The sequence below is a fragment of the Crocodylus siamensis genome, chromosome 5, assembly GCF_052110815.1.
Source record: "Crocodylus siamensis isolate JL-2025a chromosome 5, ASM5211081v1, whole genome shotgun sequence".
NCBI classification, from domain to species: Eukaryota; Metazoa; Chordata; order Crocodylia; family Crocodylidae; genus Crocodylus; species Crocodylus siamensis.
In genome coordinates, this window is record NC_143399.1 from 27,931,861 (window position 1) to 27,986,137 (window position 54,277).

Here is a 54,277-nt window from a genome sequence, read left to right on the forward strand (position 1 = left end):
CCAGGAATTCTTAAGTCAGCTCACGGAGATAGTTACGTCAAAGGATGTGGTCATCATGGGTGACCTGAACTTTCCAGACATCTGCTGGAAAGAGCAGTCAGCCAGTCCTGACCGCTCATGTAGGTTCCTAGCCCAAATGCAGGACCTCCATCTAACCCAGGAGGTGCACAGCCCCACCAGGGGAGATGCCTTGTTGGACCTGGTGTTGGCCATGGGTGATGACCTGGTGAGGGGGCTGCGGGTGCTCAATCACCTGAGCAACAGCGATCATCACCTGCTGGAATTCACCATCCAGTGCAAGGTGGCAAAGGCCTGCAGCAAGGCAGCAGCCCTGGACTTCAGGAGGGCAAGGAAAATAGTCGGGGGCACTGAGGTCCCAGAGAGAGAGGAGTCGGGGTCCAAGAAGAGCGGTCGTTCCTTAAGGAGATGATCCTCCAAGCCCAAAGGGAGGTAATCCCAATGTAGATCAAAAGGGGCAAGAGGATGCAAAAGCCCCCATGGCTCACCAAAAGCACACAGGAACGTCTCCTGGCTAAAAGGGAGGTGTACACCCAATGGAAGGGAGAAGCCATCACCAGGGAGGACTATACCACGGTTGCTCAGGGCTGCGGGGCGGGGGGGCGGTCAGGAAGACCAAGGCAGAGATGGAACTGGGACTAGCGACCCCGGTCAAGGACAACAAGAAGTCCTTTTTTAAATACATAGCGGGTAAAAAGAAGGTACCGGGTAACGTGGAGGCTCTGCAAGACATGCTAGGAAATCTGGTTGTTACACCAGACGACAAAGCTAACTTATTTAACGACTTCTTTGCCTCCATTTTCCTGAGCAGGGACCAGGTCACCCCCCCACCAGGACCTCCATAGGCCTCAGGGGAGGCACACCCAGACCTAGGGTCAGTGAGGATCTAGTCAGGGAACTTCTGGAGGGACTGGACGTATTTAAATCAGCTGGTCCGGACGATCTCCACCCCAGAGTGCTGAGGGAATTAGCAGAGGTCATTGAGGGACCCCTGGCACAGCTTTACGAGCACTCGTGGTGCTCTGGTGTGGTGCCAGAGGACTGGAAAAGGGCCAGTGTGGGTCCCATTTTCAAAAAAGGGGAGGAAGGAGGACCCGGGAAACTATAGGCCAGTTAGTCTTACCTCTAGCCTGGGGAAGCTTTTTGAGAGAATTATCATAGCGCATGTTCATGAGGGGCCAGCAGAGGAGATTATGCTTCGGGGCAACCAACACGGGTTCATTAGAGGCAGGTCCTGTCAGACCAACCTGGTGGCCTTCTATGATCAGATCACCAAATCCTTAGAGGCAGGGACAGCAGTAGACATAGTCTTTCTGGACTTTCGGAAGGCCTTCGACACTGTCTCTCACCCTGTTCTCCTTAAGAAACTGGGGGACTGTGGTGTCGACACCTACACAGTCAAATGGGTCGCCAACTGGCTGGAGGGCCACACCCAGACAGTGGTGGTGGATGGGTCATTTTCAACCTGGAGGCATGTGGGCAGTGGGGTCCCCCAGGGCTCAGTTCTCGGGCCCGCACTTTTCAACATCTTCATCAGTGACTTGGACAAGGGGGTAAAAAGCACCCTGTTTAAATTTGCTGATGACACTAAGATGTGGGGGGATGTGGGCATGCTAGAAGGGAGGAATAGCCTGCAATCAGGTTACAGGTTACAGGGGTGGGCGGATGAGAACAGGATGGGTTTCAACACTGACAAGTGCAAGGTGATGCACCTGGGTGGGGGAAGAACCAGCAGCATACGTACAGGCTGGGGAACTCTCTTCTCATTAGTGCAGAGGCAGAAAAGGATCTTGAAGTCATTATTGATGCCAAAATGAACATGGGCCAACAGTGTGGGGATGCGGTCATGAGGGCCAACCGTACCTTGTCATGCATCAACAGATGCATCTCAGGCAGGTCCAAGGAGGTGATCCTCCCCCTCTATGAGACACTGGTCAGGCCGCAGCTGGAGTACTGCATCCAGTTCTGGGCGCTGAACTTCAAGAGGGATGTGGACAACGTGGAGAGGGTCCAGAGGAGGCCACTCGTATGATCAGAGGACAGCAGGGCAGGCCCTACGAGGACAGGCTATGGGACCTGAACCTGTTCAGCCTCCACAAGAGAAGGCTGAGGGGGGATCTAGTGGCCTGTTACAAACTGGTCAGAGGGGACCAGCAGGCACTGGGGGAGTCCCTGCTCCTCCCAGCACTCCCAGGAGTGACCAGGAATAACGGTCACAAGCTGGCAGAGGGTAAATTCAGGCTAGACATCAGGAGGCGCTACTTCACGGTCAGGGCGGCTAGGATCTGGAACCAACTTCCAAGAGAAGTGGTGCTGGCTCCCACCCTGGGGGTCTTTAAGAGGAGGCTAGATGTACACCTTGCTGGGGTTGTTTGACCCCAGTACTCTTTCCTGCCACGGCAGAGGGTCGGACTTGATGATTTGCTCAGGTCCCTTCCGACCCTACAAACTATGAAACTATGAACAAAACAATGCAAAAATACATATGACACTGAGAAACAAAATGGGCCAATATGGAAAGAAATGTGGAATGAACATGGCCCAGTCTCATCCGTTCAACATTATGGATAGTTACAGCACTATAGGACAGAGCTAAGTACTAGTTCTTAATTAATAATAATGGTTACTCTTAGCTACTCTAAAGTCTAAGCCAGGTCTTTAAGTCATTAGGCAAAACTCCTGCTGACCGCTAACATTTCCTGTAATGTACCTGAGATCATGCCATTTGCCATGCATATTTTATGTCCTCTTCAAGCAAACACAATTGCACAACACTGTCTACTTAAGCCACCCTTTCTCCCAGGGTATTATTTGGACTTCTTCTGTATTAATCAAGATAACAAACCACAAGAACATTGTTCAAGCCAACTGTCAAGCTCAGGTAAAGCATAAGCAAAACAGAGCTTGATAGGTGGGGGAAAGCCACTAGTTGTGTCATTGTTTAGTATGTTGATACAAATCCGTACCGGATCTAGTCTGTACCTTTAAATAACAATTTATTCAGTTTTTCTTGGGAAAATAATGAACAAACAGCCCTTCAGGGCAATTCCTGGTAACAGACTACTGCTGCCAATCGGTGGATACCAGCTTTGTGAAATTATTCTAGCCAACCAAAATAATAGTCATGATGAATACCATAGAGCATGTATGACTGGTCACATAAAACACAGTGTTTTGTCAGTGGCACCACTTCTATTCCAAGAATAATCTTTCTGTTCGCAAAACTTTTTCACTGTGTCTTTTTTTTTGCTGCAATTTATTTGCATGTTAAAGTATGAAGTTCAAACTGATAAGAGGGAAGGTGGCCTACTAGCAAGGGAGCTTGTGGGGTCTCTAGTAGGTCCAGTTCCTTGTTCTATCATAGTCTTCCTGTGAGACGTTAGACAAATCATCCTGGTCTTAGTCACTTCCCCATTTACTTAACAAGAAATGGAGATATAAAGTACTTCCCAGTCTCACAGGATTGTTGTAAAGGGAAATTCATTAAAGATTGTGAGCCATTCAGGTACTACAGTAATGGGAACCATATAAGTCGCCTAAATGAATAGACTCATCTCACCATAGAGCCAGGGTGGGCAAATTGTTTGAGTAGTTCAATAAATACATCATTTTTCTATTTCTCATTGTCTTCAGGGTTTATTATTTATTCTAAGCTGTCATTTAATGATAAATAATCATCTGAACTGGCTGCATGCAGCATATTTACTCTGCAGTTCACTCATTTCTAAAGCTGTTTCCCGTGGCTCTCAGTTGTCAAGATTTTGGTTTGGGGATAGAACGGTTAGGAAGTTTGACTACCCTGATAGAGATGTTTGTCAGTCCATTCATCCATCCTGGACGTTTCCCTAGCACCCATCACCCTAATGTCCAAGCATATGAACTGGCTGGGATTTTGAAAGTGACAAAGAAATTTGGATGTCCAATTTTCATTTAATGAAATGGGTGTAAAATCTTCAGTATCCTTCATACAGTTATGTTTCACTGCAAACTTTGATGAGAAGTTAAATGCAGTCAGAATTATTTAACAACAGTCATAAAGTAAAGTCAAAACCAGTTTCATGATTCACTACGTTCTTATAGGGCTCTGCTAAGTCACCTCTCCTGCTAAACAATGATCTAGTTAAATCCCCTCCCTATGCCATGAGTGACTGGTGCCTCCTGAATCTTGAACATGCTAAAACCCAAGACTTCCCACTTGACAGGTCTGATCCAGATGCAGAGTTGGGGGTCTATGTTTTTTAATATAGGGTCTAACCTTTGTATTTAAAACACATCCTCTCATTTTAATTATTCTAACCTTTCCAAATCCCAAAACTAGCATACCCGTTGTTATTTCTCTTCATGACTCTCTGGTTTGTGAAATTGTAGGGTTGCTGCAGAGCCCGATACTACTGGCATTTATTTGTTTAGAAAAAAACACAGTTTAATGTGTGCTTTGAAGAGCAATAAAAGCATGCAGAATGACATGGACTATGCAAAGAGATTACAAAGGAAGGAAGCAAAACAAGACAAAGCAGGTCAAGCTTTGAACATTACCCAGCCTTGTGAGTTTTTGTTTACAGGATCACCCCTACTCCAATTGAAATGAACAGGAAGGTTGCTGGAGTGGCTGCTTTTTTGTCAGTTAGCTTTTAAAAGGAGAGCTTCCAGGATCATCAGACCATCCATTCTGAAATGATCACTTCCTATAGCCTTGATCCTACAAATATTTTGTATCTCCTTAAGTTTGTGAATAGATCAAAAAGTCAATAAAAATAATTATAAAAAAGCTATGCAGGGAGTTTGCAAGACCTAGGCCTACTTGGTGTTTACCCTACTAGGCACAAAACCCCTTATATCTCTAATTAAATTATGCCAACTTATTTGCATTTTGTGGAAAGCTGGTAGGCTCCTATTGCAGAGTGCACTACAGATACATGAACATTCAGAACAACTGATGTGTTAATCATAATTTGAATGGAATCACTTGGGCATTCATAACAGTTTCATCTACAGACGTCAGTTCCTTTCACTCCTATACATTTTGACATCATGTGTTAAACTGAACATAACTATTACAGATGCTTGTCAAGGCTGGTCATAGCTAATTAAAGTTCACAATAACATTTGTGCAAGCTGACATGGAAGCTGGTGGTAAGAAGAGTTGTACTGTTCTGCAAGAATTTGTAAAGTTTTGGAGAATCTTGACAACTAGGTCAAAAGATGGTGGATTTATTTTTAAATTGTAAGATAGGAGACCATCAGAATTATGAAGCTGGATCAGACCAACGATCCTTCCAGTCCAAAAATCCTGTCTTACAATTACTAGTAAAAATTATGTATTTCCAAGTGAATGAAATACTATAATGGAATTATCTGCCCCTAAGGGATGTTTCTTCCTAACCTCAGATAATTAGTGGCTGTCTTAAACCACAAAGCCTGCTTGTTGATCTTCCTTTACAAATATGTAAATATATATAATAAAGAAAAGGTAAGCAGTGGCAAATACTCCCTGGGGTGTGTCCTCATCACTAGTCTAGAGGAATGTTCCCCCCCTCTTGCTTACTTTCTGGCATTCTTCCCATAACAACTGCACGGCTTCAATATTGCCCACACCATAACCAAGCCTCTGTTCCAAAGTTTCTGTGACCCAAAAGTGAGTCACAAGAATATAGGAAACGGTTGTTGTAGCAGAGCACTAGGGTGCTGGCTACTGGTAATAGTAATAAGGGCAGCACAGGTGTGGGTTGCCGGGGCAACCAATTGTGGTCAGCTGGCCCAAAGTGGGCAGGGCCTGGCCTTTATAAGCAACCAGGCTGAGACCAGAGGGGGCTCCCTTTTGGTAGTCTGAGGAGCAGGAGCAGGAGCAGGAGCAGGAGCAGGAGCAGGAGCAGGAGCAGGAGCAGGAGCAGGAGCAGGAGCAGGAGCAGGAGCAGGAGCAGGAGCAGGAGCAGGAGCAGGAGCAGGAGCAGGAGCAGGAGCAGGAGCAGGAGCAGTGCTGTGGATATGGGGTAGAGAGAACCCTAAAGGAGGTATGATGAAGAGCCAGCATGGCGTGGAGTTTGTACTATAGCCAGGAGGCTTATCTTGCATTATAGCTGGTTGGCGCATGGCTTTGTTTCTCTTTGGTTGTTTGTGTAATACTGGAGGACCGGGTGAGGCTGTAGGGGTTGGAGGAGGCCTCGGGGGAGCTCCCCAGTAGCGTGGGAGGTTCCTGCTGCCCTGGGAGGGCACAGTAAGCTGGTGCCAAGGAGGGCACAGCAGTTTGTGCACTGGAGAGTGGCACTGTGTTTTGGGGTGTCCCGACCCCAGCCCAGTATGGGTGACATTGGGAGGAGCTAGTGGGGTGTCCTGACCCCAGCCCAGTGGGGCAGCATTGGGAGTAAAGCCTGAGCAGGGTGTAAGACCCCTAAGGAGGGTCAGGGGGCCAGGCATGGCTACGGCCACCTGAGCCCTGACCGCAGGCAGCACGGGAGCAAGGCCCCAGTGTGGGCAGGCAGTGTGAGAAGCACGAGCAAGGCCCCAGGGTGGGCGAGCATATTGGGAAAGCCCCAGGAAAGGGGCGAGCTTACTAGGAAAGCCCCAGGAAGAGGCAAGCATGTTGAGCAGGCTCGACTGGTACCCCTCTACTCACTAGCCCTCTCAAGGTGCCAGTGAGGGGTGCCGGTTGCATGACAAGCCCCAGGGGTGCCAGTCAGGGCGCAGAAAGGAAACTGACCAGTCAACGTCCGGTACATCTTGGAGGCTTGGGGTGTGCTACAGGGGAGGTTGGAGGCACGCATAGCCCATAAGGCTGGGGTGCACCAGTCACCCCATACAGAACAGAGGACAGGATAAACATAGCACCGTGTCCAAGGGGACAAAAGGCAGCCTCCCTTATAAAATTAGACAACATCAAAGACGTGGCGGGCGAGAATGAGGGTGCTGGATCGTCTACTTGGCACGGTAGAGGGGCGTTAGAGAGATCACGGCCGCTCCTAGGTCCCCACGCCGTGACAGTTGTGAACAAAGTTTAAAAATGGATTCTCTTTTAAAGGAGAAAAATATGGGAAACTGCGGCTTTTCCCTTGCAGTTTGGCAGAGTTCCAGCCTGCAAGGGGCTGCTTGGGGCCCACCATACCCCACACACGCACACACCCCTGCCCCACACACTAGGGGCCTGAGGGCTGGGGGTGGGGGCAGCAGGTTGGGAGTGAGGAGCACTGGGTCAAGACTAGCCATCAACGTTTACAAGTGGGTCCTGGTACAAAAAAGGTTGAGAACCATTTAGGGGTAGGCCCCTGGGAGTTCATATCTGTGTGTTTAAACTATGCCTCCTGTGGATATAGGCCCAAGCTCATACCTACAAGGGGATAGTAATTTAAAGTAGACCTAAAATATAATGAACAGCAGTGATGCACACTGGGAGGCAACAAGAAATTAACACATTCTTTGTTTTGCTGTCCATTTCATTGCACATGCTGATGTTGCAATGAAGTCATGCCAGACAGCAGAAGCATGCAAGTTAGTTCCTAGCCAGACTACTTGGATAAACATATCAGATGGATCTGAGAAGTCATCTATTTCAGTACATGGGATCAGCTTTAATACACTATTGAAAGATGTATTGAAGTATACACAGGAAACAATTACAATAGCTCATGTGAGGTTTGGAAGAAGTAGAATGCCTGGAACAGCTTTTAAAAAAAAACAAAAAAACCAAGAGAGAGGAGATGCTGTTTTGCCTGATGTAGTGGAAAATCTCCACAACATAAAGAGATAAAGAAGCAACCCAGGGACCAATTACTATTTAAAAGATAAGGAGGATGATTTGAAAAATAGATCAAAGCATAATGCTATCCGCATCCTTTATCTTCCAAAAGGCCTTAAAAAAAACAGCTCAGCATGACCTAGTTACCTATTTCAAGGAGGACTAACTTTTTCTTGGAGAAATGTGCATTTTCATGGTAGGTATAACATTCCCAGGGTTTAAGAATTCCAAAAAGCAACCATCTGCCTGATAACTCACTTTTCAGTTTGAGGGATATAGAAAATCATCTCTGTGCATCACGGAATTATTACAAAACTACAACGAGGGTGGAATCTAGAGTCTCAGATTCCTGCACACAGAATCCCAAAGAAGTTACATACCAAAAGCCCAGCTCTAAGTCAAAGTTGCAAATGATTAATTAAAATTAAAAAAAGGAGTCAGGAAACATAAATAGGACTCCTCCAGCGATGTAGATTTGGTCTATCTCTACTAAGCTTGCACATTTTACTCCTGCCTAGTAATGTGCATGAACATGTTACTACATTTGTCAGAAAATGTAGGCCACAAATTTCCAGGGATATGTAAAAAGAAGGATGGTTCCAGTATATAGGATACTACAAAAGGAAACAGGAGACCCTGCTCCATTACAGGCTTCCCGTGGCAAGTCCACCTCTCTTTCCTCAGCTGCCAAAAAGCGGGTTAATAGTTTTTTCCTACCTCCCAGAAAATCTGTCAGATTTAACTATGTTAGATATTTCTGTTGCATTCAGACACTATAGAGACAGGGGATGCTGTTATGCACCTAAGACATGTAACTGAAGTAACAGCTACAGTTCAAGACAGTTTTAAGTGTGAACACACCTATCAGTTTGGAATGTTTCAGAGGTCCAGCTGTATGTATATACAAGCCCTTTGAAATGCTCCAAAACAGAAGTTGTTAAAATGAAGTACTAGTTAGGAGTGTTTCACTTTCAGTTATGTGTGCACGAGGACAGCACATGGAAGCAGAGAGCTGGGGCAGAAACGAAACTTACCTCTAACCCCCTCATCCCTGCCAGACCCCTGGTGCCATGCCAGCACCACAGCTGGACCCTCCAGCCCCAATCTTTCCTACCCCAAATCCAAGGGGGAGAGGAGAGATCTGAGAGTTTTGGAAGCTCTCCTCCAACCAAACCTGTCTCCACTCTCCCCTCCACTCTATTGTTGTGTTCCCATGAGCAGGAAAGAAGGGAGAGGGACGTAAGAGCAGAGCTGCAGAGATTGCTACAGCCTCCTCTAGTGTCCACCAGCGGGTACAAGAAGAAGTTGCAGGACTTCGAAGCATTCCAGCAGGAATGGCATGGGTCATGTGTGTGCCCCCTGGGTTAATTGTTTCCTTGCTAAAGCATTTTAAGTGCATTTCACTTGGAAGCGTTTCAGCTATTACGAACGTGACTCGTTACATCCATGATTGTTTCTGCCTGAGTCCCAAGGGTTCAGTCCTGCAAACACTATCCTGCACATTCTCATCAATGCAAAAGAACAGTCACAGTAGCAAATGTTTTTCTTGATAAATACTGGTTGTATGAACAAACTGGTAATGTTTTTTCCACCTTTCCCATTTAATCAGATAAAATTGAAGGTACTATGTATTCCACACTAGTCAGATAGCACATATTTCAAATAGCACTTAGTACACATGTAAATACCTGGGACACAAAGATGAGGCAAGGGAACTACTAACTGTATTTCACCAGTTTTTAATACCATAAGCTTCAAAGATTAAAATCTCGGGGAAGTCAATAGCAGTAAGGTACAGCATACTGGTAAGTAAAAGCACTATGTTCCAGTCACGCAGGTTGATTAACTTGGTTGCTCTTGACAAGTGCTCAGTCAGCACTACTCAGGTTCAATTGACAATTCACATCCTATTAGAGGAAAACCCCACTATATTACTAAGCATCACTTGCTATACTTGCTTATTCAAGATCTTATCACTTAAAGAAGACCCCTTTGTTCTCTTACTGGAGGTCATTATAATCCTGGATTTTAGTAATCATCCTTTGAAAGGCATCTGTGAGAACCATGACCTACAGACTTCACATGGGAACTAAGCAGAGAAGAGACCCCTGGCCTAATGCAGGCTGCAGACTATCAGTACAGCTCCTGCTGAGCAGACAGACATGCAGGCCCCTGCTCTAACTCATGGTGCTTTACATAAAGTTAAAGTGCCCTCCCTAACCCAATGGACATTCACCTGTTGTGTTGGAGGCAGGGATCAAGCCTGCCTGCAGGAGCCTGAGAAGCCTTCCTGCAGCTGAGGAGCTGTCCCTCTCCCTGAGCCCTGCCCCCCTCCAAGCTTTGGGACTGTCAGCAGGAAGGAAGGGGAAAGGGAGTGAGCTGCCAGCTGGGGTTTGCCTGGTCTGAGTTTGGGGGTGGAGGAGGAAGACTTAGGGAGAGGCTGTGAGCCTGGGGGCTCCGAACCACCTGCCTTCCCTCTAGCTCAGGCCAGGCAAACCACAACCCACAGCTTGTTCCCTTCTCCCCCATCCTTTCCTGGTGGCAGCCCGAGGGGCAGGGCTGGGATGCATCACTCCAGCCCCAATCATGCAACAAATTAATCCTAGAGAACACAAGTTCCCTATGGTGCTCTAAAATGGAGTACCTTCATCTGATGAGGGCTAATTTGTCACATGATCAGCCACATTAAAGGCACTCAATCAGATTTACCCAAAGAACCTTTTCTGCTGCTACGCACGTATCACAGCACAGCTGTAGAGTACTTTCAGAGGGCTGATTGCGTGGAAAACTTAACTTCTGTCTGTGCCCCTATGTCCATGAATACATTGGTAAATCTACTCTTCCATTCTTCTGCCTTTCTGGGCTGCTGAATTTGTGCAGCAGGAGGGGGCTACCCCCACATAGTCATGCTGGCTGTACTTTTCCTTCATCCCATGATGGAGAATTAGGGTTTCCATGGCAAGGAGATTCTTCCAAAGCCTTTCCCAATAGGATGAGTTTCACTCTATAGGTAGGTAGAACACGGCTGACACATTCAGGAGTGCACACTGTTATAAAAGTAGATGTGGATTTAACTGTAACAACCACTGTTATCTCTTTGGGAAGTCCTTTAAATTCCAGTATGAAATGAAAAACACTCAAAATTTTCCCTTTCCAAAAGTCCTCATTCCTTGGGTGCAGAGACTACTTTAATACATTGCCCTTGAACAACTTATATTGTCCTACTGCAAAGTATTTGGGAAGCTAAAAGGAACAAGTTAATTTCATTCTGTATAACACCAATTTACTGTTGAAGAAAAGTTAATGTATATAACTTACAGTAATAAAATCAAACAACAGCAGATCTCCAGACATGCAATACTATAATGGAAAGTATGATATACAGCTAAGACAGTTCTTGATTAAGTTGCAAACCATTTTCTCTCACTTAGGGGAATGAAAATATAACTGTAGAACCGCCTCCGAGGCATGGCCTGAGATGAATTATTTCTTTTTGTTTTGAGTGCGACCAGAATATGATTCTGCATTTCGCTAGATGCTACACAAATTAATGAAGCCCATTCTCCCACCAAGTCTATAAAGCTATTCCTACTTACATAGGAAAGGCAGAAAAAAGTTTCCAAGAAATCAGGGCTGTTTAGAGGGCCAACTCCTCATATTTCTAAATAGAAAAACAGATAGAAGCTACAAGAGGCTCCTACTTTTCTATGTAGGTTTACTCTGCTTAGGCAGATGTTCTGAGTCTTAATCTGAATTCTCATTAGTCCTGACCCAATTATGATTAGAGACCCTTTTTATTAATATGGCAATTGTATTAAGCAGAATGGAAAGATCACCTGTGGTTATGCAGAGGTAGGAATTCATTTGAAGGATCTAAAGAAACAGAAAATACTAACAGGGGTCATTTCTGCTGTAGCTACTGTAGAGCCAAGTCATATTTCAGAGTTAACCAAACATGAAATAAAACATATAAACATATTTCATTTTAAAAGGAACATTTTATTTTTTGGTAGCTTTGTATATAAGCTTCAGCCTAGTTAATACAAACCATGCACAGCAAGAAGGTTAACATCTGTATCTTGTGTATTATACCATTGCCTCTAAAAACACTGCTTTACAAGTCTTCAAACATACCACACCAAAGTAGTTTTTGCACAAAAACACTGAATTCCCAAATGGCAAAAGTACAAGTGTAAACCTTGTCAGCAAGTCATATACAAACATAATATTTACCTTGAAATGTTGGGGTCCACACCTCCAACTCCTGCCTCAGCTTAGTCACAGTGAGTAAGGACTACCCAGACACAACAGGTTTTGCAGGATTAGGGTCTATTACAAAAAAAATTCAATATCCTATATAAAATTAACTGTAACTTCTGAGCCAAATTCTAGCCTCACTTTCTTCAGTATAGTCCACAGACAGCGCAGATGGAACCAAAAAAAGAATATAGTAAAGTCAATATTTCAGGGATACAGGTTGTAGGTGGCAAAAGGAATATCTAGTTGGCCTAATAAAAGATATCACCTCTGAAATGAATTCTGATTCTGAAGTCAATATAGTACACGAGGGGTTGGTGACCTCTCAAGCGTGGTGAGCCAAGTTAGCATAGCTCATTCTGAAGGACAACTGCTGCCAGAGACACAACTAATAAGGTTTGCCCCCTGTGCCCCTTCTCTGTCCTGCTCTACTCAAGCTGCTTGTTGATCCCTCAGCCCTTCCTGTTCTGTGCTGAGGTCTGCTTTCTTCTTACCTTCTTTATCCTCGCTGCCAATTACTACAGACATCAACTGGTGCCAAGGACAACGTTGGTAGTAAGACAAGCAGCAGATACAGTGAGGAGGCATGAGGGGGTGGGAAGGGGAAAGGGGACAGACAGACAGACCACCTGACTGACCAGACAGGACTGGGGCATCAAAACACAGCATGCCATTGGTTGCTGCTTTTGACCTAGCCATTGCTCCCTTTGCCACCACAACTGATTCCCCCATCTGCTGACGTCCCAATGCATGCATGTCTGCAGGCCAATTCATGGGCCAGATCTGGCCTATGGGCCATAGGCTGCCAACCCTCACATTATACCAATATTACATCTTTCAATATTGCATTATATACAATTGGCATTCTTTTGTAAAAGCCAACAATAAAGTCTACAAGAACCACTTCTGATTTTGATTGCCAAGCTTAAGATACTTTGAACTTGATTTGCTTAGTGCTCAGCACGTTAAACTCCCATTAAAAATTAATAGATACCAGAGGGTACATATTTCTGAAATCAGGTCCAACATGCTTCAAAGTCAGATCCCATAATTAGAGATCACTTTGGAAAATGTTGGCCTAGAGCTTTAAATATATCTCTGATTTATAAAACACACAGTCCTCAGGTATTATAGCAACTTTAAAAGCCAGAGAATAGAAATTATTCCACAATTTAAATTTGATTAGTCATAAATTTGATATGGATCTGTTATTAAGGTCCTTATCTGCATTTACATGGCCTCTTCCTCAGGAATCTTCCAAAGATCCTCCTCCTCAGTCAGATGATTTAATCTGGTCCTGAATAAATTTTAACACAGTCTGTGCAAATTGCTCATATTCTTTCCAATGCATGACAACCTTTTAAAGAGTTATGTTCATTTGATATTTTGAAGGGCTCTGATCACATTGTTTCTGTTTAATAAACCCCTTTAGAAGTTGGAAACTGAAATCTATATTCAGATATTTCCTCCCATTTCATTTTGAATACATTTGTGTGTGATCATCATGCCTCCTTGCAGCGGTTGGCCCACCAAACAGTTGGGACTTCCCTTGCACTCAAATGGCAGTGGCCTGTGCTTTTGTTACCATTCTCCACAACCTGTTCTCACAACTCATGATGAGGACAGATTCTCTCTCACACACAGAGGAATTGTATTGTGGGGGGTGGAGGGAAAAGACATGTATGAATTAATATGTGGATTTTGTAACCAAAAAATGCATATAAAAGTCACATTTCTGCCTATCAACTCCAACAGTGTTCTCTGGAGAAGCTAAGCAACTGTTCAAAGTATAACCTCAGAGTGCCAAAACAGCATTGTTTCACAGGATAATTCTTCCAGCCTGCATTTAATAAGGAAGGTTCCATTCTATTGTTAGGATTTTGTTTCCATGCAGAGAGAGTCTCAATATGTTTATTCCTCTTACAGAGAAAACAATCTCATGTACTTTTTTATGGCACAGAAAGTTTTTTCTTCAATACAATGTATTTTTCCATCAGGTAATTATTTACAAGGTCTTTTGTTAACACTGTGGATAGAGTTTTGCTTTGGAACAGAGCGAATATATTCTTGAATAACTTTAATCGGTCAGTGATTTCCCGTTACAAGAGACCTTTTCCCTCCTCCCCTTCCCCCCACCCCCATCTCCCAGCTAAGTATATCCTTGTGTAGCTCATGAGTTTCCTTTGCCACTGATGGTCCCGTGAATAATGCCGTCTTCAATGTAATGACCAGTGGCATCTGTGCTTCTGGTGAGAACAGTTGAAGGAATCCTTGAAGAGCATCTCTCCTGACTTTTATCATCAGAAGTGCAGCAGATCATCCTTCTCATTGTGGTTGACATCTCTTCATCTTTATAAGAATAGATTATTGGGTTCATAACGGAGTTGAGCAAGGCCAAAAGAAGGAACCATCTTTTCACATGCTGAACCCCACAATGAGTGCAGTTCAGACCATCAAGAAGCAAAACTACTAGCCCAGGAGTCCAACAGACAACAAATGCACCTAGGAAAAGAAAAAAGGATAAGTATTTCAGACTTTGATAAATTCTGGCTTTGGGCATGCAAGCATATTTGGTATCCTCCAAAAACATCAGGGTTGTTAACAATATACACACCAAATTGTAAATAGAGAAGAAAAGGTGATCTCAGTAGCAAAATTACATCTGGCAGTAATTTCTCTGAAAAAACAACTCTCATGATTTAGTAGGTTAGGACTTGGAAGGTTACAAAAGGCAGAAATTAGGAAGCAAAGTGTCAGATGAAAGCTGTATCAGGCAATTACAACAAAAAACTGCTCGCTATAAAGAAATGGGGGCAAAGAATTGTTTGGCATAAATATAACTGAGTCTAGGAAACCAGTGCTTTGGTAAGATGGCAACTCTTCTATCAGGATTTAAATACAAACAAGTTCAACATGACCCATCCACCCAGGTACAGTGCCTTTGTACAGTATCATCCACCAGCACTTTCTGACACTGGCTCAATCTGGCAATAATCTGCCCTCTCTCTCCACAGCCTAGTCTTTTGGGTTTCTATGGCTAACGGGATCTTCCCTTCAGAGGAAGGGTTACACACCAAGTTCCTCCCCATCTCTTCAGCTCCTCAGTACTGAAAGCATGAGGCAGAGGGATCAGCCAGCCACTGAGCCAACAGGGAGTTTGTGCATCTAGTTTCTCTACAGAAGGGATAGCAAAAGTAAATCAGAGGTAAAAACTTTGAAAATGAGGGGAGTTTTGAGAAAAAGGCACCTGAGGGCCAGTTTAGAGATGAGGCTGAGAGAGAAAGAATCAAGTTTTGAAGGGAAAGAAGTAGAAGAAAAAAGAGAAGAGGTTTAAAGCAAGAGATAGAAGTAACTAGGGGGAAAAGAAGGGAAACAACAGTGAGGAATGAAAAAAGAGAAAATGCTCGAGAAAGAGAAAAGTGCGTGAATGAGGGATTATTGTTTTGAAGGGAACAGGAAAACAGAAGAGATATGCAAAGAAGACACCATCATGTTGTGCCTGTTTGGCAGTCGAAGTGCCAAGATTGGGAGTAGGAGCAGGCACACATGGTTCTTCATGGAAGAAGATAAGAATGGAAGGACCCCCAGTTAGAGGGGTGAGATGTGAGCAGTAGGACCAGTGGAGATGAGAGCCGCTTGGTGAAAAAGTGAAGAAGCCACATCTACTTCCTTCCACCTGTTTTATGCTCTAAAAAATAGGTATCAGAATGAAGTGAGGGGTGATGCAGAAAAAATGCTCAACAAAAAAGAAAAGTAATGGCCATAGGCAATGACTACGTTTTTTGCTGGTGGGTACTTGCAGATGTAAAAAACCAAAACAAAACCAAACCATGGTAGTTTACTTTTAACTCAGTGCATTCCCATGCTGAGACCTGTGTACACCCAAAAGACGTAGCACTTTACTTCAACCCAGTTCCGCAGCATCTTTAAAGATTGGGCACTTTAGTGCGGCTTTTTTGGTGCTTTTATCTAACAGAAGTGCCAAAAAAGCCCTGCTGAAGTGCCTGATCTTTACAGACACTGAAGAGCCTGATTGAAGTAATGCAGTACTACTTCTGGTAAAGCGGGGGGGGGTTGTTTGTTTTGGGGGGGTTGTTTGGTTTTTTTTTTTTTTTTTTAAACATCTGCAAGTGGCTCTTTGGGTACTGAGCACTCACTTATTTTTTTCAGTGGGTGCTCTGACAGCACACAGAGTTGGTGCTTATATGGTAATGGCAACATGAAGAAAGAACAGAAATGCAAGAATAAGAGGCAGTACAGTAATGTAAATCAGACCCATGTGTCAACCCCCTCCTGTCCAAAAGAGGAAGGGTACCACCTATCTTGTGCAGGGGAGATGGACAAGATCTTCAGACTGACTACAGTTTATGGGTCAAGAGGGAGGGAGGGAGGGAGGGTCATGATAACAGCCCTGTTTCTTCTCCTCCCCCAACATTGGTCTGTCATTCTTTGCTTCTGAGTCCACGGAAAAGCAGCTGTGCTCATGATAATACTAACTTACCACAAGCCACAACTGCTGTCTGACTTACAAAAATAGAAAATGACAACTCTGCACAAAAAAAGTCACGAAGTGGACAACAGGCTGAAGAAATTCCACTCATTTATAAAGACACATTTTCTCCTTTGGGGGCTTTAAAAATCAGCAAAGTAGTATCTTAGCAATTATTTACATAGCCCTGTCAAAATACTGTCTTGGTGGTCTTCGGAGCCATTCAACAGCTCTGATATTAAAAATAATTTCATTTTCATAATATCACTGGTTTTCCAATATATAAATTGTGTAAGTATAATATGAAGGATGTGTAGTGTACAGCTAATGTCAACAAATGGGAAACACAAGAGTCAAGATTCAAACAGTAACATTACATTTACTGCACCATAAATCCATTGCTACCCTCCACCATTTGTCATAGAAGGAACAGATTTCAAAAACAATTAGCACCCCTTCATTTCCAAGCTTGCTTGGGATCTCTAAAAAATAAGATTGCCTAAGAATGCATTTAAAAAACTTCAGTATATGTTACAAATTACTAAAAAAAGATGCAAATAGTAAAAATAGTATGGAACCCACTTGTAGGTTAGATTATAAAATTTGCTTATAGTTTACCTTCCATTCTACACTGCTCTACTAAACAAGTGAACAAAATTCATTCAACAGATCTGTATTCTTTTTTTAGGAAATATACCATAGAATGGAAAGATTAAGAGTCATTACTTGCCTAAGTTAAGTATTTAACCGAACTGTTGCTACAGTCAGTATTTTTGTAGCACTATTAGTTTCATAGGTTACTTACAAATTATTGGTTAGTATCAGTAATTTGCAAGTGTTGATGCCAGGGTCTTATAGTTAAATCTTTTAGCAAGACCATCAGTGCCAGAACTTCAACTCAAAACATTAACTCCTGTAATCAACTCTGCGTGATAGACTGGTTCAGCTCCAGAAGGTTGTGTAAACAGTTGCAACACCAACTCTCATTAAGAGTATACAATTGTAAGAACAGCATAAAGATTAATTGCACCAGGATTTACCTCAAACCCACTGAAGTCAATGGAAAAACTGTTGACTCAGTGGGTACTGGAATAGATCCTTGAATATATGACAACAGTATAGGACATTAACACCAACTCTTTGCAAGTACTTGAGTACTCAGTGAAGCCTTTTATAAGTTATCAAAGGTTACTGGTTGAATGCCAATGCACTCACTGTCAAAACACTGTACAAGATGTCAGTATCTGTGTAAAAAGATTTTTTATCTTATTACTTATTCTCTTTATTTCAGAGTGTATAGAGCCCAAGTCAATAAGAACGGAACATTGTCCCAATCACCATATTAAAAAGGCCTGTCATCTAGGCTTTGGGCAAGCTAAGCAATGAAAAACTCCAGGAAACGCAGGCAAAACTGTGAAAAGTTCAATAGCAAGTACCAGATGTCACAATGACATTTGTAAGACACTTCTCTACTATCCACTGTGCTGTGTACAACACTTGCACTTCCCCTTATGGAAAACTGGGGCTCTAAGCATTTTACCTAGCTAAGGATTAAAGCCTATTGTGCAATACATAGTAAGGGACACTATCATAATTACTGGGCAGCTCTTTCCAGGGAGCATTTCTTTGGTCTGCCATCACTAAAAATACATTTAATCACACATACAAACAAGGTAAGATTCACACCCTATTCTTAACAAGGAACTCTCAAAGGGTTCTGCCCAAACAGATTCCCTTTCTAGCATTTTTTCTATTTTTGCTTTATGAAACACAGCAGTCAAAACATTACTTAAAATATAGAGACTAAGCTATGGCTTATATGGGTCTGTTCCTATGATTTTCACTGCACAGGCTCTCATAACATGAAGTATATCCTGCCTTACGCAAAACCTTTTTTTAAACTTCTCAATTGGAATTAAAAGGTTTGGGTGCCAGGGCAAGTAAGATGACTACCTACAATATGAAAGATCAACAATGGATCGCATTGTTCTCAGGTCACTTTAGGATCTTCCTCCACTACACTTCAGATAATTTTCCTGTAGATTTTAATCACCCCCAACTGAGTTCCCCTAAATCTAGAAGATTTGTATTTTTTGAGGCTTACACTTGTCCTATGCCATAAAGCACTCTGTATATAGAGATTCTGTCATCTACAGTCTGTTTAGGCAAAGGGAATTGCACTCAGTTTTAGCTGCCTTAACCACAGGTGCATTTTTGGTTGAAATGGAAGGACAAGTAACTTGTTCAAAGTAAAAACCCTTAACATCTTGATCAGACATGTATCACTAAAACAATGGCAAACTAGGATAATCCACTACTTGAATTTCACCTGAATGAACAGAAAAATCATGTACTGACATGCCTGGAATCCAGTGCTGCCACAATGATACTTTTACCAGCACCCAAGTTAACTAGTTTAAAATTGCTTCAGTTCATCTCCAGGAGTTGCTGTCATCCCCTGACTGAAGCATGGACTTACCATGTGTCCCTGCCAGCTTGGTCAACTAAATTAAGCTCAGCCAGATGACACCATTTACCCCCAATTAAAACAACTCCTCTTACCCTTCCTCAAGTAACAGCAAAGTATCAGACTGGTCCCAAATTAAAGCACATGCACCCACCCGCCCACAAAAAACATCTCACACTCTGGGAACCACTGAGATGAACAGCTTAACCACTGAACAATGACTGATCATAAACAGCACAGAAATATGAACTCTTCCTAAGCCTTTACTCTTAAATAGGAAACTAAAACCATATCCTGGGTACAAGGGCCCATGTAGTGGCATAGCCTAAGACGTGACACCCCACACTGGACAGGAGACTAGACTGCAGTGGAAGTGTCCCCCCACCCCTGAGGGCTTTCCATACATGGGGAAAGCTAATCAAAGACATGAGTGGAATCCAGGTAGTGTGCTTTAAAAGAAAAATGTGTTCATGCTGACATCACAGTTAGATGGCGGGGTGGGGAGAGATTTTTTCTTTTACTTTTCTAAACCTTTATAATAAAAATATTAAAAACAGAAGGTAAAAGTGCAAAATCCATATCCTTCCAAGGGGCTCAGCAAGAAAAACACTATATCAGAGACTGAATTCCCCCTCCCCTACACTATCCTTCATGGGTTGACACACTTAGGATCAGTTGTCCATCTTCTACCTTGCAGAGTGCCCTCTCAATGGTCCAGTGCAATACAAACATGTCCACATTTTGTTGCAAGGTGAAGTGTCCAAATTCAAATGTGACATGCATCTGGACTTAGAAGTGGAAGATTTATATGGCATTGCAAGAAAGAGAAAATGCATCCAAGCTGAGAGAGGAGTAGGACTCAGGATGGGGAGGTTGACTCTTTTCCTCTTCAAGCAGGATTTTCACTACGCATTAGGAAGCAGCAGCAGACAGCTTTTGTGGGCGCTGGACTGTAAGTGCTCTGGTGAAGCCAGCAGACAAGTAGGAAACAGGTAAGATTCTACAAGGGTGTGATACAAACCTATGAGATGCAAACCTGCCAGGGGTAAGGCAAAAGAGATGGGCTCTTCAAACCACTGCAAACTCACCCCCTACTCAACCAGTCCAACACCTAGACTATTCCAGCATACACTGTAGGATCACACAGGAATTCCTTTCAGCAGACAAGGTAATACAGAGACAGTCCAGATGCAAGCCTCCCTTTAAACCAGAGAGGGGAAGCAAAGAGAGGGAGCAGCATGCCAGTGGCATCCACGACTACCAGCCAGCCTCCCTCTGTACATCCTCTATTCTTTGGCACTCTTCCACACAGCTGAGAGGAATTTCACCCCACATCCCTGCCGGATGCCAATACTGGCAACCCAACTTTTCCTTCGGCTTATGTTTCATGCTACACCAAAGCATCTTGGAGGCATCACTGCATAGCAACACTGTGATGTCATACACACAGCACTGTGATCTTACCACAGGGTTGAACAGGACAGGAGGACCTCCACATAAAAAAATCCTTGTTTAAAACCACAAGCAGCGCTACAATTAGCAAGCCCAGTATGAAAAGAAAAAAAAATACTGGAAGACATGAAAAGCAGGTAGGTTTTTACATGCAATTCAGATATGCCTGGAGACTTCCCCACCACAAAATAAAACTCTGTTCATAAGAAATATACTCTCATTAGTCAACGGCTATCTTGCTATGGACTTCAGTAAGAACTGCCTCAAGCTACTACAGTGCACCTAACTGAAGTAATGTGTGCTATCCAACAACAAATGCAGCATTGATGGAATAATAATCTGGCTTTCTAGGTAATGTAACATATCAGGAAGAACAATAAGAAATGTAGGAGCTTCATTCAGAAAAAAAAAATTTATAAAGACACTACATAGGCAAATACTGTATGAGTTATGCTTTTCTAGTTAAGGCTGTGTCAGGCACTTGTCTCTTCCAGAACATTTTCTGAAATAAAAAAATTTTAAAAAAGGGAAAAAAAGAACCCCTCCTCCCTCCCCCTTCCTCACAAAGGCCAAAATACCCACAGCATTAAAAATAACTGCTTGTAGCTAAAAATCAGGTATGAAAGCTTAAATGCACAGCACTGCTCTATTTCTGTAAGCAGTGTTCTTAAAGATCAATTTAGCAAGTTATTTGACAAACACAAACAATTGGAAAATGCAGTTAGTTTCTGAAACTTTTTGCACAGCATAGTTAATAGCCTGCCTGCCTGCCTCAGCAAGAATGCATACTTGTACTGCAGAGCAGCCTCAAAATATTTTTGACAAAATATTTCTTAGCAAACAGCTAAAAATGAAAGTTTAAGTACTGATATCAAGCAATGTTTTAATGTTCAGTGAAGCACGCTCACTATTAAGGTATCTGTATGATGATGCCTTTTTCCTCCGTCATCCTCTAATCTTATTCCCAGGCAGGTTAATGTCAATTTGATGTTTATTTCAATGGGAGCTGAATGTGCTGAAGTGATCAGTGAAACAGACATAAAATAATATCTAAAATGTGTGTGCTGCCTTCCTGGGATTTCAGGGACAGCCCATCAGATTCCAAAGAATCTGCAAATCCTGCTAAATACCTTGTCACGACACAGACACAAGAAAGGAAGGAAAGGGATAGCTCCATGCGGGGCTAGAAAAGTACAATAGCGTCAAAGGCTTTCCCTTACTAGTACAAATGGATGGCAGTAGGGCCAGATCTTGGGAGTGCTCTTAGCTACAGAAAATTAAGTATGAAGCTTATCTACTCCCCTCACCCACTTATGTCTTGGTGCTCAGAAAACCAAGCTTAATTTTTCCCTACTCCCAGAGAAACAGGATTCAGTAGAATGGTAAGCTACATTTTTTTTACATAAATAATGAAGACTAGAGACAGGAATGGATTTACCTAGAATCAAGACAGATTAAATAGATGTTACACTATCTCTTTTCTGACCCTTGGGGGCCTCATACTACAGACTATGCTAGTCTCTTTATTTACCTACCTTCCTGTTTAAATGGCCTTCATCACCACACTACCTGAGCATTTCACAGTTAATAGATTTTTAATCTCACATCACTTCTGAGGAGTAAAAAATCATCATTTGCCATTTACTAAGGTAAAATAAGTTTAAAGTGATATAACCAAGGTCAGGCATGACATAAGAAGCAGAGCCAGGAATTGAACCCTTGTTTTCCAAGTTTCAGTCCCTACCCCTGTTCACTGAACCTTCCTTCCTCCCTATTGACTATGAATGAACAATGCTTGCCCAACTGAAGACTGGGAGAGGAAGTCAGCCAGACACCTTTGCCCCTTTCCCCAAGCCTTGTAGCAAGCAGTAATTCTGAGCTGGGAAGAATCTGGCTGTGAATCTTTGCTGTGTGCTGCACAGTGCACCGATGGCATCAAGAACCAAAGTCTTCATTTCAGGATCTGGCACAACTCCACTGAATTTAGTGTGATTTTATGAGAACACCAGTATAAATGACAGGTCTCTTCATTCCATGTATACTTGCACAAGAAATCCCAGAAAGAAATTTACCACTCTGACTAGGTAGAAATGCTCAGAAAAAATACTGCTTATTCTGAGCATTTTGTTTTTTGTCGTTTAGAAGCAGTAGGTAATTACAGTCAGCTGCACATTTAAGCATCATATTTGGCACTTGATTCAGAACCTTATAGCACTGGTTTTTTCCTTCCAAATAGGAGGGTTTTCTAGGTTGAGTTTCACTGTACATGAGTCCCAGAGCAAACAAGACTTAATCCTGCTCCCATAAATCACTGAGGTCTTATTTTCATATGAGCAAAATTAGACCCAGCAAATCACGCCAGCTTTCCCAATGAACTACAGCATGAGAGATGGAAAAGCAAGGAAGGAGGAAATGCTAACAATGAACGAGCAAGCCTTGGAAAAAACATGAGATTGCACAAAAAAGCCATACATGCACACATATTTCTTTACCACCTTCCTCTTACCTTAAACCCAAAGGCCTGAGGTTTAATTGCTTACCATTTCTGAAGCGCTTGATTAACAGGTACTATATATGTAGAGGTGCCAGATATTGTCATTTTGCCTTTTTCACAATGACCATGTGGATCATCTAAAGATTGGCATGATAAGCCAAGAGCAACAAAAGAATGACCTCTGTATCTTTAGGATCTCAGCATAAGATCAAAGCCTTACTCTAAATATTCAGTGAAAAATGATGATGGGAAAGTTTCCCCTTCCCTTTATTGTGAAGGTTGGATACTTCCATCTGTACATGTATCCTATGGAAAGGAAAGCCATTCATACTTGTAGTTTCCAGTAACCCAATCAAAGACCTCATGACCAAGTAACCAGCTGTTTCCAACGTAGGCAGGAATAAACCAGCACTGTCCAGTTGGGAGCTGCAGTGAGAAAGCAATTGAGGAAGTTTCTCCCCAGTAGTTTAGCTCATACAGACCATCTTTAAAGTTTTAAACCAGGGCTGTCCAACCTCTAAGTGGCTAAGAGCTAGGGTGACCACCTTTTCAAATGGGGAAGGAGCGATATATGCCCACCTTCTTAGCAGAGTAGAGCAGAGCGGGGTCGGGGGTGGATGCAAGCTGCAGCAGCAGGAGGCACAACTCCACACCACCACTACCCCTGCTGCTGCCAGGTGCAAGGGGTCCCCAGGGGCAAGGCAGCAGTTTGGGCAGCCCTGAGTCCACAGCAGGCAGCCTGCATTCGCCCCTGCCCCATGCACAAATCTTGCAGAGGCATATATCCCCCTATGTCCCTGCCCCTTGGATGAGCCACCTGTGGCTCTGTTCCTCTCCATGCTCCAGCCCCATGTACTGCCCTGGTTGGGCAGCAAACCCAGCCCTGCCACACTCCCTCCCTCACCATGGGGACCTGGATCTGCTCCCCATGTCCCCTCCCCATCCATAGACTTACCTGCAAGGAGATGCTCTCCAGGCTGCCCAGCTCTTTCCTGGCCACGTGCATGTGTGTGGGCATGCATGTGCACATGGTACCCCCTGCGTCCCTCTCCTGGCATCCCCCTGCAGGCTGGAATGCTGCCAGACTGCAAGGGGAAACCTGCCATTTCCCATGGATCCCTGCCCGACACTGTGAATCCAGGACAAATGCTGTCCTGGAGTTGTGTAGCCCAGGACCAGGACTTGTGTATCCCATTGCAGGACTGCCCAATTAGGGATGTCTGGTCACTCTACTGGGAGCCAAATGCTCCCCAGGTTGCACCAGTGGAGGCTGCACCAAGGCAAGCTACAGGCCCCCCGAGACTGCACACTGCATAGATGTGCTCCCCACCCAGCCCACTCCACCTCACATCTACAATTCCTCTGCTGCACTGTGTGTGCACACAGGCCCTGACCCCTTCATAGCTGTAATATACACCCACGCCTGCATGTATGCTCCCTGGCTACTTCTGCAGCCCGTGCCCATGTGGCTCCAGGCTCCCTCTCAGCTCCCCTGGCCATACCACACTGCAAGACCTAGAGTGGGGAGCAGCCTAGAGACTCTGACTCTTGCAGCCAGAGCACTGAGGAGAGTGGCAGCTGGGCAGGAGCCTAGGGGACACAACATAACCCTCAAGTGTCACATGCAGCCACCACCTGGGCAGCCCTGTTTTAATCTAATGTTACCAATTTGATTAAAGTTGGAAAACCAACAGTGATCCCAAGTACACACTGAGTATTGTTCTGATAAAAACGTTCTCCGCAGAGTTATCTGTGCATAACAGGCACTGTCATTCAATGTATAGTTCAGAGTTATCATAAGGACAACGTTCTTTTTTGAAGCTTAAACACAAGCCATTCACAGCATTATTATGATGTCAATATATATTAGTAATTTTCATAATCTACATTAGAAAGGACTATTGACATATATTTAAATAATCTGAAGTAATAGTAATTGCATTTCAATGACTGCTTTGAAGGTCCAGGTCTACTGTTGAAGTCAGGTGCTAGTTAAGTTTAATTCTACATATGCATAATCCATGGTATTTACAAACAAAGAGCATCCATTATGATACCACTGGTCCTTGAGCAAAAAAGATACCAGACTGTGTAAACAGTGCCCTTGGGCATAGCATTAGAAAGATAATTGTACTTAGTTTGTAAACTTCTTCGGCTAGAAACACACACCTCCCCCACAGCACTGCTATCTCAGAGTTAAGTAGCACAGAAAAGCTGTGTCACAACAAAGCCAGTCCTTCTTTTATTAACTGCTGCAGGACAAATGCACTAAATTCCTTTACATACACTGGGAGGTTATGAAAGGAACTATTCATTGTTGGACCAATAAATCTTATCTCCCCCAGCTACTAAAGAAGGATGGACAGGGTCCTGGTATTTTATAGTTAGTGTTTCTGAACACTTATAGCAAAGCTTGTGTCTGCAACTTTGAATTCTGGGAGCAGGATACCTGTCTACTCACTGATGACAGTCCAGTGAAATAAAACACAGCTGACTTTTACTAGCATAAATGTTGTTCAGTCTCCTTCTGGAAGGTCACACTTCACCTCCATAAGGACAGCACTTGCACTTTGCAGTCTTTACTATACCTGCCCCAAACAAAGCCATATGCAGATTTTAGGGCTAGAAGAGGCTATTATATTACCAGTTTAACCTCCTATAAGGTATCCATTTTAGAATTTCACTCAGTGAGTCCTGCACTGAACCTAACACAATGTTTAACTAATGTCCATCTCCCAGAAGCTATCCATTCTTTAAATAAAAGACATTAATAGATGTCTTTCCCTTTATATTTCCCATTATCGTTTCCAATGACTGATCACTTTTACAGTTAAAAAGTGTGCTTCACTTCTCATATGGATTAACTTTAACTTCCGGTTTCTTATTTTAATCATCTGGCTATGATTTAATTATACAGAAATAAAGGAGGACCTGAGCTGTTAAATAAGTATAAAATATTCATTCTATTTACAGGAAAAGACCTAAACAAATTAAATTAGAAAAAAGGGATGTTTCACAGTACTCAAAGCCTTTTGTTCCCAAATTATGAGGTAATAAACTTTCAGCATCTAAGGTATGGGCCAAGTTAATGGACAATGGCATTTACAGCAGTTTGAAATGTGTTATACCCAGGGCTAGAGTCTTTGGCCATATTGCACTGTATGAGCTGCAAAAAACGGAGCATCACATAACAGATATGGAAAAATGGCTGGGAATTTGCCCCTATGCAGCAGAAATCTCCGTCAGAGCAACTCACAGCTTACTGAGACTCCTGCCCTTTCACTTCTGGACAGCACCACTCTTCCACTAGGGCAAGGTCTCTTAGGGACATAAGTGAAGGCTACACGAGGGTCAGCAGCCCTGAATTGCAGCCCTGAACCCTGATCTTTTACAAGTGCAAAACTTCCAACACTGGAAAGGAGGAACTGAGATGGTTGATGGGGGTCGGGCAGATGTAGGACCAGAACTGGATATTGGAAAGCAGGGAGGGAAGAATACACAGGGGATGGAGGCAGAACTTCGGGGGCAATCCAGGGCCAAAAATCACCCTCCCTCAAAAAGCAGCTAGTTGCTGGGAGGAGTTGAAAAACTAAGATATCCAAAGAAACTTCTGTTTGTATTTCTCAAATTTTGGGTCACTTTTTTGGTCTGATTCACTGTTGAATAAAAAAGGATTAAAGAACATTGTTACTCTGTAGAAGTAGGGTAGAATGCCTTATATAGGGGGAAACGATTCATGTACAAAGTTAATTTGGTTAGTAGGTGACAACCAAAGCTAATATTGGGTGCAGGTCATGGAGGTTCCTTTGAAATAGTGCATAAAAACCCCCATAACCTGGGCCTACACTTGTCAAAACCAGCATTCTAAGTAGCTGATGAATGCTTATGCCTGTAATGCTGTATAAGTGCAGCTGCATGTAACACTTAATCCAAATGTACAACAGTAGTATACTAATTGTAAAAAAGCCAGCTGGCATCATCAGGCAACAAAGGAATCTCTGGCTGAATTATGGTCGCAGTCTGCTCAAATCTCTACATATGACTCTTGAATCTTTAGGGCAGACAGTCTTAGGATGCAGGATTTCATTATATGTCACTACTAACTCAGGGCTTTCACCACCATCACGGCAGCTCCTAGCTAGCACTTTTCCTGAGCAGATCTCAAAGCACTTAAAGGAGGTCACTATTATCATACTTTAATGGAGAATCAAGGAAGAGAGACAGATAGTCCGGAGGCAGGGGGGCAGAAAGAATTTGCCCAATGAAAGAGCCATCTGGGAATAAAACCCAGATCCCCCCAAAATCACAATCTACTACTCTGCCCCTCTGTCCACTAGGTCACACTTTCTTCTCATCACAAATGGACAATGAATATCAAAAACCATCCTCGACTTTTAAAAAGCAGCAAGTTGCTGGGTGTGGTTCCATACAACTTCTTGCCCTATCTGGGCTTTGAGAAGTAGTAAAATCAAAATAAAGATCCCACTTATTTTGAGAAAGGCATTCCTAGAAATAGTGGTGTATACACAACTCTGGAAGTTCCCTCCAGATCACCTTTCAGTGATCTTGCCTCTTGGCTACACAAATTTCACAGACTGTCAAGTTCATCATACACTGAAATTCATCAAACTTTGGAAACAAGTCATATTAAGTTGCACTTAATGAGGACAGAACATATACACAGCAAGACTTTTTGGAGATGCAGTATTTGGTGCACTGCTGAATGCTGCAAATTTTCAAGAAAAACAAACAAACAACAACATACCTATCCAGGGCCACAGGCTCCTAGCCTTTGACAGAAAAACAAAGACAAAATCTACCTACAACGAAAATGTATGAAGAGATACCATCTTGCCTGGCTTCATGCTTTGTAGGCACTTACTGAAGTTATATTTTTCACGTGATGAGGCCCCTGAAAGTGCTCTACAGTCATAATGTAACAAACATTCACTGCTTCAGAGTGCTTTTAAAACAGTCAATTGTGAGAAAAATTTAACCCTCATGTAATGACGTATCAGACAGGTGCACTCTAAGGCTGAGTGCCTCAGGGAATCTGTGTACAGGTTCCCTGTGAGGGTTAATTTGAGTCCATTCTGCCTGCACCTCATGCAGCTTTGTGGGGCTGGGCTGATGCTCCTGCAGGGGAACACTAGCCCAGTGCCACCCCTGGGGCTGTCACAGAGAGACAGAAAACCCCTGTCTCCTCCCTAAGGGAGGGAAAGGAGGGAGCTCCCCCTGTCACACATGGGGGACCCCTGGCTGGGGTCTTGGGGGGAGCCCAGGTCCATGAGGCAGGGGTGTTCCCTTCTCCCCCTAGCCCCCATGCAGGCATCCTGACAGTGACACGGGCTGCTGACCCTGGAGCTGGGGCAGCAGAGGGTGGAAAACATGGAGCGCTAACTCATGGCACTTTGTGTAAACTCATGGCTACCTGCACTTCTGTGTACACACTGTATTTCCATAGGGTAATGAAAGCTATATCATACTAAAATCAGGGAGCAAGTTTGGGGATTTCAGTATTAAAGAGGTGCAAAGCTAACTTAATTGGCATTCCCAGTTCTTATATATCTGCTTACCTAAAACAGCCATGACTGTCTTCATAAGTTTCATTGGTGTCCTTCTACGGCTGATGGATCCACTAGTGTGTGGAGATAAGACGTTAGTTTTCCTCTGGACATACATATATATTCTTATGTAAACCACTACCATAATGAAGAAAACAACTAAATTCGAGACTGTCCAGAATATCAGGTAGCTTCTGCTATAAATCGGAGCCAAGGAAGAACAGGCTGAGATATCACAAAGACAGTTCCAACCCAAAGTAGGCACAGAACCCATAAAAATAGCAATGGCCCAGATTAAAAAGATTAAAAAGGTGACTCTCTTCTTTGTCAGGTTACTGTGGATCCTCATCCGCATGATTGACATGTACCGCTCAACAGCTATGACCAATAAATTCACCAGAGAAGCTGTCAGGCTGGTGTCCAGAAGCCCCTGACGTAAAAACCACCTGTTAACAGTTAAGGTTTTTGACACTGGACCAGTGTTGAACATCAAGAACACATATGCAATGCCAGCAAAAAAGTCCGCAGCAGCTAAATTAGCGAGCAGATAGTAGAAGGGGAAATGAAACCTTTTGTTTCTGACCACAGCTGCTATGACCATTGAATTTGAAATAAAAATAAAGAGACAAAAGAATGTCCCAAAACATAAAACAATAACTAGCTTTGTTCCTGACCACTCATCTGCTGTATCAGTGTTGCTCATGTTGTAAAAAAAGTCCATACGTTTATCATAGTGGCACTCGTTCATCCTGGAGCAGAGCCTCACATCCTAGGAAGGAAAGAAAAGAAGCATGGATTAAAATATCCAATTGGTCTATACTTAAGATGCTCCACCAACAACTGCTTTGGAGGCAAACATTTCTTGAGGATAAATTTTCAAGCATTGCTAGTTTCAAGTGAAAAGGATACCTCGTGGAAGAGACTGTTCTAATACAGTGCTTCCCATTTGAGAATTTCTAAACATTTAACCCCAATTCAGAAAAACAAATTGAAATTAAACTTGATGTCAAATAAGACTTAAGCACACCCTTAGCTCCACACAGCTGTTATGTCCTGTGCTAAATTAAGGACTCACAGAACTCCAGCACAGTGACTTGTATTAGCAACCCCTGTTTTGAACACAAGCTGAAGCTAATGTCCCCTGCTACATGTTACGTGTATTAGGCAATTAACTGGTTAAGCACACAATAAATTTAAACCTGTCATATGTGCAAAGTAAGACTAGCCATAAGTACAAAGTATCAAACAATTAACTGGTTAATCGTGCAATAAATTTAAACCAGCCACACATGCAAAGTAATTATCACACGATAAAAATGACTATCCAGCTATAAAAAGAGCCAACCAACTACAAAGGTAGTGCTTGAAAATGTGTAACAATTCTAAATATGGTTTCTATCCAGCTTTAATATGAATGTATAGCAGGGCCTTGAGGTCTAGAGCTAGGAATAAAACCCAAGTTCTCATTATTCCAAATCCGATGTTTAAGCCACTGGCCCAGCATTTTTTTCGCTTATCCATGCATTCAGTCAACAAAAGTATAAAACCTGTATCTGTTCTTACTCCTTGATCAGTACAACTCAAGCCTTTTTTGTGCCAAGTATGTGTTTTTTGTAAAACATATAAATAGATTCAATATGGATATAGACTGCTGAAGATGCATATTCTACCTCATGCACATAACTCTTATCAACAGTAAATAATTTAAACGCAACATATTTGCAAGGTGAAAATATATGCAAACTTCAGCTAAAATAGGCTAGAAGCTGTGGAGATGAGACAGAATTGTCCTGGTTTTTTAAGATAAACTATTTTTTAGTGCGCAGTTTGTTCATATTTCGTGACCATCTCAAACCCACACAACAGTCAGTTCCTTTACAAACAGCACTTTTCTTTGCATCAGATTCATGTACATCTTCATAAGAAAGAATGACTGAGTACAGGAAAAGAACCATACTATGGCTTGTACTAAAATAGTGTAAAGCAGACCTTCACTGCCATAAAAGGAAGATGCTAATCTATAATAAGGTCAACTATATTAAGACACCTAACCCAAAAACCTATTAGGTACAGCAGAGCTGCACAGTCAGCCAATATATAAAGTGCTCCTAATAACCTACAATACAGACTATAAAATGACTAAGGTCTGCAGCTTCTCAGGGACAACAGTCATGAGGAAAATGGCAACCGCTGGAAAGGCTCTGATCTTAGTGCCTTTATGAGCAAAAGTACTTGCTGAACTTCACAAGAAACATTTACAGTATGATCCAAACTACTGTATATTGAAAAATGGTATAGGCAGGGACAGCGGAAAGATCTGTGAAAATTATAGGGAAACTTTCTTTTTTCTTGGAGCATACTACATCTTAAATACTGTGTAATCATCATTCCAGGAAGCGGCTCGCTCTCTCTCTTTCTCTCTCTCTCTCTCTGAGCTACTAACTCCTCTCTCTCTGAACTAGTAACTTCCTGCATGTAGGGACCTGTAGACAGTTAATTTCTGATTAAAATCTGCAGAACAGTACCCAAACTTCAAAGAGCTGTTTAATCTATTTTAACAATTGTAACACCTTTTTAGAGGTATCACTCAAATGAAGACTTGTCAAAACACTGTGCGTCAATAATGCTGCACTAAGCTGAATGGCAGAGCAACAATTCATACCACACAGCAGAGATGAAGATCCACACTCAGACTGGATACAGCTTTTAAACTTACTGAGATGCTGGGCAAACAGGTGCTAGAGGGAACGAAATTTGCTAAGCTTTCAAGACATAAAGCGAATTGTTACTTCTTAGCTCTCTCTATTAAGTGATTTATTCAGAATCTTGTAAAATGATCGGAAACTGGTCTATACTCGTAACAGAAGAAGCATGGTGCACACAGACTGATTTTAAAACGGTAGAACCCAGGCTAACATTTATCTCCTCCACCAAAGGGTTCTGTTCACTACCCAGCTAAATTATGCCACTTACAGAAAATGACGTAACTTAGATTGATTCTGCCTCGGGTTTTTTTGAATGTGGGTACCTAGCCTTCCTCTCCTCTCATTGTTGCCAAGGCCAGACAAGTGGGTATCGATGCTTTTCTGAAGGTGGAGACAGAAGTACGGCTCCTGGGTCTAATTTATGACACTTCACAGAAAGCATTAGCTGTTGGGTTGGGAGCGTGGGGGACTCAAGTTCTAATCTGGAGTTGATCCAGGGAGAGAGACTGAATCTCTGCAGCCTCTTCCTCTAGCTTCATCCCCTCTGTTTCAGATCCCATTCTGTCTCATGATGAGAGAGAAGTCCATTCTAGGGTTTCCCCAACTGTGCTGGAGTGGAGAGGGAAGTGGACTGGGGGGAGGAGTGGGGGAAATAAGGTTGGGGCCAGCTCTAGGCTCTTCCTAGCACGGGGCGGCTGGGCCAGGGCTGTGCTTGGAGCAAGTCGCAGTGATGCTGGGAGGGGGAGCTATGGGCTGGGGCTAGGGCGGCCTACCCCAGCCACAGCCCCACTCCCTCCCTCACTGCAGGGGCCTCAATCTGCCTCCCCAACACCCTTTCCCTACCCCCACCCCTTGCCCCACAACAGACTTACCAGCCAGATGCTGCTCTTTAAGCTGCCGGGCTGCATATCAGCAATCAGACCAGTATCAAACTATATGGCTCATTAATAATGAGCCATCGGTATCAGCCCAAAAAAATCTTTATCAGTGCACCCCTAATAATTTATGTTTGCACGCACTGGGAGCCTGGTTCGGCTGACACAGTCCCATTCCATCTCAGAATGGGGCTATGTGGGGGGAAGGGAGCAGAGAGAGCTTGTTCTGGGGGTTGCCCAGCCAGTGCTGGAAGGTGGCATGCGGCATTTATCAGCAACGTTATCGGCCACATCAGCCAAAAAAAGCCAATTGCTAATAATATCAATTTTCCTTTTATCAGTGCCCATACAATATGGACCGACATATTGGTGCACATCTACAAATTAATGAATGAGCTCCATTTCAGGATCAGGCCTGTTTAAAGCACTGCAGCCATGCACCCTTCTTTTAGTCACGGCTGTAGAGTGCTTTCAGGGACCAAACTGAGTGAAAATTGTCACTTCTGTCTGTCCCTTGACACTGCTACTCTGCTCTTGTCTTCTGTTTGCTTCTCTGAATATATTCCAGGCAGGATCAAGAAGAAAAATAACTTCATGTTAGAAACTAAAGGCTTGAAAACCAAGCAACCTTCTTAAATGCACAGATGAGAGGAGATTGAGAGAAAACAAAGCAGAGGATAAGAGAACATCTAGAATGCCGTTCCAGGTTGGGTATGGTTTGAGAGACCTACTGGGGAAAGCAGGAACACATATCCTGGGAACTTGTGAATATAAAAATACTTGAAACCTTTGACTTCAATCAGCTGATGCCCCACTGGAGTTTATTTGAACCAACTAATACGTATATCAACTGCAATTACCCTGCACACATGTTAAATATTAAATCTAGTGGTGTGTTAAAAAAAATTTCTCCTGCCATAACCACAGCTTCTGACTTGCTGAGTACTGTTACCAGCTAAGCTTGGGAGGTACCAGCATTTAACCTGGTTGACAATCATTTTTAATATGATAGGCACTGTTGTCTTAAGCCAAACAAAATTACTTTACGTTAGTGCCCTGGGTATTTATTATTTTACTGTTTAATTATCTCAGTTGTAGGAAGAGATTTGTTACAGCACAAATGTTGTACCAATGGGTTATGAATATGTACCTGAAAAACTGACTTCTTGTCATAGCCTGGAATAGGATGCTTCTCTGTTTCTGATGGTGACCAACACTAAAAACTTCAGGACAAATTGCAAAATATGGAATGACCAGTTCCATGAGGAGCTGGTCTTCCTGACCCTTATCAGCCAGGCAGTGGTTTACGACCAGGAGTATGAAGGTATTTTGTCTCTGCTGTTTTTTCTTGTTTAATGTAACAATAGATGACCTAACTGCTAGAGTAGTTTGGCTACTCTTTGTCCAAATCAGCTTCTCACGTGCAGTGTGCACAGTGTAAATGAGACACATTGCCAATATAAGTGAAGGAAATTTAAGCATGTTTAAGATCCATTAGGTTTTTGTGTTTAGTGGTTAGGAAGAGGAATTGAAAGATTTGAATGCACAATTGCCATAGATTCACTGCGTGTCCTTGGACAACTCACTTCACCTCTACATGCTTCTGTTTCACCACCAGTACAGTGGGAATAATACATAAACATACATATGTAAATGATCTTGGATTTACTAAAGAAATGTGCTTCATGCATAACTTACTGTTTATTAGTGAATTATCTCTGTATTTTGGCACAACAGCCCCCTTGACCTCTCCTGCCTCTTAGATCTTTTAATCAAACAGTCACTGGAGTTGGCAAAGCAATGCATCACGTGCTCTGCCTGATCTATGTAAAAGATACAAGTACAGGCAACCCCCACTTAATGCTGTTTCACTTAGTGCTATTTTTCTACATCACTCATTTTAAACTGATACCTGATTTCACTTAGTGCTCAGCAAGTTGCGTTATAACATTCATGGTTGCCATGTTGGGTCATTAAAAACACTTGTGCGCTCACCATCTTGGATCTTCAAATACTTTTGGTTTCACTTAACACTCATTTAGCTTAATGCTCAGTTTTTCAGAAACCAGTTAAGAGTATTAAGCAGGTGATGTCTGTAAAGCTATAAAAAGTCTCCTGCGAATGGAGTTTGGTGCATTATTACTGAAGGGACAACCTGAGCAAACAAAACGTTATTTCCAGGTTATTCCATAAGTAGTCTTTTACAGCGTGCTCAGTGAATAAGAGACATTGCTTGCATAGTCTATAGCAAAAATAACTACTCCTTCTACTTCAGAAGCAAAGACATAACGCATATTCAGTCTGTGGACTGCTCTTCATTGTTCTGATTAGAAAACTGATGCCAGGGCTTCTTTATTTCTAATGTTATGTATTCATTCTAGATTACTCCTGTCCTAAGGCTATGTTCAAATAAATTCTGGAAAGATGAAAAAAGCTTGGGACTACATTGTTCAATCTACACGCAAACAGTATCAGTTTACAAAGCTACATGTTAGCTAATGCATTTTCTAATCCACACCTTGTACACATTTAAAAACTGCACAAGAAACAGTATAGCAGTACCAATAAGCCAAGAAATGCACTCAGGTTACCACAGCTCAAAAAGAACAAAAAAGGGTGTGTAAAGGAGCAGAAGCCAAAAACGTCAGTATTTCACCATAACAGGGACTTAGAAAACACTCTGGGTTTTTAAAGATCTAATTTTATTAAGTTGTTAATTATATCAAAATGCAATTGAAAGAAACATTCTGAAAACAAGTTTCTAACCAAGTTCCAGTTTACAGGAACCAGAAGCTATTTGGAACTAGAAGATACATAGGCTTGCCCCAGTGTATCTCAGAAGCCAGGTTACAGCCTTTTATATGGTACCACTGTTGGCATTTTAGTTTGTATCCTAAGAATTCCCTGTGTTTGGAAAAATGCACTATTTATTTATTTATTTAATTTATCAGAGGCCTAGGAATACTTCCTTTTTTTAAATACCCACAACTTTAGAAAATCTAGCTAATACAAAATGAAGAACAGAGTGGCAGTTAAACCGTGGGTTTTTAACAACACCACTTCAATTTAGGGAGAATTAACCTAAACTAAACCCCTGTGACATGTACACAAGGGTGGGGACCCGATCCTTACCTGCCTCTTTGGCGGGGGGGAGGGAGGCAAGCTGCTGGTGGGCCGAGTGGTCTCTGAGTTGTGTGAAGGCCCCCCAGGTGGCACCCGCCCCGGGCAGTCTTGAGAGGCACCACAGCCGTGGAGGGAAGCACCGGGCCCCCGCACAGTTCAGGCAGTTAGGCAGGCTCCAGGGGGGGAAAAAAAAAAGATCAGGATCGCTGCCCTGCGTGGGTTTTTGCCAGGTCCCATAGCCCCAGAGCTGCGCTGGGCCCACCAAACCCTGTGCATGTTGGCTTCCAGAGCCCTGTGAACTGTCGCACTTTGCTAGGTAGCAAACTAAAACACATCGGAGGTGTTTTATCTTGCTATGTGCCAGTCATTTAAAGCAGAATATGCTGCCAAGTATGCAAACAGTAATGCCATTTAAGCTGCTTTAAAGGCCAATTTTGTAGCGTGTACAAATGCCCTCTCTCTACTGTCCTGTAACATGAAGCACCAGCATTTAACTACTGTTTGATCCTTCTAGAATAAGGATGGTGGCCATAGGTACTGAGTACATGGGCCCCTAGAGCCCTGGCCTCCTCAGACGAGGACTGTTGGGGCCCAGACCTGAGGAAAATTATGTAATATTCCTTAAGAACAACGACTGAGGCGAGAGATCTGGGTTTTACGTTCACTGCGGAAAAATGTGGATTTTCTTCTTTAATGGAGAAAAATGTGGGTTTCCCCTTTTAGGGTCTCAGAGCTGCATGGGACTGTCGGGGAGTGAGGAGGGTGGCTGGAGGCAGGAGGTGCATTCACACATGCATGTGGCAGCCAAGCAGGTCCCTCCAGGTAACTCTATGGGGGCAGGGGTGAAGTGGCACAGGCAATGCAGCAAAAGGGGGCACAGGAGATACGGCAGAGAGGGGTGTGGGGGCACAGGTGATGTAATGGGGGTGGGGGCATGTGCCCCCTGAGATTTGTGCCCAGTGGGGCATAGAGCTGCAGCCAGGCTGGATCAGCTCCAGGCAGAAGCCACCTCCACAGCCCAGCTGGGTAGGGAGCACTATGCCACCATGGTGAGGTACAGCAGCAACATAAAGTTATGCCACTGCTGCTGCCAGGCAGGCGGGGGCACCTAACCTTGGGGTCATGGTGGCATGGTGCTCCCTATGGCACTGAGTCCCGCACACTGGACTGTGGAGGCAACTCCTGCCCAGAACTGGTCCAAGTCACAGGCAAGTTGTAGGAAAGGAATTGGGGGGGGGGGGAATGTGCCCCCCCCCCCCCGAGATTGGCTCCCGACTCGGCACTGCTCAGGACAGGGAAGTTCTTTTGGCACGTGGGCTGGCGCTGTGTTGAGTGGGGAAAGGAACTTAGCCACAGCACAAAAGTATAGGAGTAGATATGAGACTTTTGGCCCGCCCCTGGGCCTGCTCACAAATTGTGTCATGCCCCGGACTCAGGAGGCACCAGTCACCCCTGATCCTCGCTGCAGAAATCTCAGGGGGCACATGCCCCTGCTGCATTGCCTGTACCCACTCTCACCTTCCCAAGCATCACCATCGCCTGTGCTTACACACCCCCTTCCCCACATACTGGAGGGCTGGGGGTAGGGGGCACATGTCCATCATCTTAGGTGTCCCCCCTAGAAAAAATAAAATTTGGCACCTATGATAGTGGCTGAAAGAATCCTATGTTCAATAGGTATTAGCTTTATTGATATTTCCTGTTTCATCTATGTAATACTTATCTGAAATTAGGTTTGTAATAGAAGGCACTTAGATCTGCAATAGTTTTGCGGGTTTCCTGAGTAACACTCCCCTTCTAATGAGACAGCCATTCTTTCAGTTCAAGCAGCAACTCCAAATGCATTTGTTATACACAAGCACAAGCAGGATAAATCACTTGTCCTTGAGTTACTGCCTTTGGAGCTTCTTACGCATTGTTTGCAAAAACTTCTGGAGGTTTTATTATTTATCAGATAACCCTGCATCCTATCCAAGATATGTGATATGAACAAAGGGGCTTAAGAAAAACCTATTAGAGTTCCATACCCTGTTTCTATCTAGAAGAGATTTAAAATCTAAACCTAAATATTTAGTTGCATGGACAGCAAGCAGCACTACCAGCCACAGAACAGTGCCATGCATAAGACAGATAAAATATTTTAAACCAGCATTAATTCTGGAACATTATTGGAATCTGAATGGTAAGTGCCATTCTGTTCGAAAACACCTCTGTTTCTTCATAAAAAGATGCAGACTACCTTGGAAGGTACAAAGCTGCATGGTTCAGGGATCTATTTTGTAAAGAAAGAAATCTTTTTGCTATGTTTAGTTGGTCTAATGAAAGGTATCACCTCTGAACTAAGCGTTTTAGAGTTGTGTATTTCAAAGTTGCATGGAGCATTTAAACAACATTAGCACAACAGATCTAATCTAAAAGTTTGGACCAGTTCTTCAAGATGTGTTCCCATCTACTTTAAAGCTACTTTATCACGCTAAATCATTTTCAATGCCCTGATCCACTACAGAAAGCTGCTAAGGGCAGATACGCAGTAACTCACTAGTTACCACAAGTTTAAGCTTCAGGCTTTAGTAATTTAAGACCTTCCAAAATTATGGCTTACTAAGTCTAAATATGGAGTTCATAATAAAAAACTTCATTGCTAAGCTTTCATTTAGAGTCTCGGTAAGTGTGGTTCTGAAGGGAGCTGGCAGGTCATACTGCAATATAGAAATAATCACAGCACTTTTAAATATTTAGAAGTCTTTCACACTGCTTTTATGTTTTGTTAGTTTTTTCTTATAAGTTTGAAAAATCCCCATCCCCTTTTCATGTTATCAATAAAAATACTCAAAATTATTTGTTGTTTTTTTCTTCTTGTCAGCTTACTGGTAACTGACAATTCTACTTCATTCTGTTTGTGCATAACAAAGTGCCAACTCTCCAGAAACATTAAGGCCTCCCTTGAAAGAAAATGTAATTAGTAAATTACATCAAGAGGAAACTTATACTTATTCCACAAAGAGCCAGACAGTCAAAGGTGACATTACAAGTATGGATTCTCAGTTGCAGGGTTTTTTTTTTTGACACTTGCCATTTGCAATCTAAGAATACAGGGTTATGAGTCCAGCATACTGAGAGATTTAGAGACCATTTGTGAGCCTAACTATAACTCAGTCAATTATTCATTTTTTCCTTGAATGCCAATAAAAGGAAAATTATGAGAACCATTTTCCAAAACAATTCCTCCAAGTCTCCCAATTGAATCACTTCTATCTTGTCTAAGATCTAAGCTGCATACACAGCAAGGAAAGGATTGTCTTGATATCTGAATCTTGCAATGTCAAGCTGTCCAACTTAAAAGATTTATTTCAACAGCTGATAAAATGTAGAGTAACTGGAGGTAGGATACAGAAATTGCTAAACTTCACAGTAGCATCAAGGGACAGGCACAATTATAGGCAATTCCTCCCTCCCTGAACAAACCCATCTCTTGATAAAGTTGCACTGAGATTTTAAAGAAGGGTTAAGCAGAGAATCATAGAGGGCTGGAAAGGACCTCTGAGGTCACCTAGTCCAGTCCCTCGCCTGAAGCAGGATCATCCCTAACCAAACCAACCTACACAATGCATCAAGTAAACTCTAGATAAGACTGCCATCAGCCCTGACACAACATAGACCTAACACCTGAACCTGCCACAGGTAAAGCAGAAGAATCACAGTAGCCAACTTCCTGCTTCTATGAAACATTGTCAATATATGTTCAAGGGATGCTGGGTAGAGAGCCATGCCCCTCACCCCTACTACAGAGGTAGGCACCCCCCCGCGCACATGCACGGTCTGTGCCAGTCAGACCACAGGGTAAAATTCCTTTCTGACCCCAAATCTGGCAATTGGTTTACCTTGTCAAACCTAGTTTTTGCACCAGATAACTGGGTTTAGTTAGCTTCATATCACACTTTTGAGGTGTAGAACAGGACAACCCCCTGCCCCAAACCAGGGATATTAGTTATTGCCCAAGTGCTAGAGGGCAGGTGGTACATATGCCCTGCTATAAGCAGCCATTCTGGATAAAACCCGTGTTGCAGGTATAACAAAGAATACCAGTCTGTTACGGCCCTTTTCTTCTAAACTTGAACTACAGCAAAGACAAGGCGCGACGGGTACTGGCTGGTCCCGTTCTGTCGATGCCCTGCTCGTGGAAACAATGCCGTTTTCGAGTGTGCAAACTAGCGCTTCTTTGCACAAGCGGCACATCCCCCCAATGAGGGCACGGCAGTGGTGATTTGGGACAATGTCACACACCGCTCTCTGCTTGGCTGGAGCCCCCCAAGGCCGGGGCACTGCAGTCCCTCTCGCGAAGCAGCCGCTTCTTGCCCGAGCCAGGCAGGGTGTCGCTAACAGGGCTTCATCCACGAGGCCGTAAGAAAGGCCACGGCCGGTGCAGCAGTGTCCCGCGTGGCACCGGGGAGCGGGAGCTGCGCCTGACCCGGGGCTTTGTCCGCCGCTTCTCACTCGCTACTTTCCTCCCCGCCCGTGTCCGCTCCCGGGGCCGGCTCAGCCGGCGGGGCGAGCTCGCATCCCTCCTCCCTGCCCCGCCGCCCCGGCCCCGGCCCCGGCCCCGGCCCCGGCGTCCGCTCCTCAGTCGCGGCAGCCACTTACCTCGCCCGCCCGCGCGCCACCGCCGCAGGACGCCGGGTGCACGGGCACGGGCATGGGCACGTCCGAGCCCGCCCCGCCCCGCCCCGCCCCGGGCTGCCTCCGCGGCCGCGAGCGGGCGGAACGAGGCGGGTCCGGCGCTGCAGCGGCCACGCGGGGAGCAGGACCGCGGGTGGGCCCGGCCGCTTCCAGCAAACACGCGACTGTTGTCTTGCGCCCCTCGCCCGGGCGCGGGCTGCCCTGCCTTCTCCCGGTTGAAGCAGTAGGACAAGCCTGGCACGCCCCACACCGACGCTGGCACCTCACGGGCGCAGGCTGTTGCCTGCAAAACCAGTCAGCCTCTAAAGAGTGGCACCTGCCCTACCTGGGGGAAGAGGCGAAGCGCAGGATCCTCCGGCTTCGTGAGAGTCAAAGCGGGGAGAAGGGCATTGAACCGGTGAAGCTCCGGGCCCAATAATCCAAACCGGGCGGCAAGGAAACAGACGTGGGTGAGACGAGATGAGTGCTCTTCCCTTTCCGCCTCCCCAGCTACCACAGGCTTGTTCATTGTATTTTCCAGACCATTACTAGAACCTGAGGGTGCTGGGAGAGCCTTGTACCATGCAAAGGCAAATAACTTTAGTTTTTTTCAAACTAAGGACAGCTCCCAAACTGTGGTCTACCCCAGTCAGTGGTGACACGTAGGGGGTGGAGGTGCACCCCTGAGAGCGCTGGTGCAGCCTGTCAGGCTGTGCTCCCTGTATACCTGGTGGACAGGGAGAGGCGGGAGCACCAGTGCCCCCGCTGCGAGTGCCGGGAGTGGGGCCGCCATCAAAAGTGGGAGCTGCCAGGGGAACCCCCCCCAGTCGCTGACTGGTGTGGGGGGGGGACATGCCCCCGGCTCAAGAGGCCCCCGCCACTCATGTCTCCAGTGTTTCTCAACCTGTGGGCCGTGACCCATAATTGGGTTGCAAAAATATATAAAAGGGTTGCAAATAAACTTTAAAAGTGGTTTCTCCTTTAAAGGAGAAAAACATGGGAAACGGGGTTTTCCTTGCAGGCCTGCAAGGGGCTGCTTGGGGGGTCCCCTGCTCCACATCCCTCACCCCACACACTGGTAGGGCAGTGGGGCAGGAGTGAGGGACACTGGGCTGGGACTGGCCATCAATGTTTACAAATGGGTCCTGGTATAAAAAAGGTTGAAAACCACTGGTCTACACCATATATTCTAGTTATCTAGGGAAGGCTTTTCAGTTGCATGGAAAAAGCCTCTTTTTTTGTTTCCAGCTGTTAACTTGTATTTAAAGACTGTAAAATACATTAAATACTTTGCCACTATTACTTTCCCTGTAATCAATTACTGTAGTTGTCACAAGAATGTTATAAGATCTCCAAGAAGAGGGATGGTGCCGGCATGAAAATGATGTTGTGCATCCTATAAATAGATTGTGAAGGGGTGTAAAACATACATGCCATTTTTTTAGCTAGTTAATGATTAGCTAATGAGCCATCCAAAATGGTTAGTTTCCACAATAGTTTCCAAATATTTGAAAGACTGCCATAAAGGAAAGAGAAAAATTATTCTACCTTGCCACAAACTTCATAAATTTAAGATTTTTTTCTATGAGACTTAATATAACTGTAAAAATAGTGGGGAAAGAGGAAGAAGTTGGTCCTAGGAAGCTATGGAATCTCCTTCATTGCAGGTTTTGAAGGAGCTGGATAGGCATCTACTTGGGATGGTATAGGTATAGTGCGCATCCTGCATATGTGAAGGGGGTTGGAATAGCTGACCCTTAAGGTTCCTTCCAACCTTATGAGTCTACTATTATTTATAGATACAAATTATTAATAAATTGTCATTTTTGTTGTGCAATAAAGTACTACTGCATAAATCTTCCAAGCCCTGATTAACAGCAAAACAAAGAAGCAAGTCACCATATTTAAGAAACCTCACACTGTACAAACTATGGGGCTCTAAAAAGTCCACCTCCAGAAAACAACACTAGATCCATGAAAGAAGTACATCTAAAGATTTAGAGACCTATGCCTCCATCTTACACTTCACTTCATCTTCAGGGCTACTTACCTGCATATTTGCAGAACTGAGACTTTAATTCTTACTTTTTCAGGAAACCTGGGAACAGATGAGAGTTTTTTAGAAAATAAACTCTTAATTCAGGTGTTCGGAAATCAGTACCGGGGATAACACAAAAACGTATAAAGATTGGATAGAAGCTTGAGGGTAGATCACAGTAGAAACTATCCTGCTAGAAATGCAGGCAGCTTCAAGTTCAGCCCCACCACCCAAGAACATCAATAAAAGCTAAAGCTAATCTGTTCTCCATTTTTACCTTTCCATGCCCATCCCCCCTTCATCTTTGCCTCTTTTCCTCCTGCTCCATCTGAATCTCTTTGTTCATTCCCTGCTTTACCTGTGACAGGTACAGATGTTGTCTGTGTTGTATCAGGGTTGACAGTAGTCTTATGTAGAGATTTGTTGATGGATTGTATAGGATGGTTTGGTTAGAGATGATCCTGCTTCAGACAGGAGACCTCAGAGATCCTTTCCAGCCCTCTACAATTCTCTGCTTAACCCTTCTTTCTTCAATATCAATGGTCTTCTTTTGCAATCACTTCACTACTTTTCCATTTCCCTCCCTTCTTGTCTAGCCATAATAAAGAGAAGCCATTCTTTTCAGATAATTAAAAAAATCTTTTGTAAATGGAAATTTATAGTCCCATTTCCAATACTATGGATGATCCCCATATCACTTAGCATAGGCACTATCATTTAGGATTCAGCTGCTACACTCAAGTTTGTAAATGTATAAAAATCAAGAATTAATATGTACCAGATTTACTGTTCATTTCCAACTCCATAAAACTAGAAAATGGATGACAAGCTCCAGTAATTTGGTCTTGATTAATCAAGAGCTATTTAATCTTTTTCCTGAAACACAAAAGGCCAAATGATCAAAAGATATGAAGTAGTTTCTGCAATACATTAGTGACCTCTCTAATGTATCAGGGAACAACCATAATCAGCTAGCAAAGTAATAATGCTATTCAAAAATTTAAAAAATCAGTATTGGGAGGTAAAAAAGCTGTACCACCATGCCATAAAAATTAAGTTTTTAAATATTTTAAACAAAGTACAAAAAGGGAAGATTTTCTTTTCTTTGCCATTCATCCAGCATTCCTCCTTGCTTTTCAAGGTGATAAAACTTAGGCCACAGTTTTGACAGGTCACAATTAGTGCACTACAACAGGAAAAATGCAGATCAAGTCAGAAAAGTACTTCCAGCATTTCCTTTTATGTCTTCCAAATGCTGATGATGATTCAGTGGCTGATACTGCAAACACAAGAATAGGGTATGTACAAAGAGAAGTGTTAACTCACAATATATTAGGAAAGTAAAGTCCTTACAATTGCTTTGTACCCAATTTTTGAATAAGCATACAAATATCACATGCTCAATACTCAGCTCAGGACCCTTTTTCAAAACCTTGCTTACCACAAAGCTCATAAAAAAAACACCCAGTCTAACAACTACCACATCACATTTCTGTTAAGCATCCTTAGCAGGATTAGAGGGCTGGAATAAGACCAGTAAATCCATATATGAGCAACATCTCCCTGGCATTGTTTACAGTTTACTGTCTAGCAGGGCTAATAATGTGGAAAATCTTCTCCTCCTCTGTTTCAAAGCTATCTGCCACTGCCTAGAAGATTCATATGTTACAAGTCAGGTAGTCAATTTTTTTAAATCAGCTACGGATTTTGTCTCCCCCATTTCAAAAGGGGCACAAATGTACAAAGCCTTGATGTTTTCAGCGTTTATGGAAGCTGCAGGCTCAAGCATCTCAAAACCAAGTGAACAAAAATTAAACTACTTTTGACCATTTGATCCATATGTGCTCTTGAATATGCAGGGGGGGCGTTGATTCTCAAAAAGGAGATTATATTTTCCAAGGTAGCTCACATCTGCTTCCCATTTAGATCAGTTGACTTTGGCTCATCTCCATGAAACACTTCAAAGACAGAAACAAACAATTAAAAGTTGATGCCCCTCTCCTTTTTTTCCTACTGTTGATCTAAGAACAGATAGCTTTTGAGTGTGGGACTGTGACTTGAATTCCATGTTGCCCAGACCCTTTTAGATTAATGCAATAAGATTCAAGACAAAGTTCAGCCCTCAAAAACAGCTGCAGTTCCAGCAAAGTTAAAAATTTGGTCTAAAAGACCTGAATTGGTTCCACCCCGGGAAGGTATCTACGAAGTACTGAGCAATGCTATAGAAGACCTTTAACCTGGAATAGGTTATTTGGAGTGGGCTCTTCCAAAGCCTGAGGATTTTCCTTGTGGCACTGCAGTGAAGTCACTCCTTGAATAGCTTGTCCCCCTGGCACAGGGGGGCAGAGGGCCAAGGGCCAACAGAGGCAAAGGGCCAAGATTCGTATTTACTCTCATCCACAAACCCAATGCAGACTGAAACTGTCACTCACCTCCTTTCCAATGCCACTGTGTACTATACCCAATTACTTCTGATAAAACAATGCTATACTAAGTTTAGAACTGTGTTCCACTTCTATTTAATCCTGGCATGTGCCTGTCTTTTCCAGTAAACTTTACCTCCCTTAAGCATGCAAGCATTGGACTTCTCCCTTTGCTCAGATCTCAGTCAGTACCTCATAGGAAAGACACAACAGGCACAGATGGTGTCCTTCAGATTTGCTTAAGACTGAAAGGTTTCCTATTCCTCCCTGGCTTGCACTGCAGCTATTCCTCTTGTCCACCTAGAGAAAATCAAACAGGAGGTTATAGCACAAGTCAGGAGTTCTACAGAGTCCAGGTGAACTTGCAGAATTACTGACAAGTGGCTTCAGAACGCCAACCCTGATAGATACCAGAGCCAAAATCATCCCTTATATACAAGATTTCACAGAAATTCCTCATTTTGTCCTAGATTTTGCAACTATGTTTTATAGAAAAAAAAATAATCTCAGGGTTGCATTTAACCATAATATCCGTTTAAATCTGTTCTCCAGAAAAATGGCAATTTTTCCTGCCATCATTAACACTGACCATATTACACTGGGATTCAAAGTCCAAATTGGCCAACTCCCCTCATGTCAACTGACATTTGCCTCAGGAAAGCCCCCAGGACTAATCTTTTGAGGATGGAAGAAAGAACACAACTCCTGCTTTTGAAAATTTCCTTGGAACTGCCATTTATATCAGTGGGACTGAGTTTGCATGAAAGAGGCCAACATCTGTCTTTTGATGGGCTGTGCCATTGTCCATCTGCCCAGACAACAGTGTCAGTGAAGGGGGAAACCCCACCCCCCCAAAACATTATTGAAGCAGTTCAAGGATACTGTCTACATAGCCTTATTAACCACAATGATTAGAAGCAGCAAGTTATGTATTATTTCTCCTGGGATTAAATGAACACTGCAGGCAAACCCAGCCCAATAAAGCCTGTGTGTGGTGCTGTGCAGTTCTCATTTTCACAGCATGCTGCCCAAACACAGATGATGAGCTGGATTCAATTTTGCACTGAGAACCTGTGGTCCCTCATCATCATTTAAGAATGGAGATAGCCCATTTGTAGCACTATCTTGAATGCAGATAAGGCTGCCTTATAACTAGGTATTTTTCAAAAGGTCCTACTAAATGGCTGTTGCTCAGGGAGTTCATTCAGGCACAGCTATATTGGGAGGGGCAGAGGGAAGGCCCCTTGTTACAACTTTGCACCTATACTTGCAATTATAAAATGTATAGCTATTAAAGAAGTCAACTGGAAGCTTCAGAGTCTCCTTCAGCCAATTGTTTAGAATTCTAAAAAATACTGACTTCATTAACACAACACGACATGTCCAGCAGTTTAGAAAAAGAGAAGTGGCTTGACCAGTGCACCTCCCTGTAGGGAATGCATAAGGAAGTAGATTTTTCTCTGACCGCGTTTTTCTGTGGCATTTGCTATTGTATATGTGCAGCAGAGGCTAAAGTGATTTGAACAGCGTAGGTGAAAATGACACTTCAGCAGGCAGTTTTCAGCAGCAGGTAATACTCAGAATATTTTTGCTTCAGTAAGGAGGCAGCGCTGCCCACTTGGCAAATGCTGCCCTAGTTGTGAAGTGTAAGCTAGTGGCTGAACCTCAGGAGGTTTCAGAACTGCTGCCCAGTAAGAGATCCAGGTACAGGGGGAAAGGAGTGGGGTCTTGCCTTCCTACACCCCCAACTTTGGCTGTGCTGCACCTATGCAGTGAGCTCTGAGCTAACTACCTGAGCTCACCACCTGCTCAGGGCAGGGTCTGGCCAGAACCTCTGCTTTCAGGTGGAGGATGCTGCTACTGTTCACCCTCCCCCCAAATTCAGCCACAGGAGAAAGCAAAGGATGAGTAGCAGTGGCAGCAGCAGCAGCAGCACTCTCCTGCTGGGCTCTAAAACTGCGCAAAAACAGAGGCTGCGGCCAGACATCACAGCAAGAGCTCATATATGTGGGACAGGCAAGGGGGTGTGTGACCATGTCACTACAACCCCTCTGGATCCACCCCTGTTGCTGCTGTCAACCTCTCAGGCTTAAGAGACTTTTGATACAAATATTTCCAGAGTGGAATAAGTCATTGTAGGACCTGACCTGTAAATGATCCTTGCCACAATATGTTATAGGGGCCATCTGGGAGTGATCACTAATGAAACCAAGATATAAAACCACTGGGCTGTTCCTAGGTTGGTGACAATGAATCAGGCCAAGAAACTTAACAGATACACAGTAAGAAAATGCTGCAGACAGAAGAAACTGCTTTACAGTGTGAGACTGAGCTCAATCTGTCCGGTTTATCAAAAAAGGAAATTGAGAGGTGACTTGATTATAGCATATAATTACTTCTTTGGGAAAAGGAAAATTACTAACAGGATTTAAACTGCAGAGAAAAGTAAAACAAAAACCTACAGGCTGAAAGGATGAAGCCAGACAAATTCAACATTTAGCTCTTGAACACAGGAACCGGCTAACAGGAGAAATGGTGAGTTCTTAATCTCTTGATGTCTTCAAATCAAGCTTTGAAGCCTTTACAGAAAATATGCTTTAATGAAACACAGGTCTGATTTAGTAAAAGGGCAAACACATGAAACTCAGTTGTTTGTGATACACATGTCAGACTAGAGAGGATGTAATGGTCTCTTCTAGCCTCGCATTTTAAACCCTCTAGCCTGTTCTCCCATCAAGGTCTTAGTTCTGCATTATAATCCATATCAGTGTATTGCTGAGTCTATTATTATATTTATAAAGTGTGAACCAAGCCTTCATGCAGCATAGATTATGATTCGTAACAGTATTATGGTGCTTCTGTTGTTACTAATTATTTCTGAAGCATTCTGGAAAACTGAAGCACTCCCCACTGAGCTGAAGAAAGGAGAAAAAAAGTGATCCTGGCAATCATCAGCTGATAAACTTCAATATTCAGGGAAAATATATAAATAAAGTCCATGAGTTTTAGAGAGCAAGGGAAAGACAAGAAGTAAATCACCCAGATTAAGCAGCATGAAGAAAAATGGACACGTACCTTTGTCCTGTTCCTACAGACAGATGTTGGGTCATAGTCCCAAAAACCTTAGAATCCAAATAAATTCCACTCCTTTTTGGTAACTGTTTTAATGCCAACTCGCTTGTCTTTTACAAAATTATTTCAGTAAAAGGACTAAATAAGAAACAGGGACTGCAAGTCAGAAAAGGCTGGGCACTTGCTAATTGAATATGTAAAATACACATAATTGAATATGTAAAATCCAAAAAAACCTCAGATTGGACACCTAACAGTGGATGAAATTCAAACCTTGTTCGCTACATTGACTGCTTCAGAGAAAGAATGAACAATGAAATACTCAACAACAAACAACACAATCTCTCCCTCTCAGAAAGAAGGGCCATAGACTCTCTAAGATCCCACCACCAAATCGTAATAAAACCAGCAGATAAAGGAGGAGCTATAGTTATCCTCAACCGTGAAAGCTACATAGAAGAAGCCAACAGACAAGTCTTTGCCACTACCTACTATAAAAAACTAGAGGAGATTTTACTCCTCTTTTTTCCTCAAAACCACCATCACATCATTTCCACCAGAACTACAAGAAAAACTTCAGACCCTGATCCCTCCACTACCCAATCCAGGGACTTTTTACCTGCTTCCTAAAATCCACAAACAAGGAAACCCTGGCAGACCTATCATTTCTAACCATGGAACCCTAACAGAAGAAATATCAGGTTTCATCAAATCCATCTTAAAACTGCTCATCACCCAAAGACTGAGTTTCATCTCAAGACACAACTGACTTCCTGCAAAAACTCAAAAACATAGACCACCTTCCCAGCAATACCCTCCTAGCCACCATGGATGTCACTAGCTTATACACCAACATCCCACACCAGGATGGCATCCAAGCCTGCCTCACATATCTACAAGAACGAGATTACAACTCAGAGTACAGACCTCAGGTTATCACTGAACTCATCACTTCATCCACACAACAACTTCAGTTTCAACAACCAACACTTCCTCCAGACCATGGGCACAGCTATGGGCACCAAATGGCCCCACAATATGCCAAACTTTTTATGGCCCACCTAGAAGACTTCCTCAAGAACTGCACCATCAAACCCTTTCTATACTTGAGATACATAGATGACATCTTCATCATTTGGACAAAAAACCCTGCAGTATCTGATTGATTTCCACGACAAATTCAACAATCATCACCCTCCATCAGACTATCACTTGAATACTCTAACACCAGCATTTCCTTTTTGGACACCATGATCAATATCCAAGATGGCAAAAATTCAAACCACCATATATAAGAAACCCACAGACCACACAATATCTACACAGAACCAGCAATCATCCTGAACACACCAAGAAAGCTGTAATTTACAGCCAAGCTGTCTGATACCACCAAATATGCAGCGAGGAGATACCCATGATTGCCACCTCACAAATATCAAAAAAGCCTTCAGCCAACAAGAACACTCCTCCAGAGAGAGGTCACACTTTTGAAAGAGCTGCCCAGATACCACGTGAAAATCTGCTGCAGTACAAAAAGAAAATCCCCACAAATCACACCATTAGTTATGACACATCACCCTTCCCTGGAACCTACATGGAAAATCCTCAAACAGCTGCAACCCATACTAGAAGAAGACCCCATTCTTAAAGAGATCTTTCCAGAACCACCCATCCTAGCCTTTAAACAAGCACCAAACCACACTAACCTCATCACCAGAAGCAAACTCCCTATGACCCAAACCACACCTAATGGATCCAGACCATGATAAGACAAGAAATGCAAAACCTGCCAACACATCTCCCCCCTCCTCCACAATAACTACACCCCACAACAGAACCATCACCATTCCTGGATCTTACACCTGCACCTCCAGAAATGTTATACATCTCATCCAGTGCACCAAACGCCCTGACAGAAAATATGTAGGAGAAACCAAACAACAACTGTGCACCAGAATGAATGCACACTGAAAATCTATCAAACACAAGAACACCCAACTACCTGTGGGGGCACACTTCTCACAAGTCAATCACTCCCTCTCCCATCTCTCAGTTCTAATCCTCAAAGGGAACTTACAAAACACCTTTCTTAGACGAGCCTATGAACTTCACTTCATAAATCTACTGGATACAAAAAATCATGGACTCAATATAGACATTGGATTTATGACACATTGCAACCTGCCTGACATCTGATTCACCAGGTACCTGCCTGACCTGACCTCTTACTTTCTTTTTTCTGCCCCCCCTTTTTCCCCTCCCCTCCCCTACTTTTCTGCCCTTTGTCTTCCTTGATTTCCAACAATTTCCTTTTTCACAGACAGCCTCTTTTTTACCTTGTATTATTTATACCACTGTAGTGTTGACTCCCTTTGGCATTCCCATTCCCCCCATGCTTTCCCTCCCTCACCTGCTTACCTTTTGTTTGTCTAATTTCTACCTATTTATATTTTCACTGACATCCTGTCACACTTTTAGCTTCTCTCATTCCTGTTTTCCTGATCTCCTACTTTCACTGACAGCCTCTTTTCTACCTTGTATTCTATCACTGCAATCAATGTCTCCCTTTGGCTTCCCCTCCCCCCCCACCTTCCTTACCTGCTTTACCTTTTGTTTTTCTAATTTACATTTTCACTGACATCCTGCCACTCTTTTAGCTTCTCTCTTTCCTTGAAGTCTCAGACCACCAGACACTCCCTATGCCTGAAGAAGGGTGACCGTGCCCAAAAGCTTGCTCAGAACTTTTTTCCAACTACTCAGTCTAATTAAAGATATCACATCTGCTCAAAGAGCCTTGCCTGCCTAAAATACACATTAAAGTTTACTTGAAAACTGATGACTCTATAGCCTACCCTGCTGCAGGGCAACCACGAAAGCCTGAAAACTACTTTTGTGTATATGACAGTTTACACATAAGCAAGGACAATCTGTGTATTTTTTTCATCTTCTGCCAAGCTAGTACAGGACCTGGATATCAGTGCACATATAGAATACTAGAGCATGCTGTCATGGGCCCCAGTGTTTCGTTTCTCTCCCTGAGATTTGTAGATGAACAGTCACGATTACACTCCTTCTAAAGGGCAGACCCTATGCATTACTGTATTGCGCTAACATTTCATGGTATGGATTCCCACCCCACAAAGAATATCCCACCTTTTGCCAATGTTGCTTTGTGCCACACCCTGACCAACTTATCCATGGTTGTTTATTCCCAGAAGCACAGCTAAAATACCCAATAATGCTAAACCACATCACTAAAATGTCCAGTGAAGGCTCTTACTAAACCAACAAGTTAGAAAAAGGATCATTGTTCTTAGTTGCACTTTATCTTGCAAGTTCCCAGACAGATATAGTTACCACCTTATCCCACCACCCTTAATTGTCCAAGAATCGTGCCCCACCATTATCTGCTTCTCAGCCATTCCTGCTGTTACTTGCAGGCTGGCACCATCACTAGATTTGATGAAATTGTCCCTCAGAAACAATGGAGAATAAGGTCTTGGCTGTAAAGGAAAAAAAAAAATCCTAATATAATTCAAAAGTATGAATTTAAACAGACATTGTTAACAGAGGAAGGCTTGCTTCTATCAACTTAGTCATTCCCACATACAAGGAACAGTCAGAAAGTAATGTCTGTTAATTTCAGTATCTTAAATCAGCCACAGACATGGAGGATTATTTTTTCTTACTGAATTCTTACCGAAAGAAAGCACAGTAAACTTTTAGAGATCTCTGTTAATGCCCTGAAACACTGCATGAAAAAAGCCCAAGAGACATGCCTGAGTGGCTGCTTCTGCATTACAATATTAGGCCACACATCAGCTTGCACACCAGAGGTATGGACTGTATTGTCCCAAGCTCTGCATCTTGGAGGATGAAGAGCTGACTCTGAGAGCCCTGTGGGTGCGGTCCAGCAGAGGAGCTGACAGTGTTGCACCTTGCAAGCATTTGTATTTTCAAGTCCTCTCCCTTCAAGCCCTCTATGTAGTTCCTTTCCAAACAGAAATCTGATGCTCAGCATCCACAGACAAGGCAGCTCAGAGGAACATCCAGCCAGGGGTGCTATCACCACAGAATTCTTCTGGGTATGAGAAGAGTTGGATGTGCAAGCCAGCGCAGCGTTTCCCAATCTTCTTTGCAGAGTGAAGTGTAAAGTTAAGATGCATTAATTTCTTGTCTTCCATTTCCAAGAGTGGGTTTGCTACACAATGTCTGACAATTGAGACTTGGGATGAGACTATCATAACATCTCCAATCTCTTTATTTTTTGGCAAAAAAAGTAGATTCATTCCAGGGAGGGCTCGAGTTCTCAGATGAATAAGCCTGGTGCAACTCCACTAATATCCAGGGAGCCAATCCCAGAGCTCTGTAATGTAATGAAGCACAGTTTTATGCTGTCTTTCCTTATAAAGCGCTCCTTAAAGTTGTTATTACTCAAGAAGGAAGAAAACCTATTTTGCATTTTTTTCCCTGACTATCTACATTAGTGGTCTATCTAATTCACCTCACATCTTTGCTTCAGTACTACCTGGCTTACCCGAATACAGGTAGCCAGCCCCCTGGTCAGGGCAAAATTGTTATAATTATGGTAGGTATCTCAGCTACCCAAACGCTAGAACTACTGTGGTCAGCAGTTTGTAGTAAACCTACCTATATTAGAAGACACATACAAAGCCCTTTAAGTTTAGTCTGAACCCTCCTGGTGCCAGTTAGTTATGAATTAACTGCTAAAAGATTTCCTCTTAATTACCAGATCATGTAATGGCTCTCTAGCCCATTGTCAAGTTCACTGATTTAGGATTTAGGACTACAAGGACCCCAAGTCTTAGGTATCTTGCATCCATCTTTTAAATTAGTGGTTTTCAACCTTTTTTCATTTGCAGACCCTTAAAAATTTTCAGATGGTGATTTGGACCCCCACTTGAAATTTTCAATGGAGGTGCAGACCCCTTTGAATTGTAAGTGTGGGTATTCACATATTTTTGATTGATCATAATCCTCTTTCATGGACCCCTTAGACAGTAATAGTAATAGAACAGGTTTCGTCATTAGGCAATGGATACCTGTTCAGACTAATCAAGGTTTGTGAAAAACAATCTATCCTTTGCAAGAACAGCTCTTTATTGGATCATAGAGAAGTAGGGCTCAAAGGGACCTCACAAGGCCACATAGTCCCTCTCCCTGCTCAAGGCCAGATCATTCCTGACTAAACTATCCTAGCCAAGCATCCACCTACCCTGCTTTTGAAAACTTCCAAGGATGGAGATTCCATAATTTCTCTTAGTAGTCTATTCCAATGCTTGATCACCCTCATAGTCAGAAAGTTCCTCCTAATCCCCACACTAAATTTCCCCTCCTACAGCTATTGCTCTTCGTTCTGACTCCTACAGACACAGAGAAAAGCCATCTTCATCATCTTTATAACTATAGTATTATAATTATATTATATTAATTAAATTATCTGGCTGGAGATCCCCACCCACGGTCTTCTCTTCTCCAGCCTGAATAACCCTAGCTCCTTCAGCCTCCCTCATAAATCTTGCTTCTCAGGATACCAGTCATTTTTGTTGCTCTCCACCGGACTCTTTCCAATCTGTCTCCATTCTTCTTGCAGCATGGGGTCCTAAACCAGAAACAGTATACCAGGTGAGGCCTCACTAGTGATGTACAGAGTGGAAGAACCACTTTCCTTGAATTGCAAGTGACATTCCTGTTGATGCAACCCAGTGTGGTTTTGGCCTTCTGCAACAAGAACACCCTTTTGGCTCATATTCAGTTGATGGTCTACAGTAACCCCCCAGCTCCTTCTGTGCAGTACTTCACCATAAGCAGCAGAAGGCTGGGGCTAACAAGGCTTAGCCCTCAGACACAGGCAGCAGTGGCAGTGCAGAGCATCACAGGGCAGCCTGGGCTCCGGCTCGGGCTCGGGCTCAGGGAGGCTGCAGCAGCATGGGGAGGGGCACACACAGACACAGAGAAGCAGCCAGAGCCTGCAGGTGGTCAGGAACTCAGCCTGGACGGGCCATGTGTGGAGCAGTGCGTGGCAAGTAAATGTGGGGAAGGGAAGCAGCACAGGGGAGGAAGGGGAACTGGGGGGGTCAGGGGGGCACAGATCATGGCCTCCACAGTGAGGGAGGGAGTGGGGCAGAGGAAGGGGAAGGAGCTGGGGTGAATTGAGTCCTGGATGGATAGTGAGAAGGTTGGAGTCTGGGCAGCCCATCCAGGGCTGTGGGGGGCAGGCTCCCACTGCTGGCATGGGGGGCATGTGCCCCCCCAGATCTGTGTGCAGTGGAGGTGGGCTGCTGCTTTGAGCTGGGCTCTGTGCCCCGCTGCTGGTGATCTGGCAGCCGTAAAATGCCATATGCCTCCTGCACGCTGGCTGCACCGCGTCCCCTGCCCACCCAGCGGTGGGAGGCCCATGGCATAGTGGGGCACAGAGCCCAGCCCTCTGTGGCAGCCTGCCTCCAACCTAAACAGATCTGGAGGGCATGTGCCTCCATACCTGCCCCAGGAGCGTGTACAATGGCTGGAGGCTCCACCCCCATCATGCCCCTGGATGAGCTGCCTGGACTCTGACCCTCCCATGACCTGCCTTGGGGCCCCATTCACCTCAACCCCTGCCCCACTCCCTCCCTCACTGAGGGGGCCTTGATCTGCCCCCCCCCCCACCCCTTTCCTCCTCTGCACCCCTTCCTGTCCACAGATTTACCTGCTGAGTGATACCTGTGTGCATCTGTCCATCTGTCTGTCTGTGTGTGTCTATGTGTATGCGTCCATGTCTCTGCATGTGTGTATCTGTGGGTGTAGAAGTATCTTTTAAGTTTAAAGTTTTACTCAGTCCCCCCAAGTAATATTTTCTCCCTGCATCTATGACTTCAGCCTAACGCAGGAGTGGGCAAAATGGTAGATCCACCC

The 54,277-nt window shown here is 43.6% G+C and overlaps 1 protein-coding gene across 1 annotated transcript; it reads right to left on the reverse strand.

Annotated features, from left to right (window-relative positions):
• Positions 1-11,735: 11,735 nt before the first annotated feature.
• Positions 11,736-40,014, reverse strand: LPAR3 (lysophosphatidic acid receptor 3). Its single transcript, XM_090049351.1, has 3 exons — positions 39,815-40,014; positions 28,483-29,239; positions 11,736-14,506 (listed from the first exon to the last, which is right to left on the reverse strand). Exons 1-3 carry the CDS (start codon positions 39,866-39,868, stop codon positions 14,175-14,177), a joined length of 1,143 nt encoding a protein of 380 aa, XP_089905477.1. The 5' UTR covers positions 39,869-40,014; the 3' UTR covers positions 11,736-14,174.
• Positions 40,015-54,277: the final 14,263 nt, after the last annotated feature.

What these genes read in the sequence shown, in the direction of transcription:
- LPAR3 (XM_090049351.1), bottom strand. Translation starts at nt 39,868, where the DNA reads ATGCCCGTGCCCGTGCACCCGGCGTCCTGCGGCGGTGGCGCGCGGGCG. An exon ending in GTGGCGCGCGGGCGGGCGAG is followed by an intron (nt 29,240 to 39,814) that starts GTAAGTGGCTGC and finishes TTTCCTTCCTAG; the next exon opens with GATGTGAGGCTCTGCTCCAG. An exon ending in GACAGTCATGGCTGTTTTAG is followed by an intron (nt 14,507 to 28,482) that starts GTAAGCAGATAT and finishes TTCTTTTCCTAG; the next exon opens with GTGCATTTGTTGTCTGTTGG.